Raw genomic sequence first — 72089 nt, 5'->3', positions numbered from 1 at the left:
GTATTACATTTCTTGTGCGTGGTGTATTTTTTCGTGATCTTGACAGTACTTCAAACTAGTCATTAGCAGATTCTGCTGCATTCAGTTTTATTTTATATTCTTCTATGAGGGCAAAATCTTGATAATTTTGGAGGTAGCTGTGTCGGCTCGTTGGAAGTAAGTACGTTATGTTACGAAACATTTTCAAGGCATGCACTAGAAAATACATTACATGGTTTTTGTTCTGTCCAAAGGCACCATCACCCATTAGAACTAGATGCTCATAATCGTAATTCAAATGTTCTAGATAGATTAATAGCATTAATGTAACATCATTGGCTCCCTTTTTCCCGTCGGAAGATTTTGCATATGATCAATGCTAAGTTATGTCACCTCATTAGTTTAGGCTTCTGCCTTGAAGCATTCTCTTCTCTTATCTGAATGCTTCTGCTTTTCGCAAGATAAGTTCCTTCCCTATTTTCAACTTCTGTTCGTCTTCCTGGGTCAACTCTGGATTGTTCAATGTCTGTTACAGTCAATCACAAAACGTGCATGTGTACGACCGTGAAAAGCCGACCTTAATGGTGTGATTGAAGAAGACGTGCCAATAGAGTTTGTAAGGAATATAAATTTGACACTGTTCTAAAAACAGTATGTGCGACCCTCCCAGTGACAAGTCTTCCGTTAGATACTTGACGCTGGGATAGTGTGGGAGCGTATAACGAGACTCTTGGACAGGAAATGATTTTATGTGGAACGTGATAGGATCTGTTACTAATGACGGGTATGCATTATGCAGGTTGTCATTCTTGCAACCCATGTGTTTGTTGGACGTGCCATTAACTAACAAAGAAATTCGAATGTTTGCCCACACACGCATTAGTTATGGCATAAAGGATTATACATGATTTCAGAGAAACTAGCACATCCCTACCACCTACCTTTACTTTGTACGTATAAGTGGCACAATGATCTTTGCTACTGGATTCTGCAGCACTGGGAAGTCTTAGAAATACGTGATGCACATTAGTCAATCCAGCCAAGATGGAATCTTGCTCATTTTTGTTGTTCAGTGCATTAAACGTTTGAAGGATATGCTCTCTTCCTTCATGTCCTGTCTTCTGAAAACAGAGAAAGCGCGCACATCTGAAAATGAAATCAGATTCAATGTGAGGTTCTATGATACTAGTACAACACACCATACACATTTTCCAGTTGAATCAGTATATAAACACAAACAACAGGATGCTAATTTCACAACAAACGTGTGGGAAATTGTCTTATTTTTTACCTGTAGTTCAAATGTTTCAAAAGGCTCTGAGCATTATGGGACTTAACATCTGAGGTCATCAGTCCCGTAGAATTGGAACCACATACCTAACTAACCTAAGGACATCACACACATCCATCCCCGAAGCGGGATTCGAACCTGCGACCGTAGCGGTCGCGCGGTTCCAGACTGAAGCGCCTAGATCCGCTCGGCCACATCGGACAGCTTGCCTGTAGGCGGCTACTCGGTTCGGTACAACACGGCCCACACGGTCTGTATGCCTTACCCCAGCCACCTTCTCCTCTAGTATGTATGTACTTCTTACGGGAAGCCTAGTCGTAAGCTTCAGGTTCTCCATTTGCATTCATAATTGTACAACCTCTCACAAGCACCATAACTTCGAAGGGCAGCACGTCTTTTCGGAAAAGACAACGTCTCTGTTGTCAAGATTAGTTCCACGGCCTGCCACTGTACTGCGGCACCACGCCCCCTCTTTCATTCAAAAACTACAGTTGTCCATGACTAGCGTTGTTTTCCTCAGACTCAGGTAACCCTCGTTTTCTGCGGGACTAATGCCCTTTCAATGGACACAGAATTACCATATGATACATTCATATACATACTGCAACATCGCAACACTAGCTCAATTTATGCGATTTCGAACTAATGGTGTTTTTCCGAGAAGCCCTTCAATTTTTAGTGTCATCATTTATACAGCTGCATGCGCCTGTCCTATACAGCATTTATATTTGTTTTGACTGTCAATTCGCAATTTTTCACAAACATAACTTTTATTGATGTAAGTTCACAAGGTTGATGACGGAACAACAAACGAAAGGTAACAATAACGATGCCAGTAAAAGTCTCCTAATTGAGACAAACAAAAATTCACTTCTAATTTTCCACAAAAGTTCGTGGTAACAGACACACACACACACACACACACACACACACACACACACACACACACTAGTAACAGTTCTATTCAGAGACGAAGAAGTATTCTCCAACGGTCGAAGTACATGAGGTCGGCATCCGGAGTGCTGAATTTTGGGGCTGGTTCTCGCCCCTAAATAGCTGTTTCCAGCCAATCAGATTTTGGCGTAGTGATACTTCCTGCTGCCCGTGGCTCGTGCTCCCCCAGCTGTAAGTAGTACTCGGAATGTGTGTTTCCATTATCTTGTGTGTAAATAGCCGGTGTTTACCATGGTGCTTGTGGCACGCCTTGAAACTGGACAACCTCGTCCTCTGTGGTGTAATATGGGTTGCCGGACCTCAGGGGCTACCTTGGCTCCGGTATAACAATATTTATACCTATGTGTCCACTAATAAAACAAGTTGCTCCATTAGCTTTCGTAAGTTAATAGACAGTCACACCAACTTCTACATCTGTACCCCTACATCAACACTCCAATGCTCATAGTTGCTATCATAAAAGATATTATTACTTACATTTCATTCTACGTCCATATTGATAACCATGCCTCCACTTTCCCGCTACATACACGAACAGTGCATGAGAATAACGCCTGTCTATTACCTTCCACCCTGGGTCTAATTGCACTAATTCTCTCGTCATTATTGTTTCGCAAGACCTATGCAGGGGGTAGTAAAATGGATCCCGACGTGTATTCTGACGTACGCCTCCGGAATTTCAACAGTAAACTTCTCCTTTATATACACGGTATCTCTTGTTCCGAATTCCACTAATTCGTCAAGTTGGCGCTTTACAGCAAGCCGGAGGAAGGCAATGGCAAACCACCTCCACCAGTATCTTGCCACGAGCGACGGTACACGATTCCTCTCATTCCACATTTCTCAGCTTCGTGTTCAGTTCTCTTGACGAATTATTAATAGTATTTACATTTTCACTAAGTAATATCATTTCATCAGCAAATCTTATAGCCTTCCTGCTAATTTCACACAACACTTGTAGAAAGTGGTTTCTATCTATATCATCTACGTAAACGTCTAACAGGGTATGTGAATGGTAATAGCATTTTCTTACTTACTTCTAATTTTAATTCAGTCCTTCATCTAACTTCTGTCCTTACTTATACTCTCTTTTTTCTTCAGTTAACTCCTACGTGCTTCGGGATATGGAAAACGTAAGTCCACTAAACCGTCTCAAAGGATTTTTCCAAGTTGGCAAAAAACTGTACAAGTTTTAGTATCGTTTTGTAGGTATCTTTCCCAATTATTCGTGACAGTCCAATCTCTTGTACAACTTGAAAGGAGTCTACTGGGGTTCACCTGCGGGACGTCTAATTGGTAAACGTGAATGTAAAACGAAACTGTTCCACTTATCCAATCCTTTCCATCTAACCCAATAGTTGAGGATAGCATGTTGAGACGATTTAACGTATTCCTGCGTTTCACACTGGTCTTTGTGTCCTATTTGCACCTTGATGTGCAGCGCTGACGTGAAACACGAGGAAATAAACACCACTGCTTAACGGAAATGTTTGTTATTGTGGTTCTGCAATCAGCGGTAAGGGATGTCGCTTCGTGTGTGGTGCTGTGTGTCATTCGTGTGACCGTGCAAAATATCAGTTCAAAATTGTTGTCCATAAGACATGGTCCTTATATGAACGTATCCCACATTAGATAGATGTAAACTGAAATGCCAAAGAAACTGGTACACCGGCGTAATATCGAGTAGCAACTCCGCTAGCACGCAGAAATGCTGCGACACGACATGGACTCGACTAATTTCTGGAATAGCGCTGGAGGGAAATGACACCATGAGTCCTACAGGGCTGTCCATAAATCCGAAAGGAAGAGGGGGTGGAGATCTCTTCTAAACAGCACGTTGCAATCCATCCCAGATATGTTCAATAATGTTCATGTCAGGGGAATTTGGTGGGCAGCGGATGTATTTAAGTTCAGAAGAGGGTTCTCGGAGTGACTCTGTAGCAATTATGGATGTATGGGGGTGTCACATTGTCGTGCTGGATTTACCTAAGTTCGTCAGAGTGCACAATGGACATGAATGGGTGCAGGTGAAAGACAGGATGCTTACGGACGCGTCACCTGTCAGAGTCATATCTAGGCACATCAAGTATCCTATATATCTGCAACTGCACACGCCCCACACCATTACAGGGCCTCCACCAGCTTGAACAGTCTCCTTCTGACATGCAGGGTCCATGGATTGATGGGGACGTACACGTCCATCCACTGGATACAGTTTGAAACTCGACTCGTCCGACCACACAACATGTTTCCAGTTATCAACACTCCAATGTCGGTGTTGACGGGCCCAGGCGAGGAGTAACGCTTTGTGTCGTTGAGTTATCAAGGGTGCACGAGTGGGCCTCAGGCTTCGGAAGCCCATATCGATGATGAATGATTCGCATGCTGACACTTTTTGATGGCCCATCACTGAAATCTGCAGTAATTCGTGGAAGAATTGCATTTCGGTCATGCAGAGAGACTCTCTTCAGTCGTCGTTGGCCCCGTTCTTGCTGGATCTTTTTACGGATTCAGAAATGTCGGAGATTTGATGTTTTACCCATTTCCTGATATTCACTGAACACTCGTGAAATGGTCGTACGGGAAATTCACCAATTCATCTTTACCTCGCAGATGCTGTGTCCCATTGCCAGTGCGCAGACTGTAATACTACGTTCAAACTCACTGAAATCTTGATAACCTGCCATTGTAGAAGCAGTAACCGATCTAACAAATGTGCCAGACACTTGTTGTCTCATATAGGCGTTTCCGACAGCAGTGCCTTATTCTGCCTGATTACATGTCTCTGCATTTGAATACACATTGTTCCATACCTGAAATATTTTGAATAAACGTGTTGATTTGATGCAATAAGGAAATCGTTCTTCACACGCAATGAGCGCTTTTGGAGTAAGAAAAAGGAGGGCGGGGGCGGGAAAGACAGTGAAACGTGGCCACGCTTTTTAAGGTGGCTTACACAATATACACGCACTCTGAGACCGAAAAAAAGAAGTACGGCACTCTTACAGCACAACGGTACGTCAAAGATATTCTACGCCCCGCTATGTTGTATTCCAAGCCGTTCTGAGCATACAATTCAGCAACATAATGCCCACCCGCACACGGCGAGTGTTTCTACTGCTTTTGTTCGTGCTTACCAAACCCAACATTGGCCACAAAGGTCGCAAGATCTCTACCCAATTGAGGAAGTTTGGAGCATTACGGGCAGGACCCTACAACGAGCTCGGGGTTTTGAAGATGTAACCCACCAACTGGATGGAATTCGGCACGATATCCCGCAGGAGGACATCCACCAGCTCTGTTGATCATTGTCAAGCCGAATAACTGTTGCATGGGGTCCAGAGGTGAACCAACGCCTTATGCTCTTTCTCTTGAACAAATCATCCAACTCTAGTGAAGCTGCAATCATCTGTTTTTCTGTACATATAATTCCGTTGCATTCGGATAGTTCCTTCGTGGTGCATCGTTTATTTTTGTTTTGTCTTAAAGTGTATATTATAAGTAGGAAGTGATTTAAATAAAAACGTGTTCAAATCATTGGAGCTGTTCAGTATTATCATGTAATTTTTTACCCAGACGCCGCTTATAATAGAACCTACCCACCACTGGCGCTAATTATTATTTAATGTTTGAGCTATATCTTTTAAAACGTAAAGTTGCCCAGTTAATTTTTTGTTTGAATCTTCCTAGCAGAGTAAAGCTGCGAGCCGGTAGAGGGGTTTTATTTCCACAAAAACTGCACGCATGCTCTTGCGAACAGAGAAAATTTAATTACTTAACTTTATTTCCTGGAAGTCAAAATTAAAATTTTATTACTACCTCTCGCACTGTCTTTCCAACTGTCTTGTCATTCCGCTGTTCAGCTGTGGTGTTGGTCGGTCATAGTGGCGCATATTATGGATGATATTACGTTTGCACCACAATGGATGCTGACTTTTGGAACATCGCGGTTAGGATGTGGAGAAACAATCTGTCAGAAAGTGACAACACCTTGGAAAGTGGCAGAGTGCCTTCCGCACCCTCAGGTTGACAAAATACGATAGAGAACTGGGGGTGTCGCTGCCAGTGACGGCGCGCCGCCGTCCCTTCGGGTTCCACATGAGCAGACGGCGCACCGCGGTCTGGTGGCGCTGTTTGCCGCCCACCTCGGCAATAAGACAACTTTTTCTCGCGCTCCGCCCCCTGCTGCCGCAATATCGCGCTGTGAGGTACGGACACACGTCCAGTACGACTTGATATTAAACTCCTGCGAGTCTGCTAGCCAGAGTTCCCATCGGTGTCATTCGCTGCGGTCGTGGGTTACTGCTGCAAAAAGACTACTAAGAAGAGACACGGTTACAAGTTTCAGTGTGTTAAAGCTTGCGGCATTGTTCCACCTACAGCCCTTCAGTTCCTTCACTTCCTCTTCTTTTTCTTGTGTTTTATGTCCTGTTGCATTCTACATCCGTTTAACCCTGTACTCTTATTGCAACCTGAATGACAGAAGAGCAGGTAAGTTCTTTCCTTTCACGTATGCTGTCAACCATATTTCCAACCATCATCAGCCAGTTCTATCACTTTTATGTGGCCTCTTTGAGTCGTCATGTAACAAAACATCCCAGTAAGATCTTCCATTTCTTCCGATCCTGAGCTTCCCGTTGCCAATTCAGTCCCACTGTGTTCCTCATATCTCTGTCCCATCTATCTGGTGGTCTTCCTCTAGGTCTTTTTTGGTAAATTGGGCTCCAGTCTAGCACTTGTTTAGACCATTTACCATCTATTGTTCGAGAAACATGACCAGCACACTGCCATTTCAGTGGAGTCACTCTTTCCATAATGCCGACCAGAGTGGCCGAGCGGTTCTAGGCGCTACAGTCTGGAACCGCGCGACCGTTACGGTCACAGGTTCGAATCCTGCCTCGGGCATGGATGTGTGTGATGTCCTTATGTTAGTTAGGTTTTAGTAGTTCTAAGTTCTAGGGGACTGATGACCCCAGAAGTTTAGTCCCATAGTGTTCAGAACCATTTGAATTATCTTTCCATTATGTCGGTGACCTTCGTTGTTCGTCTAATTTCAACAGCTCTCTTCCTGTCTTTTTTCGTGTAATCTAATATTGACCTCCCCATTCCTCTTTGGGCTACTGTTAGCTTCCTAACAATGAACTCATTTAATGTCCATGTTTGACAGCCATAAGTACAAATGGCTCTGAGTACTATGGGACTTAACATCTGTGGTCATCAGTCCCCTAGAACTTAGAACAACATAAACCAACCTAACCTAAGGACATCACACACATCCATGCCCGAGGTAGGATTCGAACCTGTGACCGTAGCGGTCACACGGTTCCAGACTGAAGCGCCTAGAACCGCACATGCACTCCGGCCGGCGCAGCCATAATTTATTACTGGCAATATACATTGGTCAAAAACAGATTCCTTCAGTTCAACCGACATCTTAGATTTCAAAATTGAAGAGTGCCTCTCATAAGCTTTGCCAACCAAATTTAATTCGTCGTAATATTTCTGGTTTTAAGTCTCCTTTCATGTTTATCAGTTGCCCCAGATAGATACACTCTGTCATTGTTTGGATTTATGTACTTCCAACTGATATACTTCCCTCAGGTGTCCTTTTGTTGGTTATTATCTTGGTTGTATCAATGATCTTTAACAGTATGCAAATGAACGATTTCGTTGCGTGTAGACATGATAAAAAATTTCTCATCCTTTTTGCTGTACCAATGTGCATGGGATCAGTGACCTATCGAAAAACATACACCTTCCTCCCCCGATCAGAAAATTCAGAAAGATGGAAAGAAAATATTTGCTTTGCAGTAGCTTATGGACACACTGCACGCCAATACAGAAAGCAACATGAGAAATTAGATAAAAATATTTGCCCCGGACGGCATTTAAATGCTCTACAGCTTATTACTGAGTGAGTCACCTGAATAACCAGTTCCGCAGACCGAAAACGAGGAGAGGTACTGAGAATTGGTTAATACGAACCATTGACAAATGCACGGAAGTACGATTTTCAATACATCTTTTAAAAATGGAAACCTGTTATTATTTTTATCACAAGTGAATATAGAAAATAATACCTAATCAATGCCATTTCTTACATTGTAAGAGTAATTTGTAACGTGAAGTTGACTCTTGAGTAACTCCTCAGCAGTTCAGTTCTGTGTATCAGGGCGAAATGAATTAATTAGGGATACAAAAAGAACAGTGATGTAACGAAGGTACAGAAGAGACATGAACAGCACGTTACGTCCACATGCCAACATTTTTAATAGTCTTTTTCTCTGAAGAATTCTGTACCGCACTGATGTGTTAGAAGTAAATGTGCAGTGACATGAGAATGTAGTTAAATTCACAAATTTGTTTTTTTCTTTGTTTTCATTTACAGAATGTAAAAGAGTGTGTCCTTACATTTCAGGCCAATACGGTTCAAATTGGTGCCCACCACTTGCTGCACACATTTGCAATCTACCGCATAATGAATGTTTTACACGACGCAGTACGTTTGGTGTAATTTTGCCACAGGCTGCCTCAATACGATATTTCATATCCTCTATGGTTGTAGGCACATCACGATACACGTTCTCCTTTAACGTTCCCCACAGAAAGAAGTCTAAGTGTGTAAGATCAGGAGAACGGGCTGGCCAATTTATGCGTCCGCCACGTCCTAAGAAACGCCCGTCGAACATTCTGTCGAGGGTCAGCCTAGTGTTCGTTGCAGAATGTGAAGGAGCACCATCATGTTGATACCGCAAACGTCTACGCGTTTAAAGCGTGATATTTTCAAGCAAAGTTGGTAGATCATTTTGTAGAAACGCGATGTATATTGCAGCTGTTTGGGTGACATCATTGGTTGAGGACCAATGAGATTATAGCCAACTACTCCGCACCATACATTTACATTCCACAGTCGCTGTCGCTCTACCTGTCGAAGCTAGCGAGGATTGTCCACGGAACAGTAATGCATGTTTCGTAAATTCACTGTACCGTGGCTTGTGAAACCTGCTTCATCGGTGAACAGGTAGAGCTGCAACGTATTCTCTGTTGCTGCCCATTGACAGAAATTCACTCGATTATTAAAGTCAGCTACACGTAATGGCTGATGCAGCGACACATGATACGGGTGAAGTTTGTGACGAAGTATGCACATTACACTACTTTGAGTCATTGCACTGCCTGTAGCGACGTCACGTTAACTCATGTGTGGATTCACGGCAACAGCAGCTAACACACCAGCTGCACCTGCTTCTCCTGTGATGGGTATGTTGCGGACCCGTTTACTGTTACGACCATACCTGTTTCATACAGCTGTTTGTAGATGTTTTCAAATATGCGGAGCGTTCGATGTTCTTTGTCTGGGTACCTTTCTGTACACAACCTGCCGGCTGCAGCTGCATTTTGTCTACCCTTGCCATAGATAAGTATCATCTCTGCCTTTTCAGAGTCAGAATAAACCACTTTCACAGTTCTTACGACACTTTACACAGTGTTGTACTTGCGACCTTCTCACATTCCTACTGTGCGTACGTCTATTCTTACTCGTGTACAGTACACTATCACAGACGTTCGGTAACAGAGTATACTACAGTTATTCTTAGTACAGGGACTAATTCAGCAAGCAGATGCAGGCACTGAGACTGCCAAGCTCGTAAACATCGTAGTCTTCGTAAACATACCCCTACAGATCTTGTTTGTTACAACACGCGACTGAACATCTGAGGTTTCAAGCGTAAACGTTATGTTACACATTACTCCGGATGTACTTAATATTTTACAATGTAAGAAACGGCACTGATTAAGTATTTGTTTCTATTTTTATTTGTGATAAAAATAATAACAGGTTTCCATTAAAAAACATAAGTATGTGTTGAAAATCATACTTCAGTGTGTGGCCGAGCGGTTCTAGGTGCTACAGTATGGAACCGCGCGACCGCTGCGGTCGCAGGTTCGAATCCTCCCTCGGGCATGGATGTGTGTGATGTCCTTAGGTTAGTTAGGTTGAAGTAGTTATAAGTTCTAGGGGACTGATGACCTTAGCAGTTAAGTCTCATAGTGCTCAGAGTCATTTGAACCATCATACTTCAGTGTATTTCTCAATGGTTTGTATTAACCAATTCCAGCAGCCCACTTCTCACTTTAGGTCTGCAGAATTGGTTATTCAGTGTTTGTTGTGGTTTCGAAGGTGTATCCAGTGGTAATGTAAGGTGACTCACCCTGTATATTGTAAAAGGGGCGCTGAAAATGTTTCCTGTCGCAGAGTCTAGAATCGATATGCCAATATGGCAAAATCACCACCATCTGCATTCGAGCGCCGGCCAAGAGTGGCCGAGCGGTTCTAGGCGCTACAGTCTGGAACCACGCGACCGCTACGGTCGCAGGTTCAAATCCTGCCTCGGGCATGGATGTGTATGATGTCCTTAGGTTAGTTAGGTTTATGTAGTTCTAAGTTCTAGGGGACTGATGACTTCAGCAGTTAAGTCCCATACTGCTTAGGGCCATTTTTTTGCATTCAGGCTATCATCCCACAGAAGCACCACGGTGAAGATACCCGTGTAGTGAAACATCGTGTACTGCTGCGTAAAGAAGTCTGTAAGTGTCTGCTACACATCCTCGTCCAATAGGCATCGTCGACCCTTCAAGGCCATTTTTTAGCGACCGAAGGCGTGGTAATCGCATGGGGAATTATCAGGGCTACAGGCTGGGTGCTCGCGCATCTCCCCATTTGAATTGGCATAACATCTGAGATACAAAATTTGTGACATCGAGACGTGCGTTATTATGAATTTCGTTCATCATTTCGGAACGGTGGTTTTCTACACACATTCTTCATTTTCTGACGGATGTCTACTGGTGTCTGTCCTACGACAGCCTGTTTGGATTCATTTCGAAAAAAGTGTCACCATGGTTCACATTTTTGCATTTACCGCACGCACGTCGGGAAGATACGAATGCCACACAAATTCCACGCCTACATGTAGATGCTTACATACCCGCATCGGAGGAGACATGCTACGTTGCATATACATTGCAGCAACGCCCTCAGACGGGAACTTTTTAACTGCCCTCTTATACCATGATCGATTTTGAAGCTTCTAGCCTCCTCATCAGGCGTACTTGATGCACCTGCATAGAACCGATGTGTATTTGTTAGGACTAAGTCTTACTGACAGCCATTGTATTTCGATAAAGTGCACCATCAATTCTGTGAAAAGCAGTGCAGCTCTAAATCACATGCAGATCCTAGTGTTACAGTTTTAGACCATCTTTCCAGTGCCTGGAGTCCTTTTGCAGTAAGCATGAAAACAGATTTCGAGTGGATTGAGATACGCGCTGGCAGAATTGTTACTGGTCTCTATAGCCTACACGAAAACGTAGCAGAAATGCTACCAAATTTGATATCGGAATTTATGTGAGAAACATGGTATGGTTCTCCTGAAATCCTATTGTGCAAATTTATACAAATCGTATCCGAAAATTACAGTGTGATCATTTTGCTGCCGCCACCGTCTGTTTTGAGTATGGACCGTGCGAGAGATTAGGGCGGTTTATTTCTCGTTACCAGTTTTCTCCACGATCTGATGCAACCTTCCACGAATTCCTCGCATATGCTAACTTCCTCATCTCATACTGGCACTTCCACCCAGCATCCTCAACTCTTTGTTGGGTATTTTGCTATATCTTCCTTCCCCTACACTTTTTACTCTCTACCACTCCCTCAATTACGGCAAAAGCACTGAAACAGAAGCCCAATTTCATATTAGCAAGCTTCTTTTGGCCGAGAATGATTTCTTCCCCTCGCTAGTCAGCTTCTTATGACTTTCTTGCTTGATACGTTATTCTGGAAAGTGCTTGTTTATTCAGCACTTTCATTTTCCTGATATTATATTTGATTATTTGTGGGTCGCGATATTTGTAACTACTATACTCCATGCAAAATGCTCTAGCCAATTTCGATCAATCGATACAAGCTCTGAAGCAACCTTTTTGCTTGACCAAAGTGACAATTTTAATTCCTGGGCGAGTCGATTTGCTTTCGTCCAACATAATTCGTTCGTGAGCTGTTAGGCATGTGGGTTTCTGGTTTTAAAGAGACTAAGCCATACTATTCTGTTGTACGATGCTACTTTTTCTGACACTGATCGTACATGTCGAAGAGGTTTCTCTGATCTTTGATGTCGTTTTGTATTCTAATGTGGGGAGAAAAAGCTGCTTTAATCTGACAGACGTCCATAACGTTGAGCAGATTTTGTAAGGTATAAGGAATTTCGCGAGATTCTTGTAATTTATATGTTGTAATGTTAAGCTTTAGTGGCGAAATTAGTTTAGTACTATCGAACGAAGGTTATTCCGCGAGTAGATACCGGGTTGGGTGCTTCTTCGCAGCTAAATAGCGGGTTATAAGTTGATAATGTACAGATGTTAGGAAGCTGGTTATTAAATAGGGGTTAAATTATTTTCCTTTGTGATAATTTAAATTTAAAAATATCGCTCTCTCCTGAAATATAAAGACTAGCTTCCTCAATCAGAATTATCTGTTGTTGTTTAGTTCTTTAGTCCAAATACTGGTTTGATGCAGCACTCCATGCTACTCAATCCCGTGCAGGCCTCTTCACCTCCAAGTACCTACTGCAACTTACACCCTTCTGAGTATTATTACTGTATTCATCCCTTGATCTCCCTGTGCGACTTTTGAACCCCACTCTTACCTCCAGTGCTAAATTGGTGATCCCTTGATGTCTCAGAATGTATCCTATCAACCGATACATAAGATCAAGTTGTGCCACAAATTTTTATCTCCCCAATTCCATTCAGTATCTCCTCATTAGTAATGTGATCTACCCATCTAACCTACAAGTGTTTTCTGTAGCACCACATTTCAAATGCCGTCTGTTATTTTCTTGTCCAAACTGTTTATCATCCACGTTTCACTTACGTACACTTTCAGAAAAGACTGTACTCGATGTTAGCAAACTTCTCATATTTGAAACACCTTTCTGGCCATTGCCAGTCCAAATTTTATATCCCATCTACTTCGGTCATCAGTGCTTATTTTTGTGCATAAATAGCAAAAATCATCTACTGCTTTAAGTGGCTAGTTTCCTAATCTAATTCCCTCAGCGTCACGTGATTTAATTCTAGTATATTACATGATCCCTGTTTTGCTTTTGTCGATGTTCTTCTTATATCCTCATTTCAAGACACTGTCCATTTCGTCCAACTCCTCTTCCAAGTCCTTTGCTGTCTCTGACAGAATTACAACGTCGTCGGCCAAACCTCAACGCTCTGTTTCTCCTTTACTGTTTGCTCATTGTACAGACTGAATAACAAAGGGGATAGGCTACAACCCTGGCTCACTCCCCCCGCAACAACTGCTACTCTTTCTTGCCATTTGGCTCTTAAAATTTGGCTCTTAAAACGACCGTCTGGTTTCTGTACAACTTGGAAGTAGCCTTTCGCTCCCTGTATTTTGCACCCGTTAGCCTCAGTATTTCGAAGAGAATATTCCGATCAACATTATCGAAAGATTTCTCTAAGTGTATAAATGCTATAAACATAGTTTTGCCTTCCTTAACCTGTCTTCTAGGAGAAATCGTAGGGTCAGTGTTGCCTAGCAGCCGGCCGGAGTGGCCGAGCGGTTAAAGGCGCTACAGTCTGGGACCGCACGACCGCTACGGTCGCGGGTTCGAATCCTGCCTCGGGCATGGATGTGTGTGATGTCCTTAGGTTAGTTAGGTTTAAGTAGTTCTAAGTTCTAGGGGACTTATGACCACAGCAGTTGAGTCCCATAGTGCTCAGAGCTATTTGAACCATTGTTTTGTTACCTAGCATGTTCCAAAATTCCTGCGGGAGGTCAGCTTCTACCAGGTTTTCACTTCTTCTGTAAAGAATTCATGTTAGTACCATGAGCTATGTTTTATGAAGACGATGATATTCTGCTCATACATGCAAATCTTGGAATCGTAGGCTGAAATATCCGCCTAGACATGTGAAGTTACCTGTTTAGTATTTACTAGCAAACTCTATTGTTTCTTGATCCAGTTCTCTCGATTTCATTTGAATATGAACCTTGTCATTTATTTCTATTTCGGTCACTTGCGTGAGCCACTAACCTTGGCTGCCATCTTTTTATGTTACGTGAGCGAGTTTCATGACTCCTTAATAGGCACTCACCTCTTGAGATGCCACTAAGCAATATTAGTAATCAGCAAACCTTCTATACATGTTGTTATGCTACGGATGCTGAGAAAGCCAGACGGATTGGCCGGAAGTTTCTAGGCGGTACATTTGAAACGCGTATGTATTCAGTACCAGCGATGGCGAGGCATGACAGAATCTCTGACCAGAGAGTTGTTTATCGTTGGTAGTCTGCGCTTGACTGCGCGAGAGTTCAGTTGCGAGTAGGATGTTGTGTGTAACGAGTCGCGAGAGGAAGTAGCGAGTCGACGGTAGTACTGAGCGGGCGTCGGCGGCGTGCGGCCTTTACATCGCTGGTCAAGGTTCGGGACGAGGTATATTGTTAAATAAGGTAATGAAGCAGCATTGCACACATCTGATAATGTAACATATGTTAATTGTAATTAATTTGTTCAAGAATTGACCCAATAATAGTTTTGTTTTCAAAGCAATCGTTTTAAGAAAAGAATCATTCCAATTGAAACAATATTTGCTATACTTTTCCTCCCACAATCAATTTATCAGATTAATTACTGCACAGGGCCTAAGGTCAGCGATGTTGCCCTATTATTGTGGGTTTAAGGATTAATTTTCATTTCTTAATTTTTGTGTCGAGTTTACCTTTGGGTCATTATTATTCTATAATTTTTGTTGGGAGCAAACATTTGGCTCGTTTTCATTATCATAGAATTTTCTTTATTTCTGCTGGGAGGTTACGTTTTACAGCACGATGTCCATTCACATTTAATTATTTTCTTTAATTTTTGTGTGAAGGTTACACTTGGCTGTATTCTGATTAACATTTAAATATTGTCTTTTCCATCATTTTTGTGGGGAGGTTACACTTGGCGACATCCGGTCAGGATCGTATTTCTTTGTGAATCCTCTAAGAAACAGTCAGATATCTGCCCTTATTTACTTAATATAATTAGCATTCGGCGCAACGCTTTTACTAATTTTGTGATTTTCTTCCACAGATCATCGGCAATTCGTTGCTCTCTGTTGTATGTGTGTTTGTTGCTTTTTGCATTGTGCTTATTTCATTTGTGAATAATTGTGACTATTGTAAAAATGCCGCGAAAGACTGTAAATAAGTGCATCGCGAAGTATAATGAGTGAAATAACCGAATTAAACAACTTGACCGATAGTAATTGTGACACCCAATGTAATGATGACAATCCTCCATTTAGTAACAATCAGTACATACCGACCACCAATAATGATTTTGATCTTAGTGATGAACAGACGAATTCAATTGTGTCCTCTGTTAATTTGACGACAATTGATGACGCGGGGCGTTCTGTTGCAATGAGCGCTGCCCAGCTTAACGCAACCGGTTTGCAAAATTTAAGTAATGAACAGACAAATTAGTCTAATGAAAATGAACAGTGCAATCAGAGTACGACATATTTATTTAATTCCGGTGCAGTGATTAACAATGCACATCAGATTAGCACACATTTTCAAGAATCACAAAATAACCAAATGGTTACAGAAAACGTGACAATTGCGAGTACGCCATTAAACAGCACAAAGGATACAGTAGCGAATTTTGACATGGATCGAATCATAGCATTAATGATGCAACTTAACGAGAACAATCTTAAACAACAAGGTGAGAATCTCAAACAACAACTTAATGAAAATTCCAAACAACAGAATGAAAGACAAGACAATCACAAACAACTTATTGAAAAATTAGACAACAATTCCAGACAGCTTAGCGAGCAGATTACAGCCGTTGCCGCGCAGTGTCATGATACTAAGGAACGATTACGTGAAGAAATTGAGAAGTGCGCTAGGAAAAGTAGCGAAGAAATTAGATGGGTTGCTCAAGAATTAAGGGATTTGCAAACAGCTACAACAGAAACACTTAGAGAGGAAATTAGTGCAATCGGTAAACAATGCTCTGAAAAAGCGACACAATTACGCGACGTGTTTAAAGTAATTACAGCAGAATTTTCGCGCACAATGGATGCAAAGATTGACGCGAAATTCGACCAACAGAACACTCAAATTGACGAACGTTTTAATCTTCACCTACAAAACAGTAATACGCGTTTCCGCAAATTTATACAGGATCAAAATAAAGTAAAACGTCAGGTCATGGAAACAATCACTGGGCAGAGACAAGAAGATAAACGTAAAATGTTTGCGAAGGCAAAAACATACGTAGACAACAATATTGCTACAGTATCAGACAAAATTAATACCATCGAACAGTTGAACACAGAATTACTTGATGAAATTTCTGATCTTAAATCAAAAACAGATACACACACAGTAGATATTCAAACAGTGACCGACAGACTCGAACAAATAGAACTAACACAGGATTACGAAGACATCAATACTGACGTTAAAAAACTGAATGAAACCACACGTAAAATGCAAAAACAGATTAATGCCTCTGACACTAAAACCGATGATCAGACAAAAATACTGACTGAAAAATGTGATGAATTGGCCAGTCGTATTGATGTTATTGAAAGTAATAATGACCGCAAATAAGACGATACTGCACCGATTTTGTTTAACCAAACACCTGAATTCCAAAATTTACAGCAGACAATCAATGAGATCGATTCGTCTAATAATACATTGCGTAGAAAATTGTCAAGTTTACAGCAAGAGGTAACAGAGATAAAAAATATTTCAGTTAATAACACATCAGAGCAGACGCCACTTTGCGAACATTTGTCAGACTCACGCAGCGCGTATAATTTAGGTAATCTACAGAGAATATGCGACTTAGATTCTGAACAGACACAGACAAATAGATTCTCTTACAATCATGAACCTGTTCCATCATACAGAGACGATAATTTTGATTACAAATATTTTCTGTCAGTGAGAAAATTTAAAGTGTTTAAAAATGACAGAACACAGATTCACCCACTGGATTGGACACAACAATTTAGCTTTGCTTTTCCACCGATTTGGCCAGTAACGCATAAACTTGAATTTATTTGCAGTTTTCTGGAAGGCGAACCGGCAACTCGTATGAGACCGATCGCGAGAGAATGTTACTCGGTAGCAGAGTTTCAGAATGCTTTTCTGTCAGCGTATTGGTCGAAGACGACACAGCGCGGAATTAAAGATCAACTAATTTGTTTGCCAAATTATGAGAACTCAAATTTTTCCAGTGTGACACAATTTTTTGAGCACATGGTACAACAAAACCAATACCTAAGTGAACCATACAGTGAATCTGCACTTATTCAATTATGTATCTCTAAATTACCACGATCATTAAGAGTGTCACTTCTAATGGGTCAGCAAAAGGAAAACATTTCGGCATTCAGAGATCTGTTACAGCTTCTGGAAGTAGAGCAATCGGATTATTCCTTTATAAACAAAAATTTTTCATATAATAACCAAGGCCAGCAAACTTACAGCAATTATGATCAGCCACGTAACTTCAATAGTAAAAGTAACAGACGCTTTAGGAACGACAACCACCAGTACTTGAATAGCAGACAAAATTTTAATTATCAGTATCATCAAAATTATCAGCAGCAGGAACCATATTTTAGTAACAATAGAGGTTTTTCACAACAACAGCAACAAAACCAGCCGGTTAGCATACCTAACCAACAATGTAGTCTACAAGGTCAACCAAACTTTAATGTTTCGCCGTGTGCACATATAGTCCCTGGTACAACAAATAGTAACGCACGGCAGCAAGGAAATAACTACCTGCAGAAAACACAGTACTTCAATTCCTATCGCAATGCACCATATAGGAATGACTATCACGACAGACGTAAAAATAATGAGCAAAATTTTCAGCGTACATATAATAACGGTCGGTCTTACCAACAGCAAAATGATCAGCAACAACAAATTCTCATGAATGAACCCGACAGTAGGTATCATCCAGAACGTAATACGTCTGGAAGAAATAACAGAACAGTTCAAATAGTCAAAATGCCACAGAATTGTCCTGAAAATAATAACACGTCAGATAGAATCTGACTAGATACTGTACAGGTCGCATCTTCCAGTAACACAAGCACTACTTTAGACACGCAGAATGTTGTTCACGAAAATGTTATTACTTTTGACGACATCCGAGACACTCTTTTGCAGGAAAGACCAGTTGTTCAGAAAACCATTTCACACCCTGTCATCGAAATTAAAATTGGATCATCGAAATTTTCAGCAGTAATCGATTCTGGATCACCTATGTCTGTTATAAATGAGGAGACTTTCAACGAGTGTAACAAAGAGAATACCTATCCTACATTACCATTAGGCAAAACGAAAGTAAAAGGAGCAGTATCGAGTAAAGGAGTAGATGTTAAATTAAAGACACAGTTATCATTTTGTATTATAGGTAATACTTTTCACTCAAATTTTTGGATTGTTCCTTTATTGACGACAGACATTATTTTAGGTACGAATTTTCTGGTACAACGAGATGCCATTATTGACTTTCAAAATTCCTATTTAATGTTGAAGGATGAAAATATACAATTTGCTATAGAATTTCAGCACTCACTATCTGCAGAAGAACAAACAATTAATCGCACAGAGGTTATTTCCGCATCACGTAGCATAGACTGTAATTCCACATTGTTCACTGATACAAACGTACATAACTATAATACTCCAGACGAAGCTGACTACGACGTAATGCAGATGATTTCTGATAAAGTTAAACAAATTAGTGCAAATACAGACGACGAACGCACGCAACTTCACAAAATTCTTTTACAGCAAGCTCCAGATTTTGACAATGTTCCTGGTACTATGTCCGGATTTATGTATGAATTTCAAGTCAAACAGCACGACACATTTAAAGCAAAGCATTATCCCATTCCATATATCCACAGAGAACAAGTTAAGAAAGAATTGCAGGATATGCTCGACCAAGGAATTATTGAACCGGCAGTTAGTCCTACATAAACCCGCTCCATATTGCAAAGAAAAAGGATGGCTCACTTCGCCTCGTCCTTGATTCACGTCACATCAATGACATAATTATTAATGAAACAGATCGACCACAGACACTAGAGGAACTACTACAGAAATTTCATGGTACGGCTATTTATTCCACACTAGGTTTGAAATCGGGATTTTGGCAAATTCAGCTTCATCCGAATTGCAGAAAGTATACAGCTTTTCTCTGTTTTGGTGACTGTTATCCATTTTGTAAATTACCGTTCGGCTTAACTATTTCTTCAGCAGCTTTTATTCGCGGTTTGAACACAATACTTCCGACAGAACTTAAAGACAGAATCACGACGTACGTAGACGACATTCTTACTGCAGAACCTAACTGGACTGAACACAGTCTGTTTCTAGAACAACTGTTGCAAACTTTTCGTGCTCAAGGACTCACAGTTAATCTCAGTAAATCGCATTTTGGCAAAACTTCTATAAAATTTCTGGGACACGTAATTTCAGCAGAAGGCATTGCGCCTGATCCGGAAAAACTTAAAGCTTTACGTGACATTACTGATCCTACGACAAAAAAACAATTACGCAGCTTTTTAGGTTTAACTAACCTTATTCGTAAATTTATTCATCACTCTGCTTTAGACACACCTAGATTATGCCAATTGACAGGAAAAAACACTATTTGGTCCTGGGATAAGCAAGCACATTCTGAATTTATGAACCTGAAACATGCTCTGTTGAATGCACCACTTTTATCGCACCCAGATCTTACCAGAAATTTTTCCATTGCCACCGATAGTTCTAACACCGCTTTAGGCGTACATATTTTCCAGGAAATTGAAGAAGATGGCTCTACAATAATTAAAAACATCGCATTTGCAAGTCGCATTCTATCACCTGCTGAACGTAATTATTCTGTCACAGAACTGGAAACATTATGTGTTGTTTGGGCTTTCACGAGATTTCGGCACTTTCTTTATGGAAGACATACCACCGTTTACACAGACCATAGAGCGATACAATTTTTACTTTCGGCTAAATTTACACACGACAGACTCAGTATATGGAAACTTTATCTACAGGAATTTAATTTCACAATTGTTCACATTCCTGGCACACAAAATATTATAGCAGACGCACTATCTCGTTCTCTCAGCAACAATCAGCAAGAAATCGCAACCAACTTCTGCAAAGCAAATTTCAACGTTATGTACATTCAACAAGTTGCATTTGAAAATTTTATTTCGTCGTCATTACAGGACATAGCTCAAGAGCAGAGTAAAGACAACGTGTGGAAAGAAATTAAACACCTTTGGGAAGATAGGAATAATGTTACAATTAGAAACCATTACACTGTACACAATGACATTCTGTTTCGCCGCTCTCATCCTGACAGCAACAGTTGGTTATTATGCATTCCTGACGGGCTTGTTAACAAATTAATCTCGTATACTCATTTAAGTTACGCACATTACGGAGCTAGAAAATGTTTTCTTATACTGAGACAGAACTGTTATTTAGCCAACATGGAGAAACTTATACGACGACTTTTAGCGTCATGTAAAATCTGCCAGAAAGCTAAGTCCTTCACATATTCCTCCATTACATCCAATTGTACCCGTTAAATTGAGACATATGGCCGCTGTAGACATTTTTGGTCCAATTCCGAGAACTAATAGAGGTTTTTGCCACATCTTTGTCGCTGTTGAACTCACTTCAAAATTTGTTACTTTCACTCCGTTACGCAAAGCTACTACTAAAACCGTTTCGAAAGCATTTGTAAAACATTTTCTATTTCATGTAGGCCATGTGTTGAAAGTAATTTCCGATAATGGATCACAATTTCGATCTGCTATATAGACACGTATGTTACGAGTTAGAAACATTTCTTCGATCTATATATCCAGGTACCATGCTTCTTCGAACCCTTGTGAACGATTAATGAAAGAAATTGGTAAACTGTGTAGAATATACTGCCACAAAAGACATATTGATTGGGACACACACATATTTTCATTCGAAGATGTAATTGATTCCATACCAAATGAATCCACTATGCTATCTCCGTCTGTTATACTGAAAAATGTTGAACCACCTAACAAAATTACAGAATTAGTAAACTTTCCTACATCTCGTCGATTACGACACCACGAAATAATCGACATTGCGCTGAACAACATCAAACGTGCCGCAGAGCGCCGGAGAAGAGAGCAAAAACAGGTTTGTACACGCCGTGACTTCCACATTGGACAGAAAATATTAGTACGTACACACTATTTATCCAACAAAGGAAAAGGTAGGTGCAGTAAATTTGAACCTCTATACGCAGGTCCATATCGGATTCGCAGCATTCCTCACCCCCATGTTGTACACGTCGAAACTTTGAGAACCAGAAAATCCAAAGGCATTCACCACTGGTCAAACATCAAACCTTTATTGAATGAAGACACTTTATGATTTAACATGCTATAATGCCATTTTGCTAGTCTTATGATCACTTATGCAATTATATTCACATGACTAATTACCAATGACTGTCGTATTTTTTCTTGGCAAGTGCCCGGCAAGGTAAGGTTAGCAGGTCGCTTTTCTTGTCGTTACACATCAGACCGTGCATATTTTTCCACATGAATTTACACATTTTATGACCAATTATGCAATTATGTTTATGTGATTACTTACTGATGACTGTCGTATTTGTTCTTGGCAAGTGCCCGGCAAGGTAAGGTTAGCAGGTCGCTTTTCTTGTCGTTACACATCAGACCACGCATATTTTTCCAGATGAATTTACACATTTTATGACCACTTACGCAATTATATTTATGTAACTACTTACTGATGATTATCGTATTTTTTCTTGGCAAGTGCCCGGCAAGGTAAGGTTAGCAGGTCGCTTTTCTTGTCGTTACACATTAGACAGTGCACATTATCCAGATAAAATTACGTATGTTACGAATAATTATGCAATTCTATCTAGTGATATATTAATTTTATCAAATTTTTTCTCTATTAAAGTCTTCAATTCTCTCCTCTATTAACTACACATCATACAAGCTGAACACAACGAACGTCACATTTTTTTTGTCTTTCTTAGGTGTATACGATTGTTTCATGTTTTGTTTGTATGCACTATGAAATAGTTAAGATACAGCAAACACCAGTTGGCTTTGACATTTTGCCTTATGATATCTCAACATCGTGACTACTTTATTGTTACATTGTGATACACTGAGTACATTTTTGCCTCTGAACACTATATAAGTTTTTCACATATTACGTTTTTTGTCATGTTATGCTGTATTCTTAATTATGTTACCATAAATCAGTCGTTATTTAGTGAGTATATGATGTAAATGTAAGATATTAATCTTTGTTCATCAGTTTCAGAAAGAAATGATGCGTGAAAGAAAGAAATTAAACAGAAATGGAATTTCAGCTTCGGAATGAACGAAAGAAGATGCAAACCTCGTGAGGAAGAGTAAATGGATCAGGATTGACAAGCATTAACAAGAATATACTATACACATCGTAGAATAGCAGTCTTAACTGATTTTTACTTTCAGAATACAAGGCGATTGATGCAGGCTGTCAGACAGAACTACACATCTTAGTTTTAGTGATAGAATATACTAGAGATAAGGAATAGTTGTATAATGAGTAATGAAGTGATTTTTTGTAGATGATAATGAATGCTGATGAATAATGATGAAGAATATGCTACTATGGATAATGAAGTTTTTCTTTACAGGTGATGATAATAATGGAGTTATGATAATATAGATAATGAAGTGATGGATAATGAAGTTTTCCTTTACAGATGAGGATAATGTGGAAGTTATGTATTCATGCTATGTAGTTATTCAAGTATTTGTTGCAGTTCGCTTTGACAGCAGGTGTTATATTGCATAGTATAATGACTGAACGTTTTGGAAAGGACAGCTATGGAATACATCTTTATACATATTTCACTACCTGCTAATTCGAAGTTCTCTACTTTTCAGCATAAAATGCCTTTCCCTCTTTCAGCTTAATAATCCATTTTTTTATATATTTTTGCAGGAGAAATTATTTATGAAATTAATGTGCTATAAGCAGTAGTTCATTAAATCTATGTCATTTATGAATGTTATTACATATACTCTACTTGTTTCATAAACTTGCTACAGCTGACTCATGACGAATGACGTTACACATTTTCATTTAAAGGAACAACCCAGAAGCAGATTTTTTTCTTTTTCTCTTCTTGCTTTCCCCTATAAATACCCAAAGCAATGCATTGCTAACAAAAAAATGTATTACCAGTCCCAAATAATGATACCAGTTTAAGAGAGTTCTGAGTAATTCTGATTAGCTCTGAATAGTATGTCACTTGAATAATGAATGCATAAATGAATGCTACTGATTACTGTATTGAGATGACCAATGATTAATTAATAATGCTTTGTAACTGGGAAATGAATGCTACTGATTACTGTATTGAGATGCTTTGTAACTGGGAAATGAAGCTTTGTAACTGGGAAATGAATGCTACTGATTACTGTATTGAGATGACCAATGATTAATTAATAATGCTTTGTAACTGGGAAATGAATGCTTCTGATTACTGTATTGGGATGACCAATGATTAATTAATAATGCTTTGTAACTGGGAAATGAATGCTACTGATTACTGTATTGAGATGCTTTGTAACTGGGAAATGAATGCTACTGATTACTGTATTGGGATGACCAATGATTAATTATCAACATTATTCTGTAATACTATGTTATTGACTACCTCCTGTTCTAAGTAATGACTTCTGATGATTTGTAATTAGGGAATGAATGCCAATGTTCTCTGTAAAATGTTCTCTGTAAAACGAATGACTTCTATGATTTGTAATTAGAGAATGAGTGCCAATGTTCTCTGTAAAACAATTAATGAACATTGTTCTGTAATACTACATACATGGTACAGAAATGTTCAATAACTAGACTGTGACTGCCGCAAACTACTAATGTAATTCCCAATGAAGACTAGTATGTGTCTTAATGTCCTTCACCTTCTGACCTAACTACCCTGAATAACTGCAATATCCATTTGTCCTGTATATCCTCTTGATGATGGAGCACTCTATTTGGTTTTTGCACTAATTCTACGTTGGTGTGCCTTGCAAGAGCGTGGTGTTGACACGACATGCTGTCCACCCCGTGAGCGATGGAGACGTTATTATGGTCCCACTGTTTGATGTACCTGATGTACTGCCAAAATGATAACATGGAATATTACTACGACATTTCAGTGTCTTGGCTACGCTGATAAACACTTCTGGGAAAAGAACTTCAGATTGTCTCACTTGGTGTTGTACTTCTGTGGAAAGATATGGACTTTCAGTGCAGCTGCGTGCAACCTAAAGTGCTACAACCATGATGCAATCCTTCCCTTTGTAACACAGTGAAAATCATTTTTTTGCTAACATCATTTGTATTCATGGCCTACACATTTCTTCGATATATTCTGAACTATAGTGTGTGTGCACTTTTATCATTTTTCTAACATGATTTCTACTTATTGTATATACATTTTGTGATTTGCTGATATATTCTGAATTTCAGTGCGTGTGCACATTTGTCATTTTTCTAACATGATTTCTACTCGTTGTATGTGCATTTTGATTTGCTGATATGTTCTGAACTACAGTACATGTGCACTTAAGTCATTTGTCAATGAGATTTGTACTCATTATGTTTATTTTTTGTGAAAACGTTGAAGAATTTTTCAGTGCATGTGCACTTACGTCATTTGTTAATATGTTTTGTACTCACATTTTGTTATTGTCTAATATGTTTTGTACTCGGTGCATGTGCATCACATTTCCTTCATGTTCTACATCTGTATATTCTGTGACTGTAAAGTTAATTAGTCAAGAAAAAATTTGTTGGTCATGGCAAGTCCAAATGACTCACCATCGCTGCCAAATTTTTGCCCCACCAGTCGAGGGTTATGAAACGCGTATGTATTCAGTACCAGCGAATGCGAGGCATGACAGAATCTCTGACCAGAGAGTTGTTTATCGTTGGTAGCCTGCGCTTGACTGCGCGAGAGTTCAGTTGCGAGTAGGATGTTGTGTGTAGCGAGTCGCGAGAGGAAGTAGCGAGTCGACGGTAGTACTGAGCGGGCGTCGGCATGGGTCGGCGGCGTGCGGCCTTTACATCTCTGGTCAAGGTTCGGGACGAGGTATATTGTTAAATAAGGTAATGAAGCAGCATTGCGCACATCTGATAATGTAACATATGTTAATTGTAATTAATTTGTTCAAGAATTGACCCAATAATAATTTTGTTTTCAAAGCAATCGTTTTAAGAAATGAATCATTCCAATTGAAACAATATTTCCTATGCTTTTCCTTCCATAATCAATTTATCAGATTAATTACTGCACAGGGCCTAAGGTCAGCGATGCTGCCCTATTATTGTGGGTTTAAGGATTAACTTTCATTTCTTAATTTTTGTGTCGAGTTTACCTTTGGGTCATTATTATTCTATAATTTTTGTGGGGAGCAAACATTTGGCTCGTTTTCATTATCATAGAATTTTCTTTATTTCTGCTGGGAGGTTACGTTTTACAGCACGATGTCCATTCACATTTAATTATTTTCTTTAATTTTTGTGGGGAGGTTACACTTGGCTGTATTCCGATTAACTTTTAAATATTGTCTTTTTCCATCATTTTTGTGGGGAGGTTACACTTTCCTTAGCCTCGGGCATGGATGTGTGTGATGTCCTTAGGTTAGTTAGGTTTAATTAGTTATAAGTTCTAGGGGACTGATGACGTCAGAAGTTAAGTCGTATAGTGCTCATAGCCATTTGCTGAGAAAGGTTGGTCGATGTGTGCTGCGTTGCGGATTGATGTTTATGGAGTGTTGGGTTACGAGGACTTAGTTTTAATTACGATGTTATTCGTAAGGGGGAATGAGGCTTTAGAGTTTTACATACTGATAAATGATTTTGTGCACTGAAATGATGCTTACACAAATGGGGAGACAGCATCACTGCGCAGCTGGACACTATAATAAGAAGGCCAACACATGATCAGTGTAGTCCGTTGCCTATGCACGCTAATATACTGCGCATTACGCAAATATTAGGCTAAAGTTTTGTAGGACTGTGTGTTTTGTAACTGCTTTTGTTCAATTCACGAGTCACATCGGATGTACGATTCGTTAATGGATCATTAAAATTAGTCATACACCGTATCTTGCAATAATGCGAGATAGTAACACTATTTTAAACGAGTCTGTGTGTTTCTAAACACACACACATACACACCTTTCAGCGTGTTACTTTTCTTCGTCTACTTTGTGGTCTCTAATTCGTTTTGAAAGTACATCACTAATCTCATTCATGCTGCTCCTCATACTTTTGCCTTTCTTCGTTTTCCTCTCAGTCCGTATTCTGTGCTCAGTTGACTGGTCATTCCCATCAGTATGTCCTGTAGTTCTTTTTCCTTTTCATTGAGAGGAACAATGTTAAGAGCGTTCTTTATTACTGACAAAATTTCACCTTAAATTTTAATCCCACTTATAAACGTTTCTTCTATTTCTGCCTTTGCTTCTCCGAAGTAGAGATTAGAAAATAGGGAGAACCGCTACATCCCTGTCTTACACGTTTTTTTAATCCGAGCATTCGATCTTTGTCTTCCATTGTTATCGTTCCCTCTTTGTTCATATACTCATTCTATATTAAACGTCTTTCTCCACATCTTCAACAGTTTTCCTTGGAATCATAAAAATCTTGAACTATTTGACAATGACGAAGGCTTTTTATTGGCTTATAAATCCTAAAAATGTGTTTTATGTTTTCTTAAGTCTTGCTTCCATTACCGAGCGTAACGTCAGAACTATTTTCCTGGTGCAATTCCCTATCCTAAAGCCAAACTGATCTTCATCTAACAGATCCTCACTTTTGTTTTCCATTATTTTTGTCAGAAACGTGGATCCATGTACTTTTAAGCTCTAGTTCTCGCACTTATCTGCCCTTCCTATCTTCAGGGCGGTGTGGATGATGTCAGAAGGTGCGTTTCTAGTCTCGCAGATTCTACAAACGTACTTGAATATTCGTTTGGTTCTCACTTCCCGAAATAATTTTTGATCGTGAGTAAGCTCTGTTAAACTCTGACTCTTGCATCTCCTCTGTCTTCCATTTTTCTCCTTTTTTCGTTTCGTATCTGCCTGTGTCGCCTATAATCTGCAACCAAAAACCAACCAGGACTGTCCATTGACGGGTAACGGAGCAGCTCGCGTAGCCAATGTGAGGATAGTTTCAGGTAACCAATGACAATGAGATATTATAGGTTGCTTTTAGTGCTGAAACTGAAATTTTTCTGCCCTGGACTAGCTCGTAGAGATAACTTTGATCGCCATGATTAAATCGATCACGATTTTAGTTTTGCCACAAATGATTGACCACCGTTTTCTCGGATATATTGCACTTCACGAAGTTATGATAAAATTAGAACATGAGTTAAAATTCAGGGCTTCAAAACATGCCCTTTGCCGTTGTTCATCATTGGTCACTTAAAAATCAACTGTCAACGGAGCATCCCGTGGGCCGCTTCCAGCACTGCTCCGCGTTTCATAACAACAACGCTTGTGAAATGGTGACGCGCTGTATTTATGTGTTGCCTATAACCTAGCGGTGACCAGGGGCCGATGTGGTAACATTGTAGCTGCAAGTGCCAGACGTCAGAGTAATTTTAATAGTGCTATGGTTGTGCACCTACTCAGTGTTGTAATAAGACAGTCACAAATCACCTTCTCGTGGTGACTGCGTTACAGATCGTTTTTCATCCTGGGGAGTATAGTGTAATTTACTGGCGAGCAAGTCTAAAACTATCCCAGTGTTTCATTTCCAAGTACCGCCTTGCAGCGACAGTGTTCCTGTAATTGCAAACGGGAGTTGCTATTTAGGTGCTGGTGGAAGCGGCTTGTGAATCTCGATTAGCATATGTCATGTAGGACCCGTCTGTTCTGATGACTTTTACTTGTAGCTTCATGTATTTATTGTAACTAAAGTAAACCAATCTGGAGATACAGGGCACCAACAACACATTACGAATTCACCAGATAAGTGCGTTTCATACTTAATAGTTTACCAGATTCTTCTAGAGTTCTGTTGAATTATTAAAAAGCTTAATAAAGTCACAACAATGGGAATGCATCGTATGAACAACTGTATAATAGATTCTGGCACGTGAGGTTAACAGGTCAAGTTCGTGCAGATATATTTCGAGTACACAGAGCAGAAAATTAGATTTTTCTTCATTCCTTATTACTTCTGTGTCATTGCTCAGTCATACACCCTTTCTAGTCCTCTGCTTCTTGTGTCACGCAGTTCGTTCTGTCCTATGATGCAGAAAAGGTTTTTCCACCTTTTACTTTCTGAGTCCCTGCAGTGCTTGTTATCTCAGAAATGTAACAGTAACAGTATTTCCAAATACCAACTATGTTTATCCTCTCGGAGATTAGTAATTCCCAGCTTTCTCTTGGGTAGAGTATCTCAAACAAGCACAGACCAGGTATCCGAAAACACAACATTCACACAATATTAATGGTCTCTTTCAAACGCTGTGGAAGTACTGGTTTTTTTTAGGGTTTCTTGCTTCTGTCTGTATTGACGAAACGCTAAGATCGTTTTGTTGTCAGTGTATCTGAATGTCTGACTGTTGAGAACTGTTTTTGTCTGGAACGTGTGGACCTAAAAAGTTCAAATATATGTCACACATTGAGGGCTATGGCCCCTTAGTAGCGTAGAAAGTTGAAGCTTCTAAGTCTGTTCAAACGATAAAGCCATTTATGTCATATACCTTGATACTCGAAAACTCACTAATTAAAAATCAATAGGATACTTCCCACTGACCTAGAATCGTGAAATTTGACAAGAAGCAAGGTTTCCCAATAAAAGTAAAGGAATAAACACGAAAATTGTAAATTTATATTTATACAACACAGAAAAAAATTTCATTTTTTATCCATGTCTGTGTCTGTCTTTTCGTCTTCCTTTGCTCTTGAACAGACTGGCGTATCAAATTCTAATTTATTTCACATACTAAGGTCTTTGGTCTACAAACTGTGACCTTCTAAGACAATGACATCAATAGGTATGGTGATTTACGTATGTCACATATTTTTACACTCGAAAGCTGACTCATCAAAAGCTACAGAGTACTACCCGTTGACTCAGAAACATGAGATATGGATGGAGGCAAGGTTTCACAATACACGCAAAGCAACAAAATCTGAGAAATGTTGAATTGTAATTATATCACATGAGAGTATATTTTCGTAGTTCGAACTTACATTGCATTCGTCATCCGGCAAAAGCATAACACACAAATATTATTGCATACAAATATAGTATGTAAGCTGTAGTGATGTTTTAGTAAGTAAATAAAAAATATTTTATCAAATCTTCTGTATGCACTAATATAAACTCAAGTCCCGTTTTCGTTTCTTCTTATGCGACCGGCTAGTCTGAGGAACTGTTGTACAGATATTGATACGGTCTTGTAATTCTCCGCAAGAAAGACTCCCAACCAATATTTTAGTATTTAGGGTTTATCACACTTTTTTTTTTTCATTTGTGTTGGAAGCTCATTTAAAACGAAACTGTTGAGTGGTGCAAACATTTCTGTAACACGCTCCAGTACGTGGTAACGAAGTTTATGTATCTTTTTTTCCGTCAACATTCGCTAAATGAATGTTGCAGGTTCTTTACTAAAAAGACTGAATTTAATTAATAATACATCTCATGACGGAATGTGTACAGACTGTCAGCAGAGTTAGAATTCCGCGACGCCTGAACAACACCCTACACGATGTCTTAGAACTGGCACCGCGCATGATAGTTTGACTGCACGTTTCCAGGCTGAGAATGTTCTCGGTGGCAGCACAGAGTTGCCTCAAGATATAACACCATATGAGGTAACACAGTGAAAGTTAGTGAAGTAAACAAATATTCGTACATTAGTGTCAAGACAGTGGAGATTTTTCATACGGGAAGAATAACAGCATTCAATTTCTGCACAAGCTCGTGGGCGTGATACTCCCAAGATAACCTTTCCTCTACCATTAGTCCTAAAATTGGAAATGGATCGACTTACGTGACTGTTCACGTATGAACAATAAACTTCGACAACAGTTGTATGTCAGGAACTATATGCACGGCATTTTGTTACATTTGAGCACTAATCTGTTCTCTCAAAGACGCGTACTTATGTTACTACGTCATGAGCTACATCATTTGTATTACGATGGTGAATGCAGACCGAAACAATGAATCAACGTTTGCACCAAGGCTAGGATACTAACCTGGCCTCTGGTTTACTAGGCAGATGCGCTAAACACTCCGTTATCCTGGCACTGCGGGTAACACAGCTGCACGGAGTCCACTAGTACTTCTCCCTCCCCGATAGAAACTCCAAATAATGTCATAGCCCATCTTGATGTTACCCCCTGACTCCGATGATATAGTTGCTGAACAGTTCAGAAAAAATTTGAATCTCGTAACAAATAAATACCCCACTCATACGGTTATAGTTGGTGGGGACTTCAACCTTCCCTCGATATGTTGGCAAAAATACTTGTTCAAAACCGGTTGTAGGCAGAAAACATCTTCCGAGATTGTCCTAAATGCTTTCTCCGAAAATTATTTCGACCAGTTAGTCCACGAACCCACGCGAATTGTAAATGGTTGCGAAAACACACTTGACCTCTTAACCACAAACAATCCAGAGCTAATAGAGAACATCATGACTGATACAGGGATTAGTGATCACAAGGTCGTTGTAGCTAGGCTCAATACCGTTTCTTCCAAATCCACCAGAAACAAAGCGGATAAAGTGTCACTGGATGCCTTCCTAAGGGATAATCTCCATTCCTTCCGAACTGACTATGCAAATGTAGACGAGATGTGGTTCAAATTCAAATATATAGTAGCAACAGCAATTGAGAGATTCTACTTCACAAATTGGTAAGAGATGGATCTGACCCCCATGGTACACAAAACAGGTCCGAACGCTGTTGCAGAGGCAACGGAAAAAACATGCGAAGTTCAGAAGAACGCAAAATCCCGAAGATTGGCTAATATTTACAGACGCGCGAAATTTGGCATGGACTTCAATGCGAGATGCCTTTAATTGGTTCCACAGCGAAACAGTGTCTCGAAATTTGGTAGAAAATCCGAAGAAGTTCTGGTCGTATGTAAAGTAGGCAAGCGGCAAGACGCAGTCAATACCTTCGCTGCGCGGTGCCGATGGTACTGTTAAGCCCGTATTACACGATGCGCGAAAGCGTACGCCTATGCACCAGCGCCCCTAGCGTGCATACCTGTAACCACATACTGGATCACGTCCGACCTATTACACCGTCCACGCGGGATATACCTAGTGCACATGCGCAGCAGCAGACGATGATATTCGCGAGCAGCAGACGATACGCGCGCGGAAAGAAAACATAAGTGTGTGCTGTCTTGTAAAGTCGTCCGATCTACCGCGAGCAACTCAGGAACGAGTGTATGATACACTGGATACTTTCAAATTATTTCTGTGAGCTCAAGGTTCGTATTTAATAAGAAATTGTTTTCTTTACCGTTATTTACTAAGTAATTGTTTTCTCTTATGTAGGTTACAACTGCTCTGAATTACAGACTCACTATTTTTATGTTACGACACTTGATTACACTGGTATATGTATATCGAAATTTACTTTTATACAGCATATTACACATGGAAGATCCACTTGTTTTTGAAGCTATTGCCCTGGCAGTGGCAGTAAATCTTCAGATTAGGGCAGAACGGCGACGAAAACGAAAAGCCAGGCGTTGTTGGGTTCGACCCTGGCTGAAAAGAAGGGACGAAGGCAGGGGAATATATTCACTTTTAATGAAAGAACTGAGGCACGAAGATCCGCAAGAATTTCGGAACTTCGTTAGGATGGACATGGTCTGTTTCGAGAAGCTGCTGTCTATAATAGAAGATAGAATCAAAAAGTGTGACACAGTCATGAGGGAGGCTATCTCACCTTCTCGAAGGTAAGAATTGTATGTTTATACGTTTTGTGATCATACCAACCAAGATGTCTCATACAATTTCGTTACATGCCCTGTTACGTTGCAGGCTGGCTGTAACATTACGGTTCCTGGCGACTGGGGAATCTTTTAAGAGTCTGGCTTTCAGCCACAGAATTGCACAGCCTACCATTTCAAACGTTATTGTGGATGTATGCACTGCAATTTGCGAAACTTTAAAGGACCAATACTTAAAGGTACATTTCTGTTATTTTTTCGAGTTTGGAAGATACATATGTGTGTATTTATATGTGCCATTCAGACAGTAATTAAGTATATAACATTACAGGCACCATCAACAGAATAAGAGTGGGATAAAATTGCCAAAGAATTTGATGAACTTTGGCAGTTCCCAAACTGCATTGGTAAGCCACAGAATTAAGTTACATAATATGGAGAAAATCTGACAATAATGAAATGTATTTAAAATGCTTTTAATGAAGTATATCAGACTCAGCTTTAGGCAGTTTTTTATCTCCCACACTGCAAGTCTATGTACTGCTATATAAAACTACTTACTTTTATTTTCAGGTGCAATGGATGGGAAACACATAGCATTTGCCCCACCACGAACTGCTGGCTCAACATACTTCAATTATAAAAAGTTCCACAGTGTTGTTTTACTAGCTATTGTGGACGCTAGGTATCGATTCTCTTTGATTGACATTGGGTGCAATGGAAGAGTGAGTGATGGTGGGGTGTATGCAAATAGCCTGATCAGCAGTGCACTTTGGGAAAACTGGTTGAAGGTACCAAAGCAAAAATCACTTCCTGGCACAAACATTGAAGTGCCATATGTGACTCTTGCTGATGATGCCTTTCACCTGGAGCCATATATCATGAAACCTTATAGAGACTGCCAGAACCAGAACTCCAAACAGATTTTTAACTACAGATTGTCAAGAGGAAGGCGAGTAGTGGAAAACAGTTTCGGAATTCTGGCCAACCGCTTCAGAGTTCTTCTCAGTACAATGCGACTACCTGTTGAGAAAGTGGAATTAATTGTTCAGACTTTATGCATACTGCACAACTACTTGATTGAAGAGGCAGACACCACATATGTGACAGCTGCTGATACAGAAAACACAGACTTGTGCACCATAAACAATGGTTCCTGGCGAGGAGAGAAATCTCTCTCTAGCATACCCCAGCAGAGTGGAAATCGCACGTCACTGTGTGCCAGGGAAGTGCGCGAAAAATTTTGTGAATTCTTTAGTACAACAGGTTATGTTTCATGGCAGTGGGAAGCCGTTAAGAAGTACAACTTTTAGCAGTAATAATGTACAGAAGGCAATCTTTTATTTAAAAATGTCTCATCAATGTAATACAATGCCTTAACTTTAAAATCAGTTACAGATTTCTTTATGTATGCCATCCATGATACATTTCATGACATTTAATTTCACGTCAGCCTTAATTGCTGGATTTTTTAATTTCTTCAATTCAGCAGCAACATACTGACCAAACTTGTCATCTTCATTACTGCCACTAATTGAAACTCTAATGTCTCTTAAGACTGACAATGTTGAGGTGGCTAATTCATCCTCAGTGTCCTTCCTACGCCTCTTTCTGGCTGAAGCATAAGGCTGCTCACTTAGAGGTGATGGTGTTGACGCAGGTGTACTTCCCTCTGACAATTCCACAGTAAATATGTCTTGAGAGTACTGGAAATAGAAAACTGATACAGTATTGTGCTACATGCATATTACAATATCTAACATTAAAGTGGTTATGTAAACTACAGTGGTCTGTTTATAGTTCTCTGTGTAAAATATAAGTAATGTAAGTAACCTGTATGAAAGTGAAGTACTATTTTGTTGGAGCAAATATATACAATACAATCAAAGTGTTACATTCTTTTGGCCAAGAGAGCTTCATGGCTAATGAACTGTCGTTGACATACGTGAGAATACCGTTTATGCACTTACATTGCTGTTGTCATCTTCAATATATCCCTCATTTACTATGGTCTCTTCAGTAACTGTGGTCACCTCAGTATTCTGAAATAGTTGATGTGTTATTCACTTGTTGCAATTACTATTTACAACTTTTATTTAAATGTAGGTAAATACTTACACAAGGGTCATTGACAGTGGTCGTGCTACATGGATTTGATGAGAGTGACTGTGGTATCTGAAATATTAAAGGCCCATGTTAGTCTAAAGCAGATTGTGAACCTCTCATAACACTGAAAAATACGAATACACATGGTAGTATTAAAGCTTCATTTGTTTTCCAAAATATCATTCACTAATATAAGCATATATACTACTTGAGCTGGAATATCCATCTACAACCTGAAATCAGAATAAGCTGTCTTACAGAAAGCAGAATTCCTACAAAGGAAGGTAACAAAATGTTTGTACTTACGATACGGCTTGGGATATTTGTCACTGTTTTCCTCGGTGTCACGTAGTCCTTCAAAAACTTCAAAGCATTGAACCACCACACAGCAGGCTCGTAAACTTCGCTTGCCCCTGCACCACTATGCTCACTGGCTCTAATTTTTTTAAGCTCCCCACAAAAGTGCGACCGCAGAGACATGAATCGAGTTTTGCAGTCCTCATCTGTTGCGTTGGGCAAAAGTGCGCGAACTTTACTGCCTATCACTGCCAGTTTCTCTTTCCTGGCATTCTGAAATAAAGCAAGAGATGCAATGAAATCAAACATGAACTTTCGTAAGCTAAGGCATTGATATACGAATCGAAAATCATCGTGTAACATAATATGCATATTACTCAGAAATAAACGATGCCGACGTACCTTATTATGATATAGCGGGTCCTGCGGGTTGTACATACACTTTTTTTCGCTGTACGCCTGAATAAGGATGCTTAAAGCCTGTTTGTTCCATTCCATTTCTAGAATATGAAGCAATAAATAGAACAATAAGCGTTCACAAACAGCTTATGTAAAAGAAAGTCAACTGGCAAAAAAATACTATTTTTAACTGCATTTATGAAAACCTACTTACTGAAAAAAATGTGGAAAAATCTCCAACACGAAAAACTGTAATTTGCCTCTACACACCCAACCATAAACAAATAACAAGCAGAAAGCACTGCGGTACCCGTTTCTGCGCATGCGCAAGTTTCGCAGCCTAGTGCGCATGCGCGGGTTGACGGGAATTTAGAACTGCTCTCTATTCCGGCGCGCGGATAATGTGTCTGCTAATTTTCGTAGTTTCGCCCGTTCTACCGCTAGATGGCTGTCGCGACAGACCAGTACCGTTCGCGGCGGACCGTCGTGTAATACCGGCTTTACCGACGACTCTGCCGCTAAAGCGGAGTTATTGAACGCAGTTTTCCGAAATTCCTTCACCAGGGAAGACGAATGGAATATTCCAGAATTTGAAACACGAACAGCTGCTAGAATGAGTTTCTTAGAATTACATACCTTAGGGGTTGCGGAGCAACTCAAATCGATTGATACGAGCAAGTCTTCAGGTCCAGATTGTAAACCGATTAGGTTCCTTTCATATTACGCTGATACAATAGCTCCCTACTTAGCAATCATATACAATCGCTCGCTTACCGATAGATCTGTACCTACAGATTGGAAAATTGCGCAGGTCGCACCAGTGTTTAAGAAGGGTAGTAGGAGTAATCCATCGAACTACAGACCTATATCATTGACGTCGGTTTGCAGTAGGGTTTTGGAGCATATACTGTATTCAAACATTATGAATCACCTCGAAGGGAACGATCTATTGATACGTAATCAGCATGGTTTCAGAAAACATCGGTCTTGTGCAACGCAGCTAGCTCTTTATTCGCACGAAGTAATGGCCGCTAGCGACAGGGGATCTCAAGTAGATTCCGTATTTCTAGATTTCCGGCAAGCTTTTGACACCGTTCCTCACAAGCGACTTCTAATCAAGCTGCGGGCCTATGGGGTACCGTCTCAGTTGTGCGACTGAATTCGTGATTTCCTGTCAGGAAGGTCGCAGTTCGTAGTAATAGACTGCAAATCATCGAGTAAAACTGAAGTGATTTCAGGTGTTCCCCAGGGAAGCGTCCTGGGACCTCTGCTGTTCCTGATCGATATAAATGACCTTCGTGACAATCTGGGCAGTTCTCTTAGGTTGTTCACAGATGATGCTGTAATTTACCGTCTATTAAGGTCATCCGAAGACCAGTATCAGCAGCAAAGCGATTTAGAAAAGATTTCTGTATGGTGTGGCAGGTGGCAGTTGACGGTAAATAACGGAAAGTGTGAGGTGATCCACATGAGTTCCAAAAGAAATCCGTTGCATTTCGATTATTCGATAAATAATACAATTTCCAAGTCTGTCAATTCAACTACGTACCTGGGTGTTAAAATTACGAACAACTTCAGCTGGAAAGACCACATAGATAATACTGTGGGGAAGGCGAGCCAAAGGTTGCGTTTCATTGGCAGGACACTTAGAAGATGCAACAAGTCCACTAAAGAGACAGCTTACACTACACTCGTTCGTCCTCTGTTCGAATATTGCTGCGCGGTGTTGGATTCTCACCAGGTGGGATTGACGGAGGACATCGAAAGGGTGCAAAAAAGGGCAGCTCGTTTTGTATTATCACGTAATAGGGGAGATTTGATACGCGAGTTGGGATGGAAGTCATTAAAGCAGAGAGGTTTTTCGTCACGGCGAGATCTATTTACGAAATTTCAGTCACCAACTTTCTCTTCCGAATGCGAAAATATTTTGTTGAGCCCAACCTACTTAGGTATGAATGATCATCAAAGTAAAATAAGAGAAATCAAAGCTCGAACGGAAAGGTTTAGGTGTTCGTTTTTCCCGCGCGCTGTTCGGGAGTGGAATGGTAGAGAGATAGTATGATTGTGGTTCGATGAACCCTCTGCCAAGCACTTAAATGTGAATTGCAGAGTAATCATGTAGATGTAGATGTAGATGTAACAGTATTGTAGAAACGCACCTTCGCATTGAACGAAATGGGGATAATACAATCTATACCTTAGGTATAAATGATATATTCATCGTATAAATTGTATGTTCCAGAGACATATTAAGTCTCAAATTTATCTTTGATAATAGATGAGAACTGAAGCAATGAATGAAAATTTTACCATGTCTTGGACTCGAATCTATGTCTCCTGTTCACTAGACGGATGCTCTAACTACTGCACGATCTTAGCGCTGCAGCTGACACAGCAGCACAGGTTAGTCTTCTTCGTCCCCCTCCCTAAGATGCTCTCCCGAAGTTGGAGAGCCTTTGCAGTACGGGCACGAGTTCAGAAGGTGAACATCAAGAGGGGCTGAGGCGTGAATTGGAGTTTGGTTAGGGAGGGACAAGTTATCTGAGTTAGCTTCAGTGTCAGAGTGGTGCAGTGGTTAGCAAATCTCCTAGTGAGCAGGCGGCATGCGTTCGAATACTGGCCTTGAAATATATTTTGATTCATTGTTTTGGCGTGTATTCACTATCGTAGATAAGTTCGAAACCTAATATGTCTCAGGAACATATAATTTGTCTGATTTATGTTACGATGATGATGAAGTTTGGTTCGTGGGGTGCTCAACTGCGTGCTCATCAGCGCCCGTAAAAAGTCCCAATTTATACACAGACCAATTTTTACACAATTCAATCTAGCCACTGTCATGAATAATGATGACGATGATTATGAAACGACGAACACGAACACCGAGTCCGCTTGCAGAGAAAATCCCCAACCCGGCCGGGAATCGAACTCCCCAGTGATCCAGAGGCAGAAACGCAAGCCACTTTTTTTTTTTAATCTGATTTTTTTCGTTTCCGTTCGTTGCATCTGCTCGGGGTGGACGTCGTAAGACACCCGTTCAAGTTCGTCGTTGATCCATTAACTCAGTTTTTTATTACAGAGGGCAGCTAACCATCTGATTGAAAACGCTGGACTACCGTGTCGGCTAACCATTAGACCACAGACGATTTATGTTACGTCACATATCTTTAACAATGACACATATTGTCTGCAACCGGAACATCTTTGCCTCATCGGTAATTTTCAGTGGCAGATTATTGTTAACTGTATGTCAAGCGAACTAATGGGCCCAGAAGAATCATAAGTTGTTGTTGTTGTGGTCTTCAGTCCTGAGACTGGTTTGATGCAGCTCTCCATGCTACTCTACCCTGTGCAAGCTCCTTCATCTCCCAGTACCTACTGCAACCTACATCCTTCTGAATCTGCTTAGTGTATTCATCTCTTGGTCTCCCTCTACGATTTTTACCCTCCACGCTGCCCTCCAATACTAAATTGGTGATCCCTTGATGCCTCAGAACATGTCCTACCAAACGATCCCTTCTTCTGGTCAAGTTGTGCCACAAACTTCTCTTCTCCCCAATCCTATTCAATACTTCCTCATTAGTTATGTGACCTACCCATCTAATCTTCAGCGTTCTTCTGTAGCACCACATTTCGAAAGCTTCTATTCTCTTCTTGTCCAAACTATTTATCGTCCATGTTTCACTTCTATACATGGCTACACTCCATACGAATACTTTCAGAAATGACTTCCTGACACTTAAATCAATACTGGATGTTAACAAATTTCTCTTCTTCAGAAACGCTTTCCTTGCCATTGCCAGCCTGCATTTTATATCCTCTCTACTTCGACCATCATCAGTTATTTTGCTCCCCAAATAGCAAAACTCCTTTACTACTTTAAGTGCCTCATTTCCTAATCTAATTCCCTCAGCGTCACCAGACTTAATTAGACTACATTCCATTATCCTTGTTTTGCTTTTGTTGATGTTCATCTTATATCCTCCTTTCAAGACACTGTCCATTCCATTCAACTGCTCTTCCAAGTCCTTTGCTGTCTCTGACAGAATTACAATGTCATCGGCGAACCTCAAAGTTTTTATTTCTTCTCCATGAATTTTAATACCTACTCCGAATTTTTCTTTTGTTTCCTTTACTGCTTGCTCAATATACAGATTGAACAACATCGGGGAGAGGCTACAACCCTGTCTTACTCCCTTCCCAACCACTGCTTCCCTTTCATGTCCCTCGACTCTTATAACTGCCATCTGGTTTCTGTACAAATTGTAAATAGCCTTTCGCTCCCTGTATTTTACCCCTGCCACCTTTAGAATTTGAAAGAGAGTATTCCAGTCAACATTGTCAAAAGCTTTCTCTAAGTCTACAAATGCTAGAAACGTAGGTTTGCCTTTCCTTAATCTTTCTTCTAAGATAAGTCGTAAGGTCAGTATTGCCTCACGTGTTCCAGTGTTTCTACGGAATCCAAACTGATCTTCCCCGAAAGAATCATAAGGCAGCCCCATTTTAACTGACACCAGTGAGTTTGAAATATCTTTCCTGTTTGTTGACACTTGAGAACAACCTTCTGCTTCCTGCTTTTTAGAGAACGATTGCTGAGCTTTTTCCCTAATCCCACAACGTTCCAACTTATACAGTAGTAATATATGATTCACACAATCATATGACTTTGTTAAATAAAATAAAATACCTGCCGCCATCAAACTGTTGTTTATCCCAGTTAGTGCTTGACACAGAATAGAATAAATAGTACTTTTTATGGATACTGCCTTTTTAGCGACTTGCTGAGAGGCTGACAACGAATTATGCCTACTGAGACGTGTCACTACTCTCGAAAACAAGGCATTCTCAAAAACTTTTTAAAAATACTAGTGGCAAACTAACTGGTCGGTAATTGTTTACGTTTCCTCCTGCTCTTTTCTCGAAAAGTGGTTACACGAAGGAGTTTTTCAATCTGTCAGGAAACCGAGCGCCCTGAAAACGTATTATACATGTCACTGAGTACAAAGGTGATCGGTAGGGCACTGATCTCCATAAACTTACTACAAATTTCATCACTACTTAGGACGAAGCAAGTGATTAGAAGCCTGTCTCTCTAAATCTGGAACAGAATATTTTTAACACGACACTACCTAGGCGTACATCGTAAGCCTCTTAGATGAAATGAACTTTTACAGTGGTCTACTGTGATCTCACTTGGCGATATAATACTGGCACATCGCTTTCCCCTCTCAGGCCACACATGAGTTCTGACTTTAATATTTAACCATCCCAAAAAGGCAGAAGTTTTGTAATGTTGTCCTCACAATTCTGAATTAAACAGAAGATTATAAAATTTTTTGTTGTGTCACACATAAATAATGCTTAAAAATAGGAAGCGAACAAAAACAAACGTGAAGTAACGTAGCGAACATAAATCAGCAACAAGGTTTTAATGCCCACCGTATCAGGACAGCCGGCCGGAGTGGCCGAGAGGTTCTGGGCGCTACAGTCTGCCACCACGCTACCGCTACGGTCGCAGGTTCGAATCCTGCCTCGGACATGGATGTGTGCGATGTCCATAGTTTAGTTAGGTTTAAGTAGTTCTAAGTTCTAGGGGACTCATGACCCCATAAGTTAAGTGACATAGAGCTCAGAGCCATTTGAACCGTATCAGGACAAATTAATAACGCTGCCTGCCTTAAAACAAAAACAAAATCTTACTGCCTAGTTAGCAATCTTTTTTTGTTTCTTATTGTCTTAAAATTACCAAGTGCGTAACTAGTGAGGTGTAATCGGCCTTTGTACTTAGTCTATCTCCATACAATATCCCATTTAGTTTCTGTCGTAGCTACACTGACTTTTTCGTTATTCCTCCAATCATTACCATTGGAAATGTACCTGAGTTAACTTTACTGGAACAGAATTACTAGCTACAAATTCGGTATGGGTTTTGAGTTTGCCGCATTGCTCGAACTACTGCCTGGTTTCAAGTACTGTCCCTTCTTCGCCGATTGTACGGAGACCCATCTCTTACTTTATCATATCTTTCTTACCCGTCCGCGTAGTTTTCAGTGTTCGATATGTAACATCACATTTGAAAGATTTAGATTCCCCTTCGTTTCGATTTTTCCATAGTCCGTAATTCATTACCATACAATGACCTGCTTTAGACGTAGATTCTCCGAAATTTCTTCCTCAAATTAAGGCCTATGTCTGATACTTCTTTTTCCCAAGTATACACTCTTTGCCTGTGCTAATCTACTTTTTATGTCCTTCTTGCTCAGTCTATCTTGGGTTAGTTTGCTTCCAAGATAGGATAACTCCTTAATATCGTCTGTTTCGTGAATTTTGATGTTAAGCTTCTCGTACACATTTCAGTTACTTCTCATGATTTATGTATTATCCAATTTACCGTCAATCCATATTTTATTTTCATTAGACTATTCATTCCATTCAACAGATTCCATAATTCTTCATAACTTTCACTGAATTTTGATCTCGCTATCCAACTTTCCTTTTATTTCCGTTATTGCCTCTTCTACGTGTAGAACGAACACTAGGGGCGAAAGATTGTCTCTCTTTCTTACTTCCATTTTTAATCGGAGCACTTCCTTCTAGGTCTTTCAGTCTTAATGTCCCCACTTGTGTCTTATGCATAATGCATATTACCTGTCGTCTTCTATAGCTTACTTCTATTTTTCTCATAATTTCGAACATCTTGCCCCATTTGACATTATCGAACCCTTTTTCAAGGTTGGCAAATCCCTAGAACATGTCTTGATTTATTTTCCTTCCATTAAGGAGCGCAACGCGAGGACTCCCTGTCTTGTGCCTCCGACTTCCCTAAAGTTAAACTGAACACCTTATGACACATCCCCATTTCTCTTTTCCACTCTTATGTATGTTATTTTTGTCCGCAGTTTAGAAGCATGAACTGATAAGCTGATTATGCGATAATTCTTGCAATTATCCGCTCGTATCTGGGAAAACGGAAAATTCTGCAAGTCAGTGAATAGTATAAGTAACCCAGCCAGAATCATAGGGCAAGCTGCTAGTGTATGTCTTTAACAAGAGAGCAGCCGGCTCATGGAAAAGCGTGTAGACTGCGTACGTCACTGGCTGTGCAGGCACGTTGCTCCATCCCCAGACACATTGGGCTCGCCCTATGTAACATGACGTGGCAAAAGAGGGCGTGTCTCCCAACAGTTGCAATAAGCTGCTAGTATGTGGTGCCGCCGGCTGTCGGAGAGATTACGTTCCATCAATGTAGTATATCCGACTACAGCAAGCTTCACATATTGCCTCAAAAGGATTGGAACACAAGGACCTTCAAGAAGTGTTTCGAATTTCAGAACATCAATAGAGAAGAAGCTACATTGGCATTTTGATCCTTATCAGTTGAGAAAATAAATGTTCATTCTACTCACTAGCCGTAATCCCGTCGTTACACGTTCCTCCAGTCAAGTGGAAGACACTTCACCCCCACAGAAATACAATGACTTCAGCGTATCAGATTTGGTTAGAAAATTATTCTTTTGCAATTATTCAATACTGTTACCCAAGTCAAGCACTTCACCTTTACAGGGAGACGACAAAAGTTGTAGCAAACCTCATCATAGGATATGGTCTTCCATTTTCACGGACTGGTGCAGCAACTCAGCGTGGCATGGACTCAACCAGTCGGTGGAAGTCCCCTGCAGAAATATTGAATCGTTCTGTCACTGAAGGCATACGTAACTGCGAAAGTGTTACCGATGCAGGATGTGGTGCACGAACTACTCAACCAGTCGGTGGAAGTCCACTGCAGAAATATTGAATCGTTCTGTCACTGAAGGCATCCGTAACTGCGAAAGTGTTACCGATGCAGGATGTGGTGCACGAACTGATCTCTTAATTATGTCCCATAAATGTTCGATGAGATTGAAGTCGGGGGGGAAAAATCATTCACTCGAACTGTCCTGAAAGTTCTTCAATCCAATCGCTAACAGCTGTGGCACGGTTTCATGGTGCATTGTTGTCCATACAAATTCCATCCTTGTTTGGGAACATGAATTCCATGAATAGCTGCAAATGGTATCAAAGTAGCCGAACATAGCCATTTCCAGTCAATGATCGATTTTCTTGGGTTACAGGGATCAGGCAATTAAGTGTAAGCACAGCGTACACCACTGTGGAACCGCAACCAGCACAGTGGCTTACTGACAGCTTGGGTCCATGGCTTCGTGGGGTCTGCGCCACACTCTAATTCTACGATCAGCTATTACCAAATGAAACCGGAGCTCATGTGACCATGCCACGGTTTCCAGTCGTCTAGGGTCCAACCGACATGGCCACGGGCTCAGGAAAGGCGCTGCAGGAGATATCATGCTGTTAGCAAAGGCACTCGCGTCGGTCGTCTGCTGTCATAACTCATCAGCGTCAAATATAGTCGCACTGTCCTATGCAGTCTTACTTGTCTTTTTATGACTGATGATTCTTCGCGAACGTTGCTGCTCTCGGTCGTTAAGTGAAGGCCGTCGTCCACTGCGTTGTCTGTGAAGAGAGGCACATTGTCGACGCTGTGAATCTCAGAATACTGAAGTTCCTAACGATTTCTGAAATGAAATGTCCCATGCATCTGACTGCTATTACCATTCTGCTTTCAAAGTTCCATCCTTGTTTACGCGATACTACCGCCATCTAAATATGTGCATATCGCTATGCCATGGAGTTTGTCAACTCGCTCTATAAAGTTTAGTAAGGTAGGATACAGAGCGCTTCCAGAAGTACAAACATCGGTATTGTCAGCCCTCACAGTGAGTTAGAAGTAGTAGAGTAATGCATTGTCTTGTCATCTGTAGAGCGGTCAGCCTAACTGACAGATCCTTTATCGTGACAGATAATAGCAGATGTTTCAGAAGACCCATTTCGTAGCATCCTTCAAACGGGAATCACACACCCACCTCTCTGAACGGTACCCTGTTGCAAGCGAACTGCAGCGTTTTGTAATGTTTCATCGATTTAAGTGTCGGTTACCGTGAATCATCACTACAAGCGACCTTTCCGATGCTTTGAGCGTTCAGACATGATGTTCGTGTGCTGTACTCAATCTCGGCGGCCTGAAATTTTATGATGATTAGAGTAATTTGTACGGGGCACTAGTTTTTGCACCCTTGGTGAGGAGGCGATTTCGAATAGTACTAGTGTTAAGAGCTCGTTGACGTCCAGTTTTGAGTTGACGAGGGATTTTTTTAATGTGGCTCGCCTTTCTAGTGTAGCAGTCCGCGACCGTCGATGGTGAAATACACCACCGTTCTTTTCCTAATATCCGTGTTTTTTTGTGAATGATTTCTACAGGTCTGCCATTGACTATCATCATTGTTACTTTGAAATGAACGCCCTTAGCTGCTTACAGGCGTTGACATACGTCAACGGGGACAGATGAAAATGTGTGCCCCGACCGGGACTCGAACCCGGGATCTCCTGCTTACAGGGCAAACGCTCTATCCACCTGAGACACCGAGGACACAGAGGATAGCGCGAGTGCAGGGATTTATCTCTGGCACGCCTCCCGTGAAACCCGCATTCTCAACGTATTTTCCCGCATTACATTCGTAGTGCCTCCGCCCATTATACTCATTACTGGCGGCGCGTTGCCGATTCCAGTTAGAGTTCGGGCGCTGTTTGTGCATTCGCACAGAAGAAGAAGATGGTCAAGTGGCCGGTGAGCCTTAACTATATATATATACTAAGATGGCATCTGTTCTTTCGGACATGTCATTGTTTACTGTTGATGAGGAAATACTTCTTTTTTTTTAAAAAAAAAAGACAATTACAGTTATTTTCGGAAATACTGCTAAAATAAGAAGCTATGTTTGTTAGACTGACGGATCTCGTGCGTCTAATCGCCAGTGAATAATGCAGAGTCTGTATATTGGTGAGGCCTGGAACACGGAGAGACCACCGCTTCCCCTTTCCCAAAGTAGCAGATTCGAGTTGTCGGCACTTCTGTGGGCAGCGCGGCAGATTGAGAAAGTTCTCGTGTACTCGCCTTCTCTTCCGGCACGCCGCCTCTGTACCAGGGTCGATGGCCCATCTCTCTCCATCTGCTCCGCTGGCAGCCGTGATGTGACGTTGTCTTCCTTGGTCAGCACGTGCAACAAAAAAAGAACAGAATTCCTTACTGCATGTTCTTTCATTCTCCTTCCACGTCACGTAGCACCTAAATTTACACATACTTTGGAGGCTATGGTGTCTGTTGGGAGTACTACGAGTATGTCCGTATACAGCGATGCCAGATGGCCAATTATATAAATGAAATACGACAGTTTTAAATCCTGTACATTTCGTGTTACAAACAACAATTGTTAAGCAAATTATTCAATATTTTATGAGGGACAGTAAGAACGAGTTCCGCCCTAATCCATGAATTCCTTTCATCAAATTTGTAACTATATTCTTCTATTGTACTGACATTTACGATCGCTAGTTAGTAACATTCACGCTCTCTTTCTGAAATGGTTCAAATGGCTCTGAGCGCTATGGGACTTAACTTCTAAAGTCATCAGTCCCCTAAAACTTAGAACTACTTAAACCTAACTAACCTAAGGACATCACACACATCCAGGCCCGAGGCAGGATTCGAACCTGCGACCGTAGCGGTCGTGCGGTTTTAGACTGTAACGCCTAGAACCGCTGAGCCTCTCAGGCCGGCCGCTCTGTTCACAAATCCTGACTAGAATATGTAAACAGCTCTCGTCGATTATATTTCAGCAGTATAACCATTTTCATTAGTTTCACTGGTTTTATTGGTGCATTTTTACTTTACAATCGTTATCACATCTGTCTTAACTGTGTTTAAGATTCTTACAGTGAGAAATACAATTCTGTGTTCGTCATTGCATCTAATAGCAGTCTCTGTTACCGATCCAGTCCTTTAAATTGAATCAGGAAATAAAACTACAACAAATAATAGTCAAGAATGTTATAGAAGCCCAGTGTGTGAATTAACCAGGTGGCTAACATAATGTCACCGTTATCGCGGCATAAGGGTTATTTTACTCCATGGATAACATTTATATGGAAAAATATTTAAGTAGGAAGAATCGGATCACCACCAACTATATTTCGGAAGTGCTTCATAGATACTTGCAGTGTATTTTGGTATATGTGACCCATGCTACATGGTGGCTCGAAACTGAGTAATTATATAATTATGGTTTATACTACGGACTGCTGCAGAACTTAAATTTGTTTCGCGGGAATACCTTGAAAACAATGAAAAACACAGTAACAGACAATCATAAATACCTGCCACACAAAACACAGTGTGAAACACCAAACCTCGCAGACCTAAAAAGTATTGTGATTCCTATAGCCTCTGGAACATGATCTGTTGTGCTGCTCTTCTGTTATGTACGTTGAACCTGTATACGAGATTCATCGGGGAAACCTATGCATACAGCTCTGTATGCATAGGTTTCTGGGTGGGTGCGGTGGACACCCCGCCATTCTGACTGGTACACTTTGTGGCCCACCACGTTTTTCTCTCATGTGCAAGCACATCGCCTCACGGTAGCACTAGTACCCAACGACCTCAATTATTTGTTGGGTGTAATCCAGTCTCTGTCTTCCCCAGTATTTTTTCCCCTCTACAGCTCCCTCTAGTACTACGGAAGATATTTCCTGAACACACGTGTCTGTCTCTCCTTCTTCCCCCTTGTTTTCCTCATGTTTCATCGACATAATTTATGTGGAGAACCTTTAGTTCCTTATCATATCTGTCCATCTAATTTTCAGCATCCGTCTGTACAGTACCACATCACAAACCGTATGTCTTCTTTCCCGATTTTCCAACAGCCTACGATTCACTTCGATACAATGCCTGGCTCCAAGCGTACGTCCTGAAACTTCTTCAAGTTAAGGCCGATGCCTGATACTAGTAAGCTTCTTTAGGTCACGAATACCTTCTTCACGTCTACTAATCTGCTTTCTTATGTACTCCTCACCTTCTTGCTTTCAAGCTACCAGAGTCCCTTCACATCATCTACTTCGTGATTCTCTTTTTCTGTGGAAATTTTCCCGGTATTCCCTTTTTGCTCCTCCTCACTTTCGTCTCTCTTCGCCTGATTCTCACCTCATACTCTATGCTTGTTCAACCGTTTATTCCATTCGACGTGTCCTGTAATTCATCCTTACTTTCCCTGAAAATAGTATATCTTCAGCGAATCTTATTGTTTATATTCTTTCACTCAGAATTTTAATCCCTCTCCTGAAGCTGAACGATTCTGGTATCTGTGGTCACGTAAACATTCTAGCATACATAGACTAGGTTCTGTGCGTCCACGCCGGCCGCGGTGGTCTCGCGGTTCTAGGCGCGCAGTCCGGAACCGTGCGACTGCTACGGTCGCAGGTTCGAATCCTGCCTCGGGCATGGATGTGTGTGATGTCCTTAGGTTAGTTAGGTTTAAGTAGTTCTAAGTTCTAGGGGACTGATGACCACAGCAGTTGAGTCCCATAGTGCTCAGAGCCATTTGAACCATTTTTGTACGTCCACGCTGCACTGACCCCGCCTGGATCGTCGTGGGCAGATCGTACAGCTACCGCAGTATACATCAGAGGACTTGTGAGCCCAGACGTGTCAACACGAACTGTAGCGAACCGGTTATTATCAGTGGACTGCAGGCACACTCAACTATAGCCCTTCTTCCACTCACGCCAACAGCACTCACATGCACAGCTCGACTGGTGTCGTCAGAGGATCACTTGGAAGATGGAATGGCGCGCTGTGGTCTTCAGCGATGAAAACAGTTTCTACCTGCACGCAAGTGACGCTCATTTGCTTGTGCGACACAGACCTGGTGAGGACTGTCTCGTAGAGCTAATCCACCACGGGCCTTATGGTCTGGGGTGTGGTAAGATACAACTCTCGTTCACCCTAAGAGTTTCTGGAGGTGCCGCTAACCTGCCTAACCTGCACTCGGTACGTGTAGAACGTTGTTAGACCCCTCCTTTTTTGATACAGCGAGGTGACGTGTTTTTGCAAAACAGGGTAATGCTCACCCACACACTGCCCGTGTAACTCAATGTGCTCTGCAAGGCGTGCAGCAACTTCCCTGGTCGGCACGATCGCCTCACTTGCGTGCAATAGAGTACGTGTGGAATATAATGGAACGGTACGTGGCTCGTGTGACTCGTCAAGTGACAACTCGTACAGAATCACGTGAACAGGTCGAGCAGTGTCCCACGATAGTATTTGCCCTCGGTGCAATAAACTGGATGCCAGGCTGAGCGCCTGCACTGCAGCCTGTGGGTACTACACCAAGTAATAATATGGGTATTTCGGCATGGGTAGATATCTGGTACCTAAGAACCGCCTGTGCTATTGTTCTGTGAACGTAATCATATACTCCTTACGCACTGTTGCAACAATAAATCTGAAGTGAATTGGAATCCACTAAAATGTTATACTATTTTCTTTCCAGCGCTGTATTTGTGATTTGTGTAACTGTGGAGGGACGTGTGTACAAGTTTGGTATTAAACTAGTCGTCTGTGGAAAACCCCGTAAAAACCACATCCAGACTGACCGGCACACTGGCCCTCGTCGTTAATATACGAAGCGGGCTAGATCCGAGACCAGCGTGCCTCCCAGAAGTTCGTAAGTGGGATTCTAGTGCCCGTGACAATCCGGGTGGGTCCCAGACTGAAAGAAAATTATGTCTAGAAGCATAACACACATGGCAAAGAAATCTTCAATGGCCGAACAGTACTGCACACCAACAGAAAGATGCTGCCCGATGAAATAGTGAAGCATTCGGTAGGGGATGAGAAAAGGAAATGGAACTTCTTGAGTTAAGAGGATATTTGATATTTTAGTGATTACAGGATCGAATCATATTTAAAAGAATTACTGAAACTTGTATTACCTTACCTACAAATAGATCGTTGGGCCTCCTCTGGCATGGATGCATGCCCTAACTCGATTAGGAACGGTGTAATAAAGCCGTTGTACCATTTCCTGAGGCAAAGTGGTCCCAAACTATTGTATTACTCCAAAGATACTGGCACTGGGACGGATCTGGTTTCCGGGGTGGTCCTAGAAACGTTCAACTGATGAGGACGTTTCTAGCTGCGGTAGAACTTCCCCATCAAGTAGACAGTTCATAGAGACACGTGTCAATGTGACGGAGCATTTTTATCGTGAAAAACGACATCACGATGCTGTCACATGAGAGGTTACTCCTGAGAACTCAGGATGGCCGACATGTCCCGTCGTGCCATCAGAGTTCCCCCCGTTTACTACCATCCTAAGCGTGAAGCCATCACCAAGACGCCAAGAGTAACACTACTACCTCTCCGGATCAGTGGAAATTTCCTCAGGTAGCTACTATACTCGCTGACGATGATCATCGGCCATTGCAGATCTGCAAACTATCGCTGAAAATGTGACTCCATTCATCGGCAGTTCATGCTACACCAGTCACTGCACAACGGTGGTGATAACTGCAACCTGCGCAGTGCGCAAGTGACGGTAATTCTATAGTCCGGCAGCTGTTGCTCTCCAACCCTTTCCGATCGATGATAACTACTGAAGGGAGTCTATTACAGGAGCAGACGTGAAGAGTTTAAGGTCCACTTGGTGCTCCAAAAGGCGATCCTTCTTTTTGGTGATCGTAGGCGGTCGACTACAAACTTAGTGACGAATTTTGCTGCCCTTACCTTTCCATGCAGCTATCTTCTGAATAATCAATAAATTGAGCTCTGTGTCTAATTACAAGATTGGATGAAAAAACGTTATCAGTCTTCTGCATTCTATTAATTTAGCTGAAGGTGGCTAATTGCTTAGCCGAAACTAGTAATCGCTGATTGTCAAAATACTGCGATCTGGAGTATTAAAAGATTTTGTATAAAAAATCTTTAACGTTTAATATTTCAATGGATAGCTTATTTTCAGAAATAAAAGCTTTCAGGTTAGCCGATGACATTGTAATTTTGTCAGAGACAGCAAAGGACTTGCAAGAGCAGTTGAACGTAATGGACAGTGTCTTGAAAGGAGGGTATAAGATGAACATCAACAAAAGCAAAACAAGGATAATGGAATGTAGTCGAATAAAGTCGGGTGATACTGTGCGAATTAGATTAGGAAATGAGACACTTCAAGTAGTGAAGGAGTTTTGCTATTTGGGGAGCAAAAAACTGATGATGGTCGAAGTAGAGAGGATATAAAATGTAGACTGGCAATGGCAAGGAAACCTTCCTGAAGAAGAGAAATTTGTTAACATCTAGTATAGATTTAAGTGTCAGGAAGTTGTTTCTGAAAGTATGTGTGTGGAATATAGCCATGTATGGAAGTGAAACATGGACGATAAATATTATGGACAAGAAGAGAATAGAAGCTTTCGAAATGTGGTGCTACAGAAGAATACTGAAGATTAGATGGGTAGATCACACAACTAATGAGGAGGTATTGAACAGAATTGGGGAGAAGAGGAGTTGGAGGCACAACTTGACCAGAAGAAGGGATCGGTTGGTAGGACATGTTTTGAGGCATCAAGGGATCAGCAATTTAGTACTGGAGGGCAGCGTGGAGGGTAAAAATCGTAGAGGGAGACCAAGAGATGAATACACTAAGCAGATTCAGAAGGATGTAGGCTGCAGTAGGCACTGGGAGATGAAGAAGCTTGCACAGGATAGAGTAGCATGGAGAGCTGCATCTAACCAGTCTCAGGACTGAAGACCACAACAACAACAACAACAGCTTATTTTCATCCTTACCTTGTCAGGAAAGTTAAACAAAATTTGCAATTCGGATGAGTCGTCAACGTCTTTCGTAATTGTGAATTTCTTCTTTTCTGTTTCGATTTTGATTCTGCAACATGTCAGTATTCTGGGTTGAAATTAGGCTCAGCCTCCATTCTCATTTATTTCAATTTGGTTCTACTTTATCCTATCACCCCAGCTTCATTATCTTGTTTTCTCTTTTACATTGCCCCTCAAGTATTTGGTGTGACAGATGGCATCCGAATAAGACGTTGTTGTTTCTTCAATCTCTCTTTCCCCAACTTCACTACTGGAACGTCGTTGAGAGCTCTTTGTTTTTATCGTTTTTCCACTTTTCGTTGCTTTTGCACTTCTTCTCTTCAACTTTACATGCAAAACTTGACTCTGCTTTTCTGTGTCTGAAGTCTCGGTTGTCTCACACTGTCATTGTTCTGTTATTTCAGGCAGTGACTCCTCAGACGCTTCCACTGTATGTACCACTGGTTTACTTTCAAGAGTTGTTTCCGAAGTAGCGCCCATGGCGTCACCATGAACGGTTTCCATCGTGGACTTTTCTGAGCAGTAAATTGTTCGACCGCGATTGCAATGTCATGTTGATGGTCTGGTCTTTTACCATTTGTTGATTCATTGTTGCTCCGCGTAGTACCAGCTGTGCATTGCTCCTCAGCTTCACGAGTATAGCGTGGGCTTGGCTGTTAGCAGGATGGATGAGCGTTTCCAGTTCGTAAATCGTTCTGACCCTCTTCACGTACGCCTGAAGGCGGAAATGCTCATTTGTTTAAAACATTTTGAATATGACTCATTTGTTCAGACTTACAGCTTACAGTTTCGGGAGTGTTAACAACAACTGAACTACTGTCATTTCATGTGGTTGCGTCTTATATTGATTCTCTGCGTATTCCTGCTACTAGTTCAGAAAATTAAAGTATAGGTTTGGTTACGAAGCCCTGTTTAACTTAGTAGATTTCATTACATCTCAGGCATACTGGTAGTTGTCCCAGGTATGTAATGTAAATGGATACGATTTAGTGGACTGGATCGATATTTTTAACTTCCATTTGTATATATCTTCTTCCTTTTGGGGCCAGAAACACAACTTTCAACCCAGACTTCACTCCGAACTGCACGAACGTTTTCATAAGCCTAAGATTTACTTAATATTTCCTTTGGACATCCCACGGGAATGTTTAGGGAATGCACATTTGCCATGTTGCCTCCGACTGTAATAACAGTAAGCTTAGAGACAGAGACCGTCGTTAAAGTGAACCGAGAGTTACGAGAAAACTCACCGATTACTCGCACATGCATCAGAGTAGAGCAAAATTTGAAGTAGCATATCGACTCCTTAGTGTCAAGTTGATTTTGTGTCAGTTTCATAGTTACCTAGTTCTGTATTTCGTTCATCTTGACGGACTCCAGTTTCACACTACTGTTGCAGTAGTAACTTTCCTTTCCACTGTTTTTTATGCTTTTTGACACATTTACAAAAGTGTGTAAACTGTCATTTTCCGCTTGACGCTGCGGGAATAGCACGAAACGTGTAAACATTCGCGAGCAGTCCACACAAGTATACAGCGCGTGAGCGACAAATACGAACACCAAGGTATAACTGTTGCTAGATCACCATCGCCGTTATCCAACAGATTACACTGCTGAAAAAACAGAGCCGAATCAGAACCAAGTAGTGCTGAAGTTATGCTTGCGGTCGAACAACACTTTACAGTCGACATTGACAAATACTGTGAGCTAATGCAACAAGTTTGTTTCCGAACAAAACACACAGAGTATCGGTTATCGTCGACATTTACACTCCTCTGTTGATATTTCCTGGGTAGTGCCGAAAGTTAAGGGGAATAACCTCGATATTTAGTCGGTAGTACTACTGGTCTATAATTTTAGGCAATATGATGCATCGTTATCAGAAATGGGACGTACCTTCATTAACATGAAATTACGAACGTCTCACAACTAAGAACATCAATCCTGCCATGAATGAGGGTAACTTACTTGTCCTTTTTACATCTACATTTACATAGCCAGTCCGCAAGCCACTTTCACCGCTTGGTGGAGACTTCCCTGTACCATTACATCATCCCTCCAGCTTAGCGGGACTGCGTCCCCGATACCCTGTCCACCCTCACCCCTCTCCATTTACGATACATTTTTCATAATCAATATCCGCATTTGTTCCTGCCCCAAAATTGTGAAATTCAATGCCTACCATCCGTATTTCTACCCAAGAAGGTTTAATTTCAGTCGCTGTGCTCTCACTGATGTAATTTCGTAATTTTAGTTATAAAAGCGGATCATTAGTTCCCTCTATTGGGATTGCACCTCATCCCAAGGACTTGATGTTATCTGTCTTTCAGTTGTTTGATGGAAATTCTAAACTGCGTTTCTGCTTCAAATCCCCAGGAACAACGTAACCTCATGGGAACTGTTGGAATTAACGCGGGTCTGAAGTATTTCAAGGACTCACATCATTCAGTGACAAAGTCTGCACATGTTATCATGACAGCGAAAAATCGTGTGGCCAAGTTGACGGTGATTTAACAATGAATTTACCCCAAACATGACAATACAAAAGTCTCAATTATCACTATGTGAGCAGTCCTTTATAAAGAGGTGGAACCTGTTCTCTGTTCTCGAGCCTCTTAAGTTTTTATCCAGTTGAAGGTGGAGGGAGGAGAAAGAAAAGGAAAGGGAAGGATCTGATGACAGCAGCTACATCAGGACTTTATGGGGAATCAGCGGTGACGAGAGAAGATCTCAAGGCCATCCTCAGCCAGGCTGTAATACACATGCAGCAGAAAGTAATTACAGTGTTTGGATCCAGAGTTCGTGACATGAACACCTCCGCTTCCAGAAGATCGCCTTCATCATCCACAAATATGGCTGTAATGGAGAAACGGGAGGCCACCAAAATGAATTCTACCAGTCCGCCAACATGAAACTAAAACATAGCACGGCCACCTATGCATCACGCTGCCAGGCCTCATAGCCCGCAGAGCTACCACCGGCTTGCAACACGGCCAATAGCTCACGTCGTTGTAAACGGCCTTGCCAGTCTCGGTGCAGTCCTGTCTGTCTCCTACGCGAGCTATGTGACACTAGCGCGTAGAGTCCGTTCTTTCGGTCGTTCCCGACATAACGTAGCAAGGAAAGTGCATAAGCGGAGCAGAAACTAATGGTTCACAACTCTAGCGACTACACAGTGCCGCAGTTGGAGAAATCACAGACACAAGCATCTTCGATGAAGACAGGTCGTTGTGGCTCAACACTTCGATGCGAAAATCTTGAGAAACTTGCGGAAAACGGTTGAAGGTTGGTGAAGTCATAAGAAGGCGGTGCTTCGTCACAGGATGAGGAGGTCGGAGAGTCGCCCGCTCAGTAAAACAGGCTGGGCTGCAGTCTGAGGCAGATCCGACTACAGAATGCAGTGCTGGTGCATGCTCGTTTCAGAGTAAACCGTTCAGCACACATTGTCGAACATTGGATTCAGCAGCAGGTGACCATTACGCGTTCCTGTGTTGACCCAATGGCATCCTCAATCACGCCTGCAGTTCTGACAGGCTCATCAAAATTCGACCGTGGATCAGTGTAAGTGTGTCATCTGGTGGGATTAATGAGTTTCTTTCTTTGGCTAGTCGATGGTCACGTTCGAGTACACCATCATCGCAGGCGAACAGCTGCTTGAAACGTGCACCATGCCACAGATGCAGTTCACTGGAAGCAACTGGGAGGCAATCACTCTGAATTTGATGGGACGTGTGGTAGTAATCGAAGTCACAATGACAGCTGTAGGCTACGATAGATGAACATATTGCGAACCACCTACACCCCTCTCATGACTGATGTTTCCCCCACCGGCGATGACATCTTCCAACAGGATAATTCTTCTTGTGAAAAGGCCAGCACTGTTCAACAGTAGTTCGAAGAACATGTCACTGAACTCACGTTTAAGACATGGCCCACTAAACTGGTCTGACGCTAACCTTGCGGAGCACATCTGCATCTAAGCGCTGCGCCTGTAAACCACCTACTCTAGAACTATAAGTAGACATCTGGTGCCACATACCTCCGGAAACCTATTAAGGAACTAGTCAAGCCGGGATATGCTGTGTTGCTTTCCTAAAATGGACCAAAACGTTATAGATGAGGTGGTCATAATGTCTGCCTTATTAGTGTAGTACAGGAGATTGTGTATTGTTTTCGAAAATTACGCTGTTAATGTCTGTATAGCTGACAGTTGTTCGTTATAAAACACAAACTGTTGGCAAGGGCGCGGTTTACATGGATTGCTCATTGGTGACGTCGTACAGCTCGAAATTTTGTCTTCTGACAATTGGTTACTGACGTCAGAACAGTCGGTTTATGATCATGTGTCGTTTGTCACGTTTGAAGCTTCGAGTATCGCCTCATACATTGACGTATCGATTCTTTAAGGCGGTATTTATGTACCGAAAGATATCACGTCGTTATCATGGTCAGTCTCATCTACCGATATTATTCATTGTAAGCGTAATGTCATACTACTAACGATTTACCTTCACTTGGTAAATATCGTATTATAATCCTATACCATCAAATTATCCTCTCTTGAGTACTTAATTCAGTATCAGTAATACTCAATTCAGTAACAGCGTCCATCAAATTTCACACGCACAGCTGACAACAGCTCCACCTTACGGTATTCCGTTGGGTTTCAGTGTACAGATATGAGAATACCTTCCGCATCGGCGGGTGGTGGACTTTCATCATTATTTCATAATGAGTGGTACAACAGAATACTGTAACGAACCAGTTCTACCACAATGCTTTTTACTAGAGATGATCATACCTCGAATACAATAACATTAACTCCCGGGTAGTTTGAAATAAATTCTCTTTACCCGCCGTTAAGAGTGAATCTCATTGTCACTAAGAGTGAATGTTATTCGTCACTTTGCATATTAATTGTCGTTTTGTCTCGAAATGAGACTCTCCGACCATTCACAGTAAAGTTTTGGTAGTCAATTCTGAAACTAACGCTTTAACAGTAACCCTCGCTGAAGCAAGCATGTCTTTCCATTCCTGTGCCTAAACTGCCCACCCACACCACAACTTGCAAAATATTAACTTTTGAGTGATTCATCATGTTACTTGATGTGACATTTGTAGCTCGATAAATTATTCACAATGAAGTTTGAGTCCTAGTTGAGCTGTATACTTGAAAGCGATCGGTTAGTTGTGCCATCTCATTTCCCCACTGAACAGGAATATGTAGTACAACAGTAGGAGCCCTACATGACAATCTGCACGAAGTACATGTCGCACTTTTCTTCTGTTTAGACGGTACTCTTTCAAGACTCCTTGGAATCCAATCTCTTTTTCGGATAGTAAAATCCGCTACCATCACCCATAGGACGTTCGAGGTCTCTATGCAATCGTTACCCGAACCAGCTTTAGGCAAAAAAGTATTTCGATCTAATTTTTGTCGATATTTTTACGTTTAGTTGAATGTGGTGAATGTAATACTCGTATTGTTTTAGTTCGTCAATAATCTGAAAGTACAAAACTCGTATTGTTTTAGTCGTCAATCATATAAAAACATTAGGCATATTGTATCTGAATCGTATTAATCTAATCGACCTTCCCATCTTAAAACATAAAGCTACTAGTATAGGGACAAGATATCCCTTCCGCAGTCGTTATCAGTTCCACATGTAATGACTAAAGCGCTAAACGTATTAAAGAAATTAATCGCTGGCTATTAGTGTAATACCGCCAAAGACAATAAAGGTAAAATGAAAGTCATTTGTGTCAAATATAAAACAATTAATCTTTCAAAACGTTATAGAAAAACATAAGACTTAAGTGAAGTATCAAGGGAAGGTGAAGTTTAGTTTACTTTAGTTATGTCATGTTCCGTAGATCATTTTCACGATTATTTTATCGATATGATGTGGAATAAGTCAGATTACAAGATATATATATATACATTTAGAGGTACATTTTTTTACCAGTTCAGAAACTCGTCCTTGGAATAGGAATTGTCGAAGACAAATGATTTTAAGCTACATTTGAAACTTGATCTGTTATCTGTGAGACACTTTATGTTGTTGGGCAAATGATAAAAAATTTTTTTTGCTGAATAATGTACTCCTTTATGAGCAACTGACAGCTTCAGTAACGTGTAGGAAAGGTCACGTTTCCCTCTAGTGTGGTACATATGAATATTACTGTTCTTCACGAACTGAGATAGATTATTTATAGCCAAGTTCATTAGCGAATGTATATACTCGGATGGTGCAGTTAAAATACCTAACTCCTTGAATAGGTGCCAACGTGACGTCCTTGGGTAAACACCACTAATTATTCTCGTTGCTCTCTTTGTGCAATCAATACTTTATGTATAACTAGTGAGTTAGCCCAGATAAATATTCCATAAGACATTACTGAGTGGAAACATGCAAAGTACGTTAGGAGGCTGATTTGTTTCTTACCAAGACTAACCATTATAAGAAGAGCGAAAGAAGCTGAACTTAATTGTTTGAGATGCTCAGTAATATGCTTCTTCCAGTTCAAGTTGTCATCAGTGTGAACATCAAAAAATTTGGAGGAATCTGCCCTGTTAACTGAGCTCTGTTCATATGATACATCAATTGTCGGTATGACTCTGTTCGGTGTACAGAACTGGATATAGTGAATTTCTTCAAACTTGAAAGAGAGTCAATTTTCTGAGAACCACTTAATAATTCTTTGAAAGACATTGTCAACAATATCTTCAGCTGCTCTTTCTGGAATGGGATTTATTATAACACTCATGTCATCTACAAAAAGTACTAGTTCTGCTTGCTGAACGTTAAGTGAGAGGTCATTCACATGAATAAGGGACATCCGTGATTCAAAATTTAACCTTGTGGGACTCCCTTTGAGAAAACTCCCCATTCACTAGAATTTACCACCCTCCCAATATTATTTGTGTTATTTAGCACAACCTTTGCTTTCTGCTTGTTAAGTATGATTCAAACCAGCTGTGTGTATAGCCTTCAATTCCATAAAACCTGACTTTTTCTAAGAGTGTGACATGATCTACACAGACAAATGCCTTGGAAAGATCACAAAAAATACCATCAGGCGACAATTTGTTATTTAGGGCTTGTACTATTTTATGGGTAAATGTGTAGATAGCATTCTCAGTCGAGTAAACCTTCAGGAATCCGAAATGTGACAAGCTAAGTAAATTATTTTCACTGAAATGTGAGACTCCTCTTGGATACATAAATTTTTCGAATATTTTAGAAAAAGAAGTCAGCAATGAGATTGGTCTATAATAATTTAAGTCTCTGTTGTCCTCTTTCTTATTAAGTTATCTGACAATTGCATATTTCAATCTGTCTGGAAAAATTCCCTGTGCCAGCGAAGCATTACATATATCACTAAGGACTACACTTATTAAGTTAGAAAAACACTTCAAAACTCTGTTACAGACTCCACCAACACGACATGAGCTCTTGTTTCCCAGTAGATTTATAATTCCCTTAATTTCAGTGGTGGATGTTGGTGCTATTTCTAAAGGTCTAAAGTCCGGGGGAATGACATTTTTAACATGTTTTTTTGCTTCTTCAACTGAACCCTTTAACCCTGTTTTTGCTGCTACATCCAGAAACTGGTTGTTAAAAGTACTTGCAACTTGTGAATTATCACTCACAACATCATCATTTAGCTTTGGTGCTATAGTATGCTGTGCACTGTCAGGCTGCCCTGTCTCACGTTTGACAATATTCCATACAGTTTTAATCTTACTATCCGCATTATTAATTTCTGTCAGAACACATGAGCTTCCCGACTTCTTAATGACTTTCCTTAAACTATTAGAGTATCTTTTGTAGTAAGCAAGTAACGTCGGTTCCTGACTTATTCTAGCCTGTACATATAGTTCTGTCTTCCTCTTACACGATATCTTAACTCACTTAGTAATCCATGATTACTTGACTTGCTAGTGGCTTTTTTGCATAACGTTTCAGGAAAGCAACTCTCAAATATTTAGACAAATTTACGGTGGAATAAATTGAATTTGATATCTGCCTCATGTTCTGTGTATACTTCATCCAATTCTACCTCTTCTAGGCCGCTCTTAAAGCTTTGCACTCTGTTCGTATCAATAAGCCTCCCTGCTTTGTATGAACCTGCTTGAAGCCTATGAGGTGATATATTTACATTAACTGTGCATCATGATCAGGTAGCCCATTAACAGCTGGGTACACATTAATTGTTTAAGCCTGAACAGTGTCTATGAAAATGTTATTGATAAGTGACCTCCTATCCTGCTGCACACGAGTTGGAAAACTTACAACAGATACTAGATTGAAACAACCAAACGAAGATTCTAGCTCATTTTTCCTATCCGTATCTTTTAACAAATACACATTAAAATCACCACAAACCACTAACTACTTCTTTTTGTCTGACAGGTAGCTCAATTATGCCTTAGATTTTCATGAGTAGCTGAAAGATACCTTGAGGGGATCTGTAGATTCTTACAATTACTATAGACTCGCTAGCACATACTTTAAGGATCTGATCTACACAAAAACTATGTGTTTCAATATTTTTGACTTTATGTACGTTTTTATATAAAAGTAGCAACTCCTCCTTTTTCCATGTTTACATGAAGAAGATGCTAATCTGTAATCCCCTAAATTTAACTTGTCCATCCCCTCGGTTATATGGTGTTCAGAGAGACTCAAAACATCTATACCTTCAGAATTTACCCCATTTTCTAGGCATACAAGAAGCTCATCTATCTTATTTTTCAGTTCTTTAATGTTCTGATGAAACACACAAATTTTATTTCTTTGCATACTGCTACAGACATTATGGCACTGTTCTGCTTTAATCTCTTTCAACACTCTCTGTCTGTAACCTAACTCTAAGGTAAAAAATGTGTCCCTCTGACTCCAGCAATCACAGGTATTTTGTCTTTTGTGCATGTGCCCCCTCTTACATTTTCTGTAAGAAGATCAACTAATATAATGGAAGTAGGGTAATGGTCGTCTTTACAACACAAGAGAAGATCGAAAGAAACTGAGTATACTAATTCATATTGCTATTACGTTAGGAGAATGTGGAAGAAAATATCACAACTATTTATCTACAATATTGTGAAATGAGTCCAGTACAATATCGATTAATCTATAGCTCTAACAACTTGTATTTCACTTGTTTATTTAATACATGAAATATTACCAACTTACATAGAAGAATGTGCAACCCTTAGTATATCGGTTCAGGGATTCACAACCGCCGCTTGGTGTGACATCCTGATCGGTGTAATTGATCGGACCTAGCGCAACGAACGTGAACCCAGCATCGTGAAGGGTAGAAAAAAATTTGGTGCTTCTGCAGCTGCCACAGTCATAGACGTTATCAAAAATGTTAAAATGCTCCCACCTTCTCCCGATTCCAGGACCTCCGTGACACAAATTCTGTTGTTTATAAATTATGGAACGTACGGTGTTAGTGTTGAAACAGCGACCATTTTTTGAAAAAGTCCCAAAACTAAAGGTAAAAGAAAAAAAATTGCCACCAGGACTCAAACTTAGAACCTCCCGAGGAAGATGTGCTGCGTTGCCGCAGACAAGTGGGATGGTTTGACTTACCATCTTGTATATATATCAAAATAAAGAAAATGTTTTTTAAATGGAGAAACATTTGTGAACTTTAGAAGAAACAATGTGGAACTCATATCTGTAACCTTCCCATGTATAACTGTGCGACATCTGCCATATCAACATAGGACAAATTGATTGGGGGATAGAGTGGACTAGTTAGCTGCCTGGTATACTCACTTCTTCATTACTGCCATTGGGTCCGTTCTATACATTGCATTTCAATGTGAATGTCACGAAAATCTCTCTTGAGATTGCCTCAAGTGTTTATATAGGAGTGGGTTTAGATTAGCTCGCTAGTTGCAAAAACTGATGTCCATGTATTTCATTTTCATTTTTCTTTATAGGGGGACTAGAAATCGTTGAATATGAGGTAACCTTGGGATATGATGTGACACCAAGTTTTTGTGGGGTGACTGTATTAATACCAGAGATCTTATTTAAATCCCATACAAACGTTAAGCATTAGTTACCAACAGTATAAGAATACACGGAACTCTGTCGGCGATCTGTCTCATCTGGTGTGGTTTTCGATCGACTTACTGTCTGCTCACACCATGCTACTGTATCATTATATCGGGATATCTTAATCAATGCTTCGAGTCTGATTTTTCCATCACCGTGCTAATCACTTTGGCCCACGATACGCGCTAATCGTGAAGATACTGATTTTTCTAAAGAATAGAAATGAAATGGTACTTCTTCGTATGTCTGTATGTGACTGATGTCAAATATTGACTTGTCGATTGGTTTATGAGATTGTTAACTATCCGTTCATTGCTACGAGTTACAAAACAACGGCGCTTGTCGCCCAGAAGAACAACAACCGGTTTGTCCCAATGAGGGTCTCTAGCATAATGTTTGCTACTTTCGACCAAAAGTTTCAATGATTGCATTTTTCAGTCTTACGGATATAGTCGTTGGAAGTAAAAGAACTCTGAATAATCCGCCACGGGGCAGTGATGTACTGCAATGGTAACACGTGTCGATAACTTCCAAAAAAATGGTTCAAATGGCTCTGAGCACTATGGGACTTAACAGCTGTGGTCATCAGTCCCCTAGAACTTAGAACTACTTAAACCTAACTAACCTAAGGACATCACACACATCCATGCCCGAGGCAGGATTCGAACCTGCGACCGTATCAGTCGCACGGTTCCGGACTGCGCGCCTAGAACCGCAGGACCACCGCGGCCGGCTGATAACTTCCATGTCACTGAACACAGAGATAAAACGCTTGCAGAGGTGTCAATCGATTGCACCTGGTAAATTTAAGTTTGTACGGCGTATTTAGAAGTAAAAGTTTAAAATAATCTGCGAGGGATCTGAGAATGTCTTGACTGAACGATAAAATCCTTTTTTCTTGACTGATAAGAGATTAGTATTTTATCGTTCCGGGCATGACGGTGGGCTGTACTTTGATAACCTAGACGTTGATGGGTCCTTTAAATCCAAACAAATTTACGTTATAGCCATACTCCTTCGTAGCCTATTCCGAATGGGTGCGTAAAATTTACATTTATTTCAGTAATGATTGTATGTACTGAAGCATAAATCGGTAGACTGAAGCGGTAACGGCGTATAGGAGTGTCCGTATGATATTTCACATTTTAAATTTACAGTTGACCATTCCAGTAAGTACCATATATCCAGAAGCATAAATTGGTACATTGAAGCTACAACTGAGGTAATCACAAAATTAGCGCTATAGGCATCAGAGACCAAGAATATCGTTGCTAGGGACTGTATTATAGTTCTTTGCAGAAGTTCGTCCAATGAAACAATTTTGATGTATTCATTACCACATGCCATTGAAGAAAGACTCTGTTACGTCTGCTTTTAATTGTTTAATTGTAATAGTGCTCTGATTCAATATCCTACTTTACACCATAATTCTAAAACCAACTGTAGATTTTATATTAGTCGTATATCAAGTTAGATATCACTCCTCAACACATACAGCATGTATGATGGTAGTATCTGTTCCCGAAAGAACAGACACCATTGATGACTGCATTTTCTCTAGAATGAAATGATAATCAAATCGAGTCGATAGCAGCAAACAGGCGTTGATATACACCTTGGGGACATGTTGAAAATGTGTGAAACAACCGGAACTCGAACCCGGGATCTCCTGCTTACGAATGTAGTGGTGTGGACATGTTGGGAATGTGGGTCTCAAGGGGAGCACGCAAGGGATAAGCCCCTGTAGGCGCACTAGCCTTGCGCCCTCGGTGTCTGAGGTGGATACCGCGACTGCCATGTAAACATAAGATCTCGGCTTCGAGTCGCGGTCATGGCACACATTTTCAACATGTACCCAATGATGTACATAAACGCCTGTTTGCCGTTAGGGAGTCGATGTAATTAACATACAGCATGGGTCGGTGACCGAGGTATCCAAGACCGGGATAATCGGAGGCAGAGCATCCAATAAAACACCCACCCTTTTAAAGTTCTTCAGTTTTGGAAGCTACCGTCAATCTGATTGCTGATGTAGCAACGTTTTATACTAGTCATCGTAATCGGTTTCAGAATAAAATGTGACCCAAGAAGACCAACAAGAAATGCTATTTTCTGATTCATTTAAAAGAAAGTTAATTAAATTCCAGGTCATGGACGGTATTTTCATATAAGAGCCGAGGCATGTCTTAATTTGGAATTTCTGAAATGACGAAGTCGAATAAGAAATATTTTCGTGGTATTGCTTGTATTGTGGCGGAAATGAGGAGAAGATAATTACCAGTTTTGTTTACGTGCTTCAGCTCTTTCGCTGTAGATTCGCAGCGATTCGAAGAGCGCATTCTGTACCGAAATGAAAAGCGTAATATCTCTCAAAGGCCCTGCAGGCACGAACGGGAGATTGCTACATTGCTCGTTTAAAGAAAAGTCTGCACAAGAGGCCCCGAGATTTTCATTACGCCACTCCTGATGGCAACGAGCAGCGAGACATTATATTTCCATTGTTAACGGAAGTAGTGGCGATGGAGAATAACCACACAGTCCTATCACCGTAAATGAGGGTCAAGCGATTTGTTATTGTAAAGTAACTCATGTTCGCGCATTATTCATGTTTTCGGTACTAAGACAAACTGCAATCTACACAGTTCAGTCACGTTACTGTGACCACCGCCTATGTTCGACGTCGAAGAGCAACCATCTCTCACAGGCGGCTGATGGCAGCACTAACGGTGGAGGGAACGTAAGAGAGTCGGTGGGTGCTTCTCTGGACGTATGGCCGTTTGTATGTATGGCGCGAAACGCATGCAAGCGAATGCTCTTGGCCGGAGGAGGGAGCATTATAGCCTGCTGAACTTCTTTTTTTGGCACTTCCTGGGTGTTCTCATCAAAGTGGCTCAACACAAGTATGCATATGTTCTTGAGGACGATTTCCACCCGTTTATGCAGATTGTTTTTGCTCGCGAAGATTTCATCTACCAGAAGGCCAATGTAAGACAGCACCACGATGAGTTTACCATACTCCTCAGGCCACCAGACTCCCCGGATTTAAACCCAATAGGATCGCCTCAATGAGGCTGTTGACACCATGGGTCTTAGACCGACAAACCCAGCTCACCTGACCATGGGATTCGGCATGGCTTCACGTCCCTGTCGGTACCTTCGAGAATTCCTTTGACTCTTCCTGCACGTCTTGCAGCAGTCCGTGGTGCAGAAGGTGATTATTCAGGCTTGAGACAGATGGCCGCATTAATGTGACTGGACAGTGTGTATCTACACTGCTGCACCTGTATAAAAACAATATCTTGTTTAACCTCGTTACCTAAAATAACGGAAGGTTCCTGACCGATCTACTTCATATTTCTATACTATAATAATCGTTCGGACGAACTTACGGTGTTCGGAAATCCCCGTTACAAACTTCTATGACATGTAGAGGCGAGTGAATAGATAATGATCTGAAATGGAACGCATGTCCGGAAACTTACCATTTTCCTGCTGCAACGAATGGATAACATGTTGTTAACGAGACCACTTTTGCAACTAAACGATTAGGCGTGACCCAGTACATCACTTGTTTTGCAGTTACACTGATTAATAGTCAATGAAATTGCTCGTGTGCTCATTGATGCGATCTCTTCAACGTGATGCACCGTGGCCTCTTCCAATTCACGTATGCGGCGTCTTCTGGGATCACTATTGTCACGCCTGCTGAAAAGTGAACGTACTCTTTTCTCGAAGCCGTTGCATAACTATGGCGGAATCGCGGAAAGACTATGCGGTACAGTCGGACGTTGTGGGGAACGATCTTGATACAGGCATCGAGCATCTCTTCCATTACTGTCAGCTTCTCTATTCAGAGGGGTCATGTCGGTGTATTCTGCAAACGTGTACTCAGCCATGTTGCTGTACCACTCACAGGCATGTGAATGAGGCTTGAACTAGGTCACAGAGATATGACAGACGTAAACTCACGTCAGCCGCTCCGACGTATCCACACCCCATCGTGACTACCCAGTTACATACCTACCTAGCAAACACGTTTTCTAAAGGCTGTGGCACGGAAATGGTACGGTTACAGACATCGGTTACCATTCAAAATATTACGTACTCACTCCCCTCTACGAGTCCTAGAAGTCTCCACTTTTAAATGCATTAAATGCATTTTTGATTCATTCACCGTTTCCTTTCGGCTTCTTATTCTGTGAAATAATTTTGAAACTGTGAATGACCTTTCGTTACTGCTTTGTTCTTATCTAATGGTTTCAAAAAAATTTATTATAGAGCTACGAATTTTTAACATGTTGCAGCCCTGTCACCAACTGAGATAAATTAATATGTCAAAAATCCGCCTCAGTTGCGAAATGTTACTGGTCTTTATCCAGGTTTCAGCTAGAGTAATCTAGCCTTCCTCAGAAGTATAAAATAAAATTATACATGCCAGAATAAGGCACGATCAAACATAGAAAAGGTAAAGCACCGTGGTACCTTACTTAGCTGAGGAACAGCCTCGGCCCCACTTCGTGGAAAGCGATCGGTTAGTCGGGGTCGCAACTGAGGCGGATTTTTGACATATTTATTTATTGTAGAGCCTTAAATTTGGATTTTCGTAACTTTACCTTTTCTTTCCTTAGAGGAGTTCCCAGTGAGCAATAATTTCAATTCCTGAGGTAATGGTTTTGGTGTGACCTTACGCGATCTCTTTCTTTGCAACTGAAACACTTGCATAGCACAATGAACGTACACACCTGCCCATTATGTGGGTAAAGAAGTAATCGGTTTCTCATTCGGAATGAAAGTAATGTCCTTTTTTTTCTTGAACATGACATTACTAGAACAAACCTAAGTTATATCAACGCGTAAATCAAATCATCCACGGTAGAAAATATGTGATATTCACTTGAAAAACAACGTCTGTTGCCTTACGTGTGTACAGTTAGCTATGAGGTTGACAGTGATGTATTCCCGATTGACAATGGCAACGTCACGGGGGAAACATGTAGCTGTTGCCGTGACTGCAGTCTGATCTCAGTGGAAAAATCCAGGTTAACGAAGATGGTCGTTACCGCGACCTACGGAACATGATCCCGCGAGCTGCTAGTAGCTCGCGGTCGATGATAACAGAAGTAGAGAATAGGTCTATATCAGATCAATCTCAATTATCTAACAAGTAGCAGGAATACTCAGCTGTCGAATTTAGCTACCAGAAGTGTTTACAGGAGTAATGAGTACTTTCACAGTTTCCATTTGAATTTGGAGTGACAACCTCCTATATTCGGAGGGAGGTGTTTCAAAAGCTCTTACATCTTCATCTTCACGCACACCTCCATATATACTCCGCGAGTTACTGTACTTCTATTACACCTACGTCGATTCGCTTCGAGCAACCTCACAGTGTGTGACGGATTCGTACTTGTGTACCACTGTTACTCCCTCCCCTTCCTGCCTTTTCCAGTCACCTATGGTTCACGGGAGCAACGAAAACATGTGGAATCCTCCGTGGAGGCTCGAATCTCTCTAATCTTTTCTTGCGGACCTTTCCGTGAGATGTACGTGCAAGGGAGCAATACACATCTTACGTTTAAAAAAAAAAAAAAAAAGAAAAAAAGAACGCACCACGAAGGAATTATCCGAATTTGAATGTAATAACTAGATGTGTTGTACATGCCCAGACAAAGAAACGATTACTGTATGAGAAAAATAGGATCATTTATTCAAGAGAAAGAGCACCACAAACTGAGCAAGTCAACAATGCGTTTGTCCCTGGCCCTTACACAAGTAAACATTTGGCCTGGCTTTAATTGACAGTAATGTTGTATGTCCTCCAGAAAGATATCATACCCAATTCTGTCCAATTGGTGGGTCAGGCCGTCAAAAGCCTGAGCTGGTTGAGAGCCCAGAAAATAATGTTCCAAACGTTCTCAGCTGTGGAGAGATCTAGCGACCTTTCTGGGCAAGATATGGTTTGGCAAACTCGAAAGCAAGCAGCGAAATTTTCGCCGTGTGACTACTGGCACTATCTTGCTGAAACGTAGGCCCACTATCGCTTCCCGTGTAGGGTAACAGAACAGGGTACAGAATATCGCCGACGTACTGCTTTGCTGCAAGGGTGGCACGGGCAACCACCAGAGGTGTCCTGCTGTGAAAAGAAATTACACCCCAATACCCGCACTCCTGGTTGTTGGTTAGTTACAAGCGGGACTCATCGCTGAAGACAACTGCACTCTAGTCAATAAGATTCCAGGCCGCAGACGTATCTAGAGATGCCGGTGACAGCGGGGAGACACCGCTGCACGGGCCGATAACGAGGAGTAACGGTCTCAGATGCCATTTACTTTCATAGTTGGATCCCTATGCTTGTCATACGCAGCATCCTTACAGCACAACGGTACGCCGACGGTAGTCTACGTCCCGTTTTGCTGTCCTTCATGGCAAGCAATACTGGGATTTCGTATCAAGAAGACAACTTCCGCTCGCAAATTTCGAGAGTTCTCACTACTCGTCCTCGTGCTTTGCAAACCCTATCTTGTATAGCAACGTTGTCGGATCTCTCCCCAATTGAGAAAGTTTGTATACGAGCAGCGCCCTACGAGCAGCTCGGGATTTTGACGACAGAATGCCGAAATTGGGCAGAATTTCTTACGATATCCCTAAGGTTCAAATGGTTGAAATAGCTCTAAGCATTATGGGACTTAACATTTGAGGTCATCAGTCCCCTAGACCTAGAACTACTTAAACCTAACTAACCTGAGGACATCACAAACACCCATGCCCGAGGCAGGATTCGAACCTGCGATCGTAGCAGCAGCGCGGTTCCAGACTGAAGCGCCTAGAACCGCTCGCTCACAATGGCCGGCGATATTCCTCAGGAGGACGTCCTACAACTCCATCAATGTCTAGTTGAATAAGTGCTTGCGTAAGGTCAAGAGGTGGATCAACGCGTTGTTGACTTGCTCAGTTTGTCTTTTCAATATAGCATCCAATTTTTCTAAAATTGTAATGGTTCGTTTGTTTGCACACGTTCATTACATATACAAATTTCGGCCCCTTTCCGGATAATTTCTTTGTTGTGCTTCTTTTTTTGTCCTACAGTGTTTTTGTTTACTCTTGTAGAAACGTGCACCCTCGGAACATTACTGTACTAGTAAACGACATTGTGATGCAGAATGTCACGCCTGCAGCGATGCCATTGGAGCTGGCACAGTATGGCATACTGTTATTAGTGAACTTGTGATGTACTACTTGATTCGTATATTAAGTGAGGGAAAATCACCGTCTGTATATTTCTGTACGCATCCATATCTAATTAATCTTGCTACGGGCGCGAGATTCACGGTTTGATTACAAGCATCTGGACACCAATGGCATTAATACCTGTCTGTGACCACCCTTCGCTTTCATTATTGCTTGAACTGTGCTGGGGACACTTTGAATGAGTTCTGCATGTCTTTGGAGGAATGGCAGCCCTTTCTTCCACAAGAGCTGAAACCGTAGTTACTAACATGGACAGAGCAAGAAATACTTTGCGTAACAAATGTATTTCATTATCATGTAAGATGGTTACCATAGTTATGGTTTTATTACTTGATGCATGATGCTGCACTGGCGCGTTTGCTTCAGCAAGTTCATCTCTTCTATGTTTATAACTAGATGACAGTGAACTACATAGAGCGACACAATATTTGATGTATGTAGATGAGCTGAAGAGGGCATTTAAAATTCGACGAAAGTAGGCACTATATATATATATATATATATATATATATATATATATATATATATATATATATATATATATATACCGCGAACTGGGCAAATAAAGGTTCTCTAATAACGTTAAATTTTTCATAAGAAGTGATGCTCTCCTGCTGACAGTGTCAAGTAACCATTTTTTAAGACGTTTCATTTCTCAATCGTCCTTTACTGTAGACCATTTTGTTTTCACTGCGTTTACAAACTCTGAACATCGCAATTGTACCTGCGTTGCTTTTACATTGTTTGACAACTTGTGATTTTCTCAAAATAAATTAACGTGTTTTGTGTTCCCCACGACCACTTTTCCTAGATATGAAATAGTCAATGGTCGTGTCCTTGACACAAACTGGAAACATCTGGGAAGAGATTTATATTCATTTATGTTCAGGTGATGTATTACTTGCAAACGGTGGTCTTTGTGATATCAAATGTTGATGACCGTCACAGTGCAGGAAGGGGTCATTATCAGCAGCCAGAGGAAGATATTAGTTGGGTTAGAAGACACAACATGGGTTGCTTAGTATCCCTTACGACTATCTCATTATCATTAACAATCACTGTCTTGAGGTAAGTAGAAGTCCTCCACACGAACCCTCATAGTGCAGAATGAGAAGTTTCAGCTCTCGTTTAATTTAGGTGTCCATCTCCTGTCGAGATACCTGCGACTCAAATTATTTTAAAAAACGATAACTCTTACGTGTGGTCTCTCCTTCCACTCGACGCTTGTTTACAAACCACTCATCTCCATCAGCAATTTTCTCAAGTTGAAGAGTTATCAACATGGATGGGAGGAGATTAAATTTCAGCTTGCCTTTAGCCCAGCAGCAAGGTATTACAGACTCCTGTCGCAATTATCGATCGCCACAGTCATCTCTCTCGGGTTACCTAAGCCTGTTAAAATGCTCCTCGTATTATTTTCCTCATTTTGAGCGCTTCCCATGAACAGATACATTGGATACTGTTTCAGCTACGCTTCTACAACTTCTGAGTGCATGCTGTTTCCTGTTAGACATCATAATATTAATATATGCTGATGTGATTAGTGGGTGTTTTATATAGTTTGGAAATGAGCAACCTATATTGTCATTAATGTTCTGAATTTAGATACTCGATGTTGTTTGTTCCTGGATCCACAACGATACCTTTAACAACAGTGTAAAACTTGCAGTGTTATTTTCAGTGCAGTTCCTATCTGTTTTGGATGGTAGTCGTAGTTCGATATAGATTCCCGTAGTTACGTCGTCCAACTCTTTCATTCTTTAGAAATAAAGAGCATCTTCAGAGCACTCATTACCTACTATTAGGGATAGCTAAGACTCAAGCCTGCTGTGTTTGCTTTAGATGAATATTAATGGCCAGTCTAGGCCAATCAGTCACTTTGATTGCTACACGAAATGAATATTCACAGCTACATTTCCAAGTCTGAAATGGCTTGAGAGATAAGGGAGCGGCCAGTCAGTATTGGTGAGTCCTACAGTAACGGTTGTCGAAAGCAAACGGATCTGACAAATATGGATTCAGAACCAAAGATCAGACTCTTGCAGGAAGGGTTCACATTAGGGGAGAGAGTTGTACTTTCCTACGTTTTTCAAACTTCTGCATCCAATGTAGGGCGACCAGACGTCCGGTTTTCAACGGGACTGTCCTATATTTTCGTTCTGTGTCCCGTTGTCCCTCAAAATATTCAGCGGCATGCCGTGTCCCGTTTTATTGTGATCAGAAGTAACCATACCTTTATTTGCTTTGTCTTGAACGCATAGGTGGAATAAGGAAGTATTATTTTTGTCACAGGATGAGGAGAGGCGTGAACAGAAGATTTTCCTTCATCATGGTCAATGCTAGTGACTTTTGCGTGAGCTTCGGGATTCATATTTGTTATTTACTACTGGAGAAATGACGGTCTTATGTAAACAGTTTTCGTTAAAGAATGTTATGACGTTATCAGTGTTCAGTTGTATTTGTAGTTAAGAATTAGCTATTTAGTGTTAGATGACATAAATTTGCAGCAGATACAACCGACAAGATGTTTTCAGACTGTTACAGGAACAATGAGAAGTAGGCGGCAACTTCAATCTTGGGTTCGGCAAGCTTGCTTTAGTGTAAAACCGTGAAAGAAGAGTTCTCTTTCTTGAAGGAAACCACAAGTACGAAGGTAGAATGTACGCTATGTCGTTCTGTTTTTCCTCTGAAAATGGAGGAGGACGTGCCGGTATAACGCAGCTCGTAAAGAAAAAGAAGCACCTGTTGGCAGTTTCTGCAACAACTTCTATACGCGTAACTTCCTTTGTAAGTACGAATAAACTATAGTCCGCAGCTCGTGGTCGTGCGGTAGCGTTCTCACTTCCCGCGTTCGGTTCCCGGCGGGGTCAGGGATTTTCTCTGCCTCGTGATGACTGGGTGTTGTGTGCTGTCCTTAGGTTAGTTAGGTTTAAGTAGTTCAAAGTTCTAGGGGACTTATGTCCATAGCTGTCAAGTCCCATAGTGCTAGAAACAGAGGAAAATAAACTTACTTTTACCGAAGGACTGTTTGCTTTCCATATCGCAAAACAAAATCATTTCTTCTGTTCTATGGAGTGCACGGTTCTTCTCATCGAAGACCTATTTCAGCAGACAAAAAGCGAGTCGGTTTTAGTGAACGTTTTATCGTATTATAATCAATGCATGTAGTTCAGTCAGAACTTAAAGGTGGTAAGTATGCGTTTGTGATGGTTAATGCATCAAATAACCAAAGCTTAAAGCTAGTGCGAATTCTTGCTAGATATTTCATTCGTACCAAAAGTTCCGGTACAAAGTAATCTGTCTTCGGAACACTGGTGGAGAAACGCCAGAAGTATTAGCTAACAAAATTGTAGCGTATTTAAAAATGCAAAATATAGTAGCTGTGAGTCTCGCATTTTGAGCAGATAACTGTAATACCAACTTTGGTAGGTACAAGAGGGGGAGAACAAACAATGTTTACTCCAAAGTGCATAGTGTTCTCAATATAAACATTCAAGGCATCGGTTGTGCAGTGAATGTAGTACACAATGGAGTTCAAACAAGTGCAAACAAGTGCAGATTTTCTTCCCATTGACAGAGAAACCACAGTGAGTAAAACTTTTCATTGTTTTCACATTCACGCAGTGCATGTGGAGGAACTGTATTCAGTCTGTGATTTCGTGATACTGAATACAAGCAAGTTCTAAGTAGTATTAACAGTAGATGGTTGTCATTGTTGTCTGAAGAAACAAGGGTTACTTATATGTATGGACCTTTGAAATCTTGTTCTCTGTGTCAGGATAGATATCCTACATCGCAGAAACAGTTTCTGAGAAC

At 40.9% G+C, this 72089-nt stretch overlaps 1 pseudogene; it reads left to right on the top strand.

The window, feature by feature from the left end:
* Positions 1 to 32340: 32340 nt before the first annotated feature.
* On the top strand, positions 32341 to 53460 carry LOC124805642 (annotated as a pseudogene).
* The last annotated feature ends 18629 nt before the right edge of the window (positions 53461 to 72089 follow it).

This window comes from Schistocerca piceifrons, chromosome 7 (assembly GCF_021461385.2).
Source record: "Schistocerca piceifrons isolate TAMUIC-IGC-003096 chromosome 7, iqSchPice1.1, whole genome shotgun sequence".
NCBI lineage: Eukaryota > Metazoa > Arthropoda > Insecta > Orthoptera > Acrididae > Schistocerca > Schistocerca piceifrons.
This window is presented reverse-complemented; position numbering and strand designations above follow the sequence as displayed.